Here is a 71,376-nt window from a genome sequence, read left to right as displayed (position 1 = left end):
TCGCGCGTGTTGCTCCTCGCGGTAGTACCTCCTACACTTGCAATCCTATTGTTATCCATGCTTCTTCGATCCCTAGCTCCACCTAACGCACCGACAGCAGCTATAAGCATTTACATGAATATCATGATTCGCTATTTTCAGCTCTATTCAATTCGTAAGAAACACGTCCACACACGCCATTCTCTTGACGGTTTGCATTTTGTTAATGCAATTGCGTGGTCAATGCCCACCCACTCCTAGCTAATCTCTGCACTTGGTTATGGCGGCAATTAAAGCAATTCCATCACCTTTTTTTTATATTGAGGCAGCAGAATAATATACCTGCATGCCCCAAAAAATAGTTTTTGATCTTGGATGACCGTCACACACACACACACACACATATATATATATATGTGCTAGCACTAATTAAGTCGGTCTGTGAATAATATAAATATTTTTTTTTTTAACATAAAGCAGTGGTTTTGTTATCCGTACAGATTAAACTGTTTTACTTGAATGAAAATAGTCTCTCGAAAGAGGACGGAAAAAGTGTTTGGGATGGATTAAGGGAGAAAGGTTTAGTAGTTGAGTTGGAGTATAACTTTAATTAATTAGGACTAGGTTATTTAAGATTAAAATACTAAGGTTAATTTAACATTTGAAATCTTATAAATTTAGGTATTATCTATTGTAATTTATTTAATGGCATTTTTTTTTTTTTTCAATAAAATGAGCAAAAAGTATTTTGTAATCAATATGTGATATATATTCTCCCGCCCTAAGTAAAGTTTTGTGATGTTCTCCTACTTTGAATAAAGGCATGGGCGGTAAGTGAGGTCAAAAGAAAGTACATGGGAGATGTAGCACCATAACAAGAGGTATGAGACTGGCCAGAGAGAATTGGCTAGAGAGAATCAAGATTATTGGCCGAATTAACTGGAATGTTTCCAAGAAGATTATGATCGATAATACTGCACAATTTCAGCTTGGGTTCTCCAATTTTGTGCCATGCATCCCAGTGCATATGGAAACAATTTTACTTATGCCAACAAGCAACGGCTTTCTAAAGCTCAATTTGTTGCACGTTAAAACAAGAGACAAGCGTGCTAGCGCGAAAGTTGCATGTTAGTGCATCTGTTTTCTTGTTGTAGATCGAGAGGTCGTTCTACCCCTTGTTCTCAAAAAATCTTGCTCCAATCTGACCTAGCTAGCGATCGAGTCATCTCAATTTGCAACAGAGAACAAGATAGCAAGCGAGCAACTATACCTTTGTTCGCTTCTTCTCCACCAAGTACCTTACCCATGAAGAAGGAATTTGCGCCAAAACATGGACAAATTATAACACTCTAATCCTTTTCTAATTTAAAATTCCACCATCCAATTCTATTTTCGATCACAACCTAGCCACAAAAACCTATAAAAAATGAGAGAGATTTTGTTTCATTCTCTTGCATATCTCTTGTCCATCTCCGCAAATCAGTTGAGATGTACACCAAAATGCAAATAATCATTTATCTATATATATTTTTTGTTAATTAGCCATTATATATATTTTTTTGAACAGTTTCTTTTACTAATAGTAGAAGATTCAAATTGTCTTTATTGAAAGTGATTTGAAGGTTGGAGTCCTTGCATGAAAACGTAGTATAATGCATCAAGATAGAAAAATATTTAAAAATAATATGTACATAAAAGTGAGAAAAAAAATATTTCACAAAAATGAAAATGAACAAGTTTTATTTGATTATAGAAGAAAAATAAAGAAAATAAATCAAATACAAAAAAAAACAGTTTATATATTGAAAAATAAAAGAAAATCCACGCGCGATTTATATATATAGTTTTTTTTACTGTCATTTTTTGTTTAATTTTTAAATAATTTTGTATCAAATAGACATATGTTGTTAAAGTATTGATTAAATTATTAAATTCATCTCTTCCTATTGGCTTACTCTTTTAGGACAAGTGGTAATTTAGTATGCTATTAGAGTAAAGGTCCTGAGTTTGAACCATGTTTCATTCATTTACCTCCCATTTCAATTAATTATTTCATGTATTGGGGCTCACCTATTAAAAAATGAGTTTGAACCCATACCTAAGGAGTGGTGTTAAAGTATTGATTAAATTATTAAATTAACATTTTCCTATTAGCTTAAACTTTTGGGATAAGTGATGGTTTAATTGATGGTTTAATATGGTATCAGAGCCAAAGGTCTTGAGTTCGAATCTTGGCTCCATTATTTACCTCTTATTCCAATTACATATTTCACGTGTTGGACATCACCTATTAAAAGAGTGATTGGGCCCACACGTGAGGGGGAGTGTTAAAGTATTAATTAAATTGCCGTTATTTACCGTACCTCCCATTTCAATTGCATATTTCGCGTATTAGGCCTCACCTATTTAAAATAGTGTTTGAACTCACACGTGATGGAAATGTTAAAGTATTGATGAAATGAATCAAATGATATTTCGAAAATAATAAATAATTCTTACTAGTAATCATTCTTAAACGTGAGTTTAGTCACATTTCTGTGAATTCAGATTCCCAAATATCCCAATGCTGGAAATGAGAATTCTAGAGAAAATATTAGATTACTTGAAACAACCGCTACATAAATATTATTGAGTTGTTCATTAATGTTTTCTTTTAATTAAGTTCTTTCGATCTCTAGCGTTGGTAATGCATGTATTTTATCCTTTTGCACGCTTATGCTCCCTGTATTATATATATTGTGGTATCAAGCCAATATATAGTCTAAACAATTTGATAACATATGATGGAATTAATTAGAAGCAACCAGACAACATGCACTAAAGGGCCGGGGTGTAAGGCATAGAATTAAATTTTAATGGTTAAACACATTTTTAGTCCCTGAATTTTAGAAACTTTATTTTTTAGTCCCTGAGTTTCAATTTGCATCACAGATGATACATCAGTTTTAAGAAATGACCGAATAAGTACCTCGGTTAACTTCTCCGTCCAAAAACTAACAGACCGCAGAGGTTGACACGTGGCACTATATAAAAAGAATTAAAAATTAAAAATCTTTAAAAAAGAATTAAAAATAATAATATTAAAAAAATTTAAAAAAAAATTGAAAAAAAAATTGAAAAAAAAAAAACAAGGGGTGGCTGCCACCCCCCTTGGCAACCATGGGGGTGGCCGGCCACCCCCTTGGCCGGTCTGGGGTGGCCAAACCACCCCATGGGGGGTGGTTCGACCACCCCTTGACAAATAAAAAAAAAAAAAAAATTCAAGATCGGTTTTGGCCCTTGAGCCACCCCTTGTTTTTTTTTGTTTTTTCAATTTTTTTTTTAATATTATTATTTTTTTAATTCATTTTTAAAGATTTTTAATTTTTAATTTTTTTATATAGTGCCACGTGTCAACCTCTGAAGTTGACACGTGGCGATCAGTTAGTTTTTGGACGGAGAAGTTAATCGAGGTACTTATTCAGTCATTTCTCAAAACTGAGGTATCATCTATAATGCAAATTGAAACTCAGAAACTAAAAAATAAAGTTTCTAAAATTCAGGGATTAGAGGAGTACTTAACCCTAAAATTAATTAATTAAGCAACCTTACGACTTACAAGTTTGTACATAAAGAGATATATTATATGCACAATTCTTACACAACAATTGCACAATAATATTGATGTGTCCAATACATTTTAAAAAATAAAAAATAAAATTGTTGAACACATTAATATTATTGTGCAAAATTGTTGTGTAGCTAACATATCTCGTACGTGAATATATAGCAACCAGAATGAGGGTTCAGAAAATAAATTTTGCTGAATATATAAATATATTTCCTTGGGATAGTTTGAACTGAAACAAAAATATCGGGAAAGTAATATTAATAAGAAATTGCATTCACGATCACATGCATGCTCGTCATAGATGTTTTTGTGGTTATAACTGTTTTGTTTGTTAATTAAAATTTTTGTATTGTCTTTTGTTTTGTATTCTCCAAACAAAAATATTAAGAAACAATTTAAGTGCAAAACACTTTTAAAATCACAAAAATAATTTTCACATTTATGTCATACTAAAATAGGCAATTAACTATGTTCAATATTCAATGTTTATAACATAACTAAAAAGAATTGCAATAATTGGGTGAAATTAAGTTTTACGAGTTTCATGAACTTGGGTATTTTTCATTTGTTATATATTGTAGAATTTGGGAAATTGAATTTTCTTGCTTGCCAAAAATAAAAATAAAAATTAATGCTAATAAATTTTATGTTAGATATATATAGTAACTGAATAACATAAAATTAGCCTGATAATGCCTTGAAAAATTGAAACAACAAAAACGGGAATCCTAGGGGTACATGTTAATGAAAGCCTAGAGCTAGCTTAATTGGACGTTGGATTTGACAGTCGATCTTAGATGATATTGGCCTGGTAGCCATTAACGAATAAGTAACCACGTACACAACAACAACAACAAAACAAAACAAAAAGAAAAGGAATCTGATTGCAAAATAATAATAACCACGTACAACTATGATGACGATGATGATTACGTTTTTAAATAGGCAATTAATTGCACCATATTATTTTCTCCCTCATCTTCCTCTTCTTCTGTGTAAACGCTAGCTACACCGCACCTAGCGCCCAATTGTATGTGTTACATTTTACACAAACAGCTGACTTTGTCAATTCCCACTCCATCTTTCCAATCTTTTATAATTTTCTCTTTCAATTCTCATTATTTCATCATATTAACAGTTAATTAATACATTGACTTATATATGAGTGATGCATGCCTTAGCCTTAGGCCATTGATTTCGGCACTCCTGTATCAGAAAGGTCAGAACTGTGTGAACAATATTCTCATATTTAAAAGAATCAGATCCAATCTGGGGCCGCGATTTCTTGAAGTTAAAGCATCAAGGATTTGCTACTCCTTTTTCTTTTTTTTCTTTTTTTTTTTTTGAAATCAGCATTTGCTACTTAATTGATAAGCTTTTTTCAATCTCTAATAATGTTATTGTTATTATTTTGGTGAAACTTACTATATTTACTCTTCTTAAATTACTATTCAGTTTATTAGGTACGGTCTTCCTAAACTTTCAAAATTTTCAATAAATCCTACCAAACTACCAATCCCTTTTATTTAGCTTCCTACAGTTAAAATTACATAATCTATAGTTTAATTAGACGGCTGACGCATTACCACACGATGGCATAAAATATCAGTACGTTATAGCCGATTAAATTTGTAAACATATAATTATGCCAAAAAAAAAAAATGGCTTTTGAGCAAGGGGTTTGATCACGTGAAACGCATATGACCCTTTCACTAAAGGGTGGATAACTAATTAAAAGGGTTTGATATATAGATTAGTAGAGTGCATTGCAAATTTTAAAAATTTAAGAGATATGATATTATAAATTGAATAGTAATTTGGAGAGATAAATAAGTGTAATCCCATCCGATCCCCTATTATTTTAGTCTGAAAATATTTTGTTAGGCCGGAATTTCCAATGATTGCGAAAGCCTCTCGTCTCTTTTGCCGGAATTTAATAACCTTATTTCATATACAGTGCTATCTGAATCCCAAAAGACAGGCAAAAAATTATTACTTTAAGCATTTCCAGGGGACGACGCGCGCTTAAAATCAAGGAAGGTAAATCCCAAAAGGAACTCCGGTCCGGGCCGAAGGTAAGATAATACCAAAAGCGATCGAAGAGGTAAAAATACGTAATAGCTAATACGAAAGGTGTTCTGGACAAATCGGATTCAGCAAACACGTACAACACGTTAATTTTGAAAAGTCCAAGCAGTGTGAATAGGAATCAATAATATATTATTGATGTCATTAATAATAATTATTTGATTAAATAGACTTGTACATTTCTACGCACTACGCATTAGTATGTATTTCCATGCATCTGATCATCTGCATGCGTTGAAAATGCTTATCACATTTACTGGATTAAAAAAGGTCACTACCACATCACCACCGGTAGTTGGCACATGTTATCAGAAAGTTAGAAACCGTGTGAGGCGTGAGCGATAAGTCACAAGTGGGAAATGAAATAAAAAAGCTGGCCAGACTCAACACGACAGAAAGTAACTGCATTTTTTTATATTAATATTGCGTGATAATGATATCATCAGACAATCCCGAAATATCAAATATCAAGAGGCCAGGAGCGTTTCAATATAATAAAAGATCCAGCAAATTAAGCTCCAGGGTTGACCAGGCCAGCCAATGGGAAATGTAAGAAATCCCATCCACTATTCGCATCTCTTCTTTTCTTTTTCTTTTTCTTTTTCTTTTTCCCCCCTAAGCGTACGCCATTGCGTCCTATCACTAATATATAATATGTGGATCATTCTAATATTTTGCTGTTGGAATGGTGAGAACAAAAAAAAAAAATTATGAGAGAGTTAATATGAGACGTTTGATCAAATAAGCAGAAAATTTTACGTTTTTAGATCTTCGATCTACTCCGGAACATTTTTGTCGACATTTATTTTTGGCGAGAAAATATTCTGAAGGAACATGCATGTCGAATACTGGAACTAGAATCACAAAACCCCAAATGGGACGGCCAAGTTGAAAATAGTATATCTTAATCAGGCACAGCTAGCTTCCAGTTCCTTCCCATAATAAAACCATCAAAAGCCCCCACCAGAACAAAGACTTGTTACATACATAAACATACTAATTAAAAGGAATTATATCTTTCTGTATCTCTCTTTCCTCAAGTCAAACTCTCTCTCTCTCTCTCTCTCTCTCTCTCTCATATATTGACTATATATTATTCTTCTTGGTTTGGCTTCCAAATTCTTCTTTATAGATGTACGCTCATTTATGTGTCTTTCATACATCTCAGTTCCAGACATAATCCTCGATCTCCAATAGATCGAGTGTGTTGAGCGTTTCAGTCATTCTACCATGCATCCACCCATCAAAAACGTTACTACTTCTAATTTTGATCGACAACATTAAGTGGTAGCTTTTGGGTCATATGCATGGAAATCTTTTCTCTTTTTCCATGAATAGACATGAATTCGCAGTGAAAGAAAACCCAAGAAATTAGTGAGGACGAAAGAGAGAAGAGAGTATTATATATATAGCTAGATCGATCACTAGCTAGCTAGTACTATATATATAGATATATCATCATGCACTCTGCAAATCACTGGGGAGGCTCATTTGAGATAAACACTGGGGAGGTGTCGGCCTCAGGAGAGTACGATAGGAGCCGTAGCGCGGAATGGGACGGGGCAGCCCTGTATCATCATCAACATCTAGACGAAACCCAACAAAGCTGGTTGTTGGGGCCACCAGAGAAGAAGAAGAACAAGTACGTCGACTTTGGGTGCGTCATTGTTAGCCGTAAGGCCCTCAAATGGATATTGGGGTCCTTTGTGGTGGCTTTCTGTGTCATTGCGCTCCCCATCATCATCGTCAAGTCTTTGCCCAAGCACAACTCCCATCCTCCCCCTCCTGACAATTACTCTGTTGCTCTCAACAAAGCCCTCCTCTTTTTCAACGCCCAGAAATGTAAGATATATACTACTTTAATTTATTTGCTCTTAATTCATTTCTTTCTCTCTATATATAGCTTAAACGGTATCTTTTTTTAAAAAATAAAAAAATTGTCAGACCTCCTATCTTAGATATTTGGGATGGGAAGGCTTTTTGAATTACTCTTTTAAACCATACATACATGTCATATAGTCTGTACGTGTGGGGAAATTAAGACAATTCCCTGGATTTGATCTTTACTATTCCATGTATTATCACTAGCTAGTTCTAATTTGGTTGTCTGTTATAATCTTGGTATGATCAACATGTCATGTTCTCCCATGCACAGAGCTTGGGCTTAATTAGGTGAAGTAGGATTTTGGCAACTTTAAATTAACTTCTAGCTAGAAAAGACAAAATGTTCCTTATGTTGGCTAACTTTCGATCTTATACACATCCTAAATGAGCCAGTACTTAATTCTTGGTATATATATTCTTAATTTGCTGGCTTTTGATCAGGTCTAACCTAAATTAACAAGAAACAAAATAATAAAAAAATAAATAAAAATGAGAGGTTGGTTTCAAAACTTAGCAGGCTTGACAAATGACAAGTGGGAATATACAAAAGAGAATTCCAAGTTCTAACACCGTGTGGGTCCCGGAATCGACATCAATCCCTTGAATGTTCAAAGTAAATGTTTTGGTAATTTCCAGTGACCCAGGTGGCTATAGCCTATAGGAAATGGAATACGTAGTGTTATAGCTAGAACTCCTACCTAGCTTGCCTCATATTTTATTCTCACCGCTTGTAGGAAATTTTCGTCGTAACTAACTTAAGGACATATATTTTTTATAAATCAGTATATAAAAAAAATTTCACAACACCCATAAAAGAGTATCATGTCATTTAAATATATAAAAATTACATATTTTTCATATTAATATATATGCTATTAAAAAGACAAGTGATAAATATATGCTATTAAAATAATATGTGATATATTAATTAAGAAAAATAATATTTGTACACACATATTTTATATACACTCACAATGAGTATAAGACTTATGCATATGAGACCCATTTACAAGATGGGTGTGTGCAAATAACACAACTCATTAATTAATTAATTATCTTACTCCCTGCACTAACTACACGGGCTTGCTTCTATTTAATTAATTTAGATCTCGATCCCTCTAGTTAATTTTGATATTTAACGGTTGATGGCTCTCGTTTCTCATTAGATTGACATAATTAAATCTCATGATGATCCAATCACCTTTTATCACTTACTAGTAAAAAAGAAAAGAAAACAAGTAATTCATTAAATGTAGTAATTAATCATTCTATTTGTTTAACAATGGGGATTTGTCAACCATTCTAGGAGTTTATTTTTCAAGCTAGACAGAAATTAATTAGGAGTAGGGTTCTGGAGGAATTAAGTAAAGCAAATTGATATCTCTAGGAATAGGTCAATCATTGACTACCCTTTTTTTTTCTTTTTTTTTTTCACCACAAAAAACCACCTTGTTAAATTATTGAATATTCCAGTACGGTAGAATGAGGCAAGGAAATATATATGAACTGCTAGCTGTACTAATGATTGAAGTAGAACTATAGGTCCAAACTTTGCATTACAATTGAGCTGTATCATTGTAATATGAACTGCTAGCTGTACTAATGATTGAAGTAGAACTATAGGTCCAAACTTTGCATTACAATTGAGCTGTATCATTGTAATAAATGTGTAAAACTTAATTATAATCGAATGATAATTAGTAAGTAGATGTTAATCAGATTGGCTATGAATGTGGTGCAGCTGGGATTTTGCCCAAAAATAATGGTATTCCCTGGAGAGGGAATTCGGGGTTAAATGATGGGAATGATACGACCGATGTGAAGGGAGGGCTGGTTGGAGGATACTATGATGCTGGAGACAATGTAAAGTTTCATTTTCCAATGGCTTATGCCATGACAATGCTAAGCTGGACTGTGATTGAATACAGTCACAAATATAAGACCATTGATGAGTACAACCATGTTCTGGATCTCATTAAGTCAGGCACTGATTACTTGCTCCTAACCTTCAATTCCTCCGCCACCAAAATTGATAAGATCTATTGCCAGGTATTCTTCAGTACTTCACTATATACATATATATTCCCTTACCTAGCTAGCTCTTGTATTTTCTCTTCTAGTTAATTATATAAAAACACACACGAAGAGAATATTGTAACATGACTAAGTAGTAACACCGGCCTATATATACCGTCTTCATCCGCTAGGTTGGTGGACATCAAAATGGCTCTGTGATCCCGGATGATCACAACTGCTGGCAGAAACCGGAAGAAATGGACTACGCACGGCCAACACAAATTTGCCGTTCAGGACCCGACCTTGCTGGGGAAATGGCAGCAGCCTTGGCGGCAGCCTCTATAGTTTTCCGGAACAATGGTGCCTACTCCAGCAAGCTCATCAAAGGTGCCCAAACACTCTTTGCCTTCGCAAGGGACGGTGGAAAACGGACGCGATATAGTGGTAACAACGATTATATCACTCCTTACTATAACTCCACCGGCTACTACGACGAGTACATGTGGGGAGCTGCATGGCTTTTCTATGCCACAGGAAATAAAACCTATCTTTCACTGGCAACCAACGAAGGGATTCCTAGGAATGCCAAAGCGTTTTATATGATTCCAGACTTGAGCGTGCCAAGTTGGAATAACAAGTTACCGCAGGCCATGCTATTGTTAACAAGGCTCAGGATATTCTTGAACCCTGGCTACCCTTACGAGGACATGTTGCGGATGTATCATAATGTTACTGGTCTTAACATGTGCTCTTATCTTAACTCCTTCCATGTCTTCAACTGGACAAGTGGTATGTAGGATCGATCGATCTCACCTCTTCCATATATAATCTGCTTCAATTGAAATTACGTGACATATATATATATATATATATATATATATATATATTGCATTAATTAATTAAGTACTGTCTCAACGATTTTGAACTAGCTAGCGAATGTACTAAATAAATTAGGACCCTTAGACCTTAATTAATTAGTAGAATCGAGTAAGATTTTAAATGCGCGTGACATACAGAAACTTAATTAATTGCATGCAGGAGGAATGATCATGCTGAGCCGTGGAAAGCCACAGAATTTGCAGTACGTGGCTAACACTGCTTTCCTGGCATCTCTGTTTGTTGATTATTTGAATGCCACTGGTGTTCCGGGATGGAACTGCGGCCCCAATTATGTTTCGTCGAGTGTTCTTCGAAGCTTCGCCACCTCCCAGGTGCCATCTTCATCTCTGATAATTTTCATTTAGCCTGACATCCAGTACTCAAGCATGCATGATCGCTGTAGTGTGTCTCTCATGATAGAAATTGCCTGCCTGACGTTAGCGTGCATTTTTGTGTTGCTTTTCTACAGATGGACTATATTCTAGGTAAAAACCCCATGAACATGAGCTACGTTGCGGGGTATGGCACCAAGTTCCCTAGATACATCCATCACCGAGGCGCATCAACACCCAATGACCACAAATATTACTCATGCAACGGGGGATGGCAGTGGCAGAACACCAAGAATCCTAACCCTAACAACATCACAGGAGCTATGGTTGGAGGGCCTGATCAGTTTGACCAGTTCCATGATGTGCGCACCAATTATAATTACACCGAGCCTACTTTGGCTGGAAACGCTGCACTGGTTGCTGCACTTGTATCCCTGACGAGCACCGCTGGGAATGGCATTGACATCAACACCATTTTCTCAGCGGTTCCGCCACTCTACCCACAGAGCCCTTCACCGCCACCACCGTGGAAGCCATGATATGCAGATGCAAAAATCCCTGTGTTTAGATTTTTGTTCCATACTGTACGTATACCTTAAATTTTGTTGTTTGTATAAAATCAACATCTGTTCTGTTCATTCACGAGACTTAAATATACACTTACTTTTTTCCGTAAAAGATTCAACGTACGGTGTTCGCAGCAATTAATTTTTCTTCACAATTAAGATTTTGTAGGCAACTTGATCAGCTGCAAGTTTGTCAAGTCCTTTTCCCAACCAAAACAACGTACAGTACTAGTTTGGTCTGGTTCAGTTTTTTGCTTGCTTTGATGGTTGTTTTAGTATTTGATCGTTGGACTTGCCTGATGAGTTAGATGCTAATCCGTCTTTATTTTTCTCACAACTTTCCCCCCTTTTTAATTTTTTTTCTTTATATTTTTAGATCTTTTGCTTTCCATATTCTTTTTCCTGCATGACAAAATCATGCTCTCTTTTAGTGACATTCTTTTCTTAATTTTAAGATTAACAAAACATTCAAGTGCATGTCGAAAATGTTTTTTTTTTTTTTTTTTTTTTGCTTCTCTCAGCTCTTCCCACTCTCTAATTAAGTAGAGTCCCCTTCCTAGCTCCTTGGTGAGGCCTTTCTCTGCCAGTTTTGCTGCTGTGAGATACCATCCCTCCTCCCTTAATTCCCCCTTTCCCTTGTTTCCTTGTGTTGGGGTTATCCCACATCGGTTGTGGAAGGGGTTGGTGGTCAGTTTATAAGTGTTAGGTGGTCTTGGGCCTCTCTCACCCCAAAAGCTAACTCATGAGGTGAGGCTTTCCCTCACACTTATAAACTGACCACCAACCCCTTCCACAACCAATCTCCCCCTCACACATCGGGCCTTGGGTCGGAGCAAGGACAACCCGTTTCTCCTGTGGACTGTTGGGCCTGAGATTTGTTGGTAAACTTAGGCTCTGATACCAGTGTTAGGGGTGAATGTCAATAATAAAATCACAGCGGAAATTATCTACCCCTCTTTGTGCAAATTAAATAGTCAATCTAGCTAGCACCAAAATATCAACTCACACAAGAACAATGCAGGAAAATAAATCCAGCAAGACACCAAAATTTTTTACGTGGAAAACCCTCCGGTGTGAAGGGAAAAACCACGGGACCTAGTCCAGTTAAAACTTCCACTATCAACAATAATAGCTTACAAATTGTCTTCTCTAGAATAATATCTAGAGGTTTTCACCACATCAAGAATACACGCATTCTTGGATTAAAACATAAATTCATCACTTCAAAAAGTGGATTACAACAAAACAAAGAAAGGTCTCACCAAGTGGGGATGAACAACCGAGCAACTGAAGAGGAAGTCCAACGATCGACACCAGTCAATGCGTAGCCCTCGTCGTCAGGAACAACATACTAAAATTTCATCAAGATCGGACCATAGATGACCCTCCAATCTCTGACGGAAATAGCTATGTTAGAAGCTCTATTTTTCTCCTCCCCTCACTGTTTTCTCGAGAGACTTTTTAAAAAAAACTCTCTTCCCCCTTCTCTATAACTCAAGCTTCAAAATCTTCAAGCCTTCCTTTTATTTTTTCTTTTTCTTTTTCTTCTTCATTTGGGCGTAAGTCACGCACTGTGCGTGACTTGCTCTCTGCCAATAGAAACAGAGGCGACAGCCTCTGTTTCTTTGGCTTATGGGTTGGTCCCCCACGTAGGAGGGACCACCCAACAAATCTCTCCCAACAAAGTGGTATCAGAGCTTTGGTTGTGAAATTGCTGTGTAAATTAAATGGAGGAGTCATCTAATAGCATGGTTAAACTCACAGCTTCCAATTATTCAATTTGGAAGACTAGGATGGAAGATATTTTGTACTGTAAAGAATTGTTTGAGCCTATTGAGTTGAATGGGATTAAACTGGATGCCAAAACCGATGATGAATGGAAGAAATTAAATATGAAAGCCGTCGGACATATTAGGCAATGGGTTGATCAAAGTGTCTTCCATCATGTAGCCAAAGAAGTTGATGCTTATTTACTTTGGTTGAAGTTAGAGAGTCTTTATGAGCGAAAGACTGCTCAGAACAAAGCCTTTATGATAAGAAGGCTTGTGAATTTGAAGTACAAAGATGGGCAAAATGTTACGGAGCATTTGAGTAATTTTCAATGATTATTGAATGAGTTGTCTACCATGAAACTTGTGCTAGATGATGAGGTGCAAGCATTACTTATGTTGAGTTCTTTGCCGAACAGTTGGGAAACCTTGGTAGTGTCATTCAGCAATTCGGCTCCCAATGGTGTAATGACTATGAGTATGGTAAAAGACAGCATGTTCAATGAAGAGGCAAGAAGAAAAGAGCATGATATTTCTTCTCATACAAAGGCACTTGTTACAGAAAAGCGAGGGAGAAGTAAAAGCAGAAAACCTCGTGGTAATGACAGTTGTGACAAGTCAAGGGGAATATCCAAGACAAGAAAAGAGATAAAATGTTTTCACTGTGGCAAGCTTGGGCATATGAAGAGACAGTGCATAAAATTTAAAAAGGAACAGTTGAAAGAAAAATGTGAAGAATCGAAAGAAGAAAAAGACACTGCAGCAGTTGCATCTGATGGTGATGATTTAGTTGTTTGTGAAGATGCTTATGTTAATCTCGCATGTCATGAGTCTATGTGGGTAGTTGATACGGCAGCTTCCTTTCATATTACACCACATAGAGATTTCTTCTCTTCCTACACCAGTGGCAACTTTGTTTGGGTCAGGATGGGAAATGAAGCAAAATGTGAAATTGTGGGCATGAGAGATATACAGTTAGAAACCAGCATTGGATGCAAATTGCTTCTCAAAGATGTCAGATAGTTCCTGAAATGCGCTTCAACTCGATTTCTATTGGGAAGCTTGATGATGAAGGCTACCATAATTACCTTGGAGGTGGACAATGGAAACTTTGCAAGGGTTCTCTTATTTTAGCCAGGGGAAAGAAGATTAACACTCTCTACAAGACTGAAGCAAGATTAGTCAAGGGAGATGTGAATGTTGTTGAGAATGAAACTTCCACTGAGCTATGGCACAAGAGGCTTGGTCGCATGAGTGAGAAGGGACTTCAAGTTCTTGCCAAGAAGCAGCTCCTACCTAATATCAAAGGTACGTCACTAATGCCCTGTACTCATTGTCTTGTTGGAAAACAAATAAGAGTTTCATTTCATAAATCCCCACAATCAAGAAAGACTAATATTCTTGATTTAGTTCACACTGATGTCTGGACTATGAACACTAAAACTCTTGGTGGTGCACTTTATTATGTGACATTTATTGATGATCACTCTAGAAAAAGTGTGGGTTTTTGCTTTGAAAACTAAAGATCAGGTGCTGGATGTGTTCAAAGTCTTTCACATGAAGGTTGAAAGAGAAACTGAGAGGCAGCTGAAATGTGTTCGAGCATATAATGGTGGTGAATACAAAAGTCTGTTTAAAGAGTACTGCAGAAGCCATGGTATTAGGCTTGAGAAAACTGTGCCCAAGACTCCGCAGCATAATGGCATAGCAGAGAATGAACAGAACTATTTGTGAAAGAATCAGGTGTATGCTTTCTCATGCAAAATTGCCTAAATCCTTTTGGGGTGAGGCAATGAAGACCGCAGTTGACTTGATCAATCTTTCTCCGTCAGTTCCTTTGAATTGTGACTTTCCTCAAAGGGTGTGGACAGGGAAAGATGTTTCTTTTGAGCACTTGAGAGTGTTTGGCTGCAAGGCATTTGTTCATGTTCCTAGAGATGAGAGGTCCAAGCTTGATAGCAAGGCTAAACAGTGTATCTTCCTGGGTTATGGATATGAAGAGTTTGGTTACAGACTTTGGAATCCAATTTCTAAGAAAATCATACGGAGCAGAGATGTTGTTTTCTTTGAAGATCAAACCATTGAAGACATGGAACAGACTAAAAAGCCAGAGTCTCTCTGTGAAGAACGTGTTGATTTGGGTCCAGTTGTTCCTCATTGTGTGACACATGATGAACACATGAGAGATGTACAAGAAGAACATGTTGACACAGTTGGTAGAGATGGTGAATCCGCAGTTGATAATGTGGAGTCAGAAGAGCACCTAGAGCAAGCTTCCTTAGAGCCATCTACTGAGATTCAGTTGAGGAGATCTACCAGAGAGTGTCAACCTTCCAGAAGATATTCAGTTGATGAGTATGTGTTATTTTCTGATGGGGGAGAGCCAAAAAGTTATCAGGAAGCTATGTTACATGACCAGAAAAATGAGTGGCAAAAAGCCATGCAAGAAGAGATGAAATCCTTGCATGAGAACCACACATATGATTTGGTGGATCTGCCTAAGGGCAAGAGAGCACTCAAGAATAAATGGGTGTTCAGATGCAAGATTGAACCAAACAGATCACAACCAAGGTACAAGGCACGGTTGGTTGTGAAGGGGTTTAGTTAGAAGAAGGGTATTGATTTTGAAGAAATTTTTTCACCCATGGTGAAGATGTCTTCTATCAGAGTTGTTCTAGGCCTGGCTGCCAATATGAATTTGGAGATTGAACAGCTTGATGTGAAGACTGCTTTCCTTCATGGTGACTTGGAGGAGAAAATATATATGGAGCAACTAGAGGGGTTTACAACTAGAGGCAAGGAACATCTAGTGTGTCAGTTGAAAAAGAGCTTATACGAACTCAAGCAGGCACCGAGACAGTGGTACAAGAAATTTGACTCCTTCATGGTTGAGCACGGGTATGACAAAACTACTTCTGATCACTGTGTATTTGTGAAAAAGTTCTCAGATGGAGAATTTATTATTCTCTTGCTATACGTGGACGACATGTTGATAGTTGGTCGTGACACTAGCAAAATTGACAGATTGAAGGAGGAGTTGAGCAAGTCCTTTGCTATGAAGGACTTGGGACCGCAAGACAGATTCTTAGTATGAAGATCTCTCGTGACAGGAAAAATGGAAGATTGTGGCTATCACAAGAGAGTTATATTGAGAATGTATTGGACAGGTTCAACATAAGCAAGGCAAAACCAGTGAGCTCTTCACTTGCAGGTCATTTGAAGATAAGTTCAAAGCAAAGTCCTACAAGTGAGAAAGAAAATGAAGAAATGAAGAAATGAAGAAAGTGCCTTATGCTTCAGCTGTGGGTAGCTTGATGTATGCCATGGTATGCACGAGGCCTGATATCGCTCATGCTGTTGGAGTTGTCAGTCGGTTCCTTTCTAATCCCGGCAAAGAACATTGGGCAACTGCGAAATGGATTCTCAGGTATCTCAGAGGTACTTCGAGGGTATGCTTGTGCTTCGATAACGGTAAACAGGTGCTTGATGGGTTTACAGATGCAGATATGGCCGGTGATATTGACCCCAGAAAGTCTACTTCAGGGTACCTGATTACTTATTCAGGGGGAACAGTGTCATGGCAATCCAGATTGCAGAAATGTGTTGCTTTGTCTACTACAGAGGCTGAGTACATTGCTATCACAGAAGCTGCTAAAGAACTGTTATGGATGAAGAAGTTCTTACAAGAATTGGGTCTACAGCAAGAGAGGTATTTGCTTTACTGTGACAGTCAGAGTGCCATACACCTCAGTAAGAATTCAACCTTTCACTCAAGATCCAAACATATTGATGTTAGGTATCATTGGATTTGTGATGCGTTGGATGAGAAATTGTTGCACATTGAGAAAATCCATACTGATGATAATGGTTCAGATATGATGACAAAAACTTTGCCTATGCAAAAGCTCGAAACTTGCAGAAGGAAAGCGGGCTTGGTAGAGCCCCCCACGTAGTCGGGAGGGGGAGATTTGTTGGGTGGTCCCTCCTACGTGGGGGACCAACCCATAAGCCAAAGAAACAGAAGCTGTCGCCTCTGTTTCTGTTGGCAGAGGGCAAGTCACGCACAGTGCGTGACTTGCGCCCAAATGAAGAAGAAAAAGAAAAAAAATAAAAATAAAAGGAAGGCTTGCAGTTTTTGAAGCTTGAGTTACAAAGAAGGGGGAAGAGAGTTTTTTGAAAAAGCCTCTCGAGAAAACAGTGAGGGGAGGAGAAAAATAGAGCTTCTAACATAGCTATTTCCGTCTGAGATTGGAGGGTCATCTATGGTCCGATCTTGATGAAATTTTAGTATGTTGTTCATGACGACGAGGGCTACGCATTGACTGGTGTCGATCGTTGGACTTCCTCTCCAGTTGCTCGGTTGTTCATCCCCACTTGGTGAGACCTTTCTTTGTTTTGTTGTAATCCACTTTTTGAAGTGATGAATTTATGTTTTAATCCAAGAATGCGTGTATTCTTGATGTGGTGATAACCTCTAGATATTGTTCTAGAGAAGACAATTTGTAAGCCCATTATTGTTGATAGTGGAAGTTTTAACTGGATTAGATCCCATGGTTTTTCCCTTCACACCGGAGGGTTTTTCACGTAAAAAATTTTGGTGTCTTGCTTGTGGTGGTTGTTGGATTTATTTTCCTGCATTGTTCTTGTGTGAGTTGATATTTTGGTGCTAGCTAGATTGACTATTTAATTTGCACAAAGAGGGGTAGATAATTTTCGCTGTGATTTTGTTATTGACATTCACCCCTAACACTGGTATCAGAGCCTAGGTTTACCAACAAGTCTCAGGCCCAACAGTCCACGGGAGAAACGAGTTGTCCTTGCTCCGACCCAAGGCCCGATGTGTGAGGAGGAGATTGTTGGGGTTATCCCACATCGGTTGTGGAAGGGGTTGGTGGTCAGTTTATAAGTGTAAGGGAAAGCCTCACCTCATGAGCTAGCTTTTGGGGTGAGAGAGGCCCAAGACCACCTAACACCTTACAATGTTTTCTTTCCCCTTTGTAGTGTTTTTTCTTTTTTTTCGTTTCTCTTCCACTCATAAACGCCCGCGTCTTCCCTTCTTCCACCATTGCCCTCAGGGATGGAGGAATGGAGGCTGGTATAGGCCATGCCCCCCATTCCTAAAAAAAAAAAAAAAAAAAAAAAAAGATTAAAAAAAAAAAAAAGCTTATTGGCCCCTAACAACAAAATTTGTTGACCCAAGCCCTTGCTCATAAGAGTTTTTGGCTTTGCCCTTGGTTGCCCTACATTCCATTGCCTGCTGCTTGCCCTTTCCACCGCACTGCTTCGCACCTCCCGCCTCCATCTCATCGAAACTGAATGGGTTTTTAGATTCATTTTTTTTTCAAAACTAGATCTAGCTTCTTCCGTCAATCTTGCTCTTTAATGCGCCAATCCACTGTGTTCACTAGCGTCCCAGCTTCCAGCCGCCTGCCTCGACGCTTCGTCTTGCCCACTACGTGCGTCTATGAGTTCCGGCACCATCCCCACTTCAGAGACACTGTCGTTTGTTGAGTCTTTTGTTGTTTTTCTAATTTTTTTCTTTGTATTTTTGTTGAGTTTGTTCTACCGCTTTTTGTTTTTGTTGGGTTTTGTGGGTTTTTGTCTCTTTGTACTACATTGGTTCAATCCTATAGCAAAGACCCGTGCTATTGATTCGAATTTGACAATGTATTTCCCCCTTCAACTTCTTTTTGGTGGTTAACGTTGTTCCGTGGCGGGGGTGCGGATGGGGTTGGACCTCTTAAGGTTCTTTTACCTATAATACCTATAATTAGGGTTGGAAAACCTCTTGAGGTTTGTAACTCTTCCTGTGCTCTTTTTGTTTTAAGAACCGTTTTGTGCGGTTCCTTAAGATGACCAGATCATTTATTTAGCCAATTTCTTACTATTGTTTGTTTACTTGCATTGTTATTTTTCATTTTCGGGTCGGTTCTAAAGGAGCCTACCCATTTTCGGTATTTGATCACGTGTAACTCTTTCCCAATTTGATTAAAAAAAAAAAGATAATTGCACCGTTAGTCCCTGTGGTATGTCATAATTATTTTTCACTCCCTATGGTTTAATAAGTGCATGGGAGGTCCTTATGGTATGCAATAATTACAAATCGATCATTGACGTCAAATTCTGTTAAAATTTTTAACAGATTCTGTCAAATGCCACGTCAGCGCTACTTGTCGCCATCTTATTGGCGACACATGGCGCTGACATGAACATCTTAATAAAATAATATAAATTTATTAAAAAATAAATAAATAAACTTATTTTTTTTAAAAAAAAAAAAAATGGGGCAAGGGGGTGGCCCAATGGCCACCCCCGGCCACTGGGGCACGCCACCCCAGGCGGCCTCTGTGGGTGGCGCGCGACCACCCCCAGTGGCCGAGGGTGGCCCAATGGCCTGGGGGTGGCCTGGCCACCCCCTTGCACCATTTTTTCTTTTTTTAAAAAAAATAAGTATTTTTATTTATTTTTTAATAAATTTATATTATTTTATTAATATGTGCATGTCAACGCTCTTAATAGCGACACGTGGCGCTGACGTGACATTTGACGGAAACTGTTAAAAATTTAAACAGAATTTGACGTCAGTGATCGATTTGTAATTATTACATACCACAAGGACCTTCCATGCACTTTTTAAACCATAAGGAGTAAAAAATAATTATGGCATACCACAGGGACCAACGGTACAATTATCCCAAAAAAATTAAGAAAACGTATGTACGGGCATTTCAGAAAGCATCAACTATAAGGGTAAAACAATAGAATGTTTTCATTAATGTAGGCACATTCTTGGGGCTTCAAAGAGACAATGCCTTACAATGAATCATCAACCTTTTTCAGAGCATATATATATATATGAAAAAAATACTACCTGATTTTATCAGGAGCTTTCGTTATTCTAAGAACTAAAGATGTGCCCTGTCTTGCTATTGAGCATAGCAGGAGCCTGGCTCTTCAGGAGCAACTCTGCCTGGTCCAGCTAAAGGAGCAGCTGCAACTCCTCTTTGATTCAGTAAACACCTGAAATGTGCCAACCTTCCAGTAACTTGTCTCGGATCCTTAGCCAGCTTGTTATAACTTGTCCATAACCGCTCTTCATTGTAAAGAGACAACATTAAAAAAAGAATATTTGTCAGTGAAAACATTCATATAAATGGTTAGTGCAACAATGCCCATAGACATGCCACTCTTGCAGCTGCCAAAATTCTTACAACAAAGAAATATTATGGATATTTACAACAAGGTTAGTTGTGAGCTTAGAAATGAGGTATGATATTTCCAGCAAAGGCTAGATAATTATTCTGAAGATTTAATTGGTCCATAGACCTACTAACATTAGTAATGACTACTTGTAAGTTCGTCTCATGCAGGCATAGCTGCTGATAGATTGTAATAAAACAAGTATCCAAAGCTAAGGTATGTTTCTGTAACACAGGCATGAGTGTTTACCTAAAATGGATGTGACCACTATTTTCTTGGCATATTAATTATTATTGAAAGGGAGTATGTGATCACACCTGAGGGGAGGGGAGGGGGGGGGGAGTGTTAGAATATTAATTAAATGATTAAATTTACCATTTCGTATTAGCTTAAGTTTTGAGGAAACTGGTAATTTAACAATGAGATGCATCCACAAAAGCTTATGCAATTAAGAGACCATCACGATGCAAGGAGAACTACCATTACTATATCTGATCTAACAAGTCCATATTCTTATTGTTCAGTCCCGGGTTTCAAATATTACTTGTATGGAATGCAAAGCATAAGATACCAAGAATTTAATTTGAAACTGACACGAAATAAGTACCTGCAGCTGCTGCAGCACGTGGCCATATGGTTTGTTCAATATCTGACCCATCAATGTGCTCACCCCACATGCATACCTCACCGCCAATGACTAATTTCTGTTGCTCGGGGTTTGTGATATTTGTGAGTGGTTCATTCATATAGAACTGCTGCCATGTGGTATCTAAGTGATCCAAATACCACTTGTCCTGGTTGCTTACAATGCATCTTAACCCAGCTTCAACCACTTGCTTGGCAACACCGCCTCCAAGCCTGCAACGAAAATCCAAGAACCAATTTTTTCTATATCTAAGTTTTTCCAAAGTGTATAACTATTTAACAAGTTCCTTTAAAATTTCAACACGATTTCATTAAAGCAAAAAATTTTGGAGTAACTTGAAGAAAATCCTCATTTCCAGGGAAAATAATTTCTATCTCTAAGTTTTAGTCAAATAAGTTCATAAATTCATTCGCAGTGTAAACACACAAGTGCATATACATTTGTATGCTTGGTACTAGATAAAGCATGCATAAATGTTATTCTCCATAGACATACCACTCTTGCAATACTTAAATGTGGTTTGAAGCCAAAATACTTAATTATAATGAGCAATATGTGCTATTTTTATATCCGGATTTTGTATTTTATTCTCCATTAAAATTATAGTAGAATAATTTCAATAATTGTTAGTGGAAATTTTCCCTAACCTGTATCTTAAAATTTAAAAATAGACCAGTACTCTTCTGAATTTTTACAGAATGAAAATGTGCATCATGACCCAGTATCCAATTATAGTAGTAAATAATGCAGGAACCTCCAACATTAAATCGTGCAAAGGAGGACATACCAGTTGTGTACCACAGTCTTTCTGCTCAATTTACTGCCAAAATTGTTAAAAGTCTCTTCCCTGCAATTTTTCATGTGTGAATAAGATTTTTTTGAAAAAAGAAAAACTACAAAACTACCTATATAACCTTATGCGTATGCTTCATACCAGTTAACAATTTCATATCCATGGGACAAAGCTATGTTCTGTGCACGCAAGACGAAGTATTGATAAGCTTGAGATTCATTCATACGATGCTTAGTTAACCTGTACATCAAGGTTGTCAAGAGTGTCATAGGATATCTCGAGAATGTCTCTTGGACGATAAATATTGACTATAGTTTTCCATGCTCTTCTTGAGACAAGGAAATTAAAATAGAAGATAAGTTTCGAGAATATGATATCAAAATTTAACATATTAAAAAATTCTCCTAAATATAGCACCAGGATGACAATCTTCAAGGCTGAATAATGGTATGGTGTTAGATACCCTTAGTGAATGAGCTATTGTAGAAGAAGACTTCTGGTGGTTAGTGCAACCCAAATAAAAGGAGACCATGAAAGGTAAGCATGTTTATGTAAATCAAGAACATAACAATGCAGTCTATCAAAACTTATTGATACATGTGGAAAATAATGACCCACTTGTATGAATTAGGTTGAGTGGCAGTTTCTATAAGATATTTCACGGAATAATGGAAATCATCGATATTATATATGTATATGTAAGTGTACATATCAACAATCTATTTAGTCCCAATACACGTGCAGGATACGGATACGGATACGGATACGGATACGGATACAGATACGATACCATACAAAATAGACACGAAAATATGTCAATTCTTGAAAATCTAGGATATGATACAGGAGTTCACTTATTAATTAATATAAAAAAAATATTTTTAATATATATTATGCTAGTTTTTAGTATAAAAGACAATTAAAAAACATCAAAAGTCATAAAATATGTATAGATGATGAAAGCAATATTAAAAGCTAGAAATAACGAAACACATAATCCAAGATTCGTATATGATACTCATAGAAATTAGGATTGTGAAGGTTTCTAACTTTCTAAGACATCAATATTATATTTTGTAGTTAAACCCCATTTTTTCTTAAGAAAATTAAACTTTTACCCCAAAAGTATCCAAATCGTATCGCAACCATGTCATGTTGTGTCCAAGTCATATCCACTAAGAAAATGAATAATTTTCTTATTTACAAGTACATGTTCAATATGCATCTTCCTATATCTCGATTTATCCCACATTGGGATGTGCATATCTGGATACGAAAACTTCTTAAAGTATCCATGCTTCCTAGCAGTGGCGGAGCCAAGATTTTGATTCAGAGGGGTTAAGATTAAAAAATAAAGTTAAATAAAAATTGATTAAAGATATTAAAGAATATAACTAACGAAATAAATAAACAATTCGATAAAATTTAATTATTGTTTAAATCATATAAATGTAACTTGCAATTTATTTTTATCACATCTAACATTAATTTATTCAGTAGTCCTCCACGAGTCTTTATATTTTGAAATCGCTGCATAATTTCTTCAATACCGATAGTCTTGAATATATCTTTTTCATTATATATAATCAGAGAATCATTCATCCACTAATTAGGGGTAAGTGGTCATCCTATAGAATAATAGTATGGTTGTTTTATTTTACTGTCTCAATCGAAAAGATAATAATAACTTAAATGAATACCAAATAATAATCAAGAGAATATCCCCTTTAATACCTTGACATCACTTTTGTAAAATATTTTTATACGATATACACCAAAAATATACTTCTCCAAATAGATAATACTATTAGCATCAGTTTTCCTCTACGCGTCAAAGGATTCAACAATCTACTAAACGACAAACTAACTTGTATTTCTTTCTTTGTAATGCATGCCCTAATAAAACGGGCATTTTGGTTGACTCACAACATGCCGTTAAAGAATAAAGTTTTAAACACGCAAGCAAAAGTTTTAATCGCAACACATCAACACCTCTTGTTAAAAAAGTTCATTAAAACGGAAGTTTAGTCCACAAAAATTAACGCACTGTTTTGTTCATCTTCTTCTTCCTTAAGAGTCTTGCGTAAACCTAAAATTGTCTGAAACTTAAATATCTGACATGGCGAAAGTATGAAAGACTAAATCTCGGTCCTTCTAATTTTGAAATTAAAATGCTTTGCCCGTGTAATGTAGATGCCCCCTGATGAGTGGCTGAGGGTGGGCAAATAGTGTATCTAGGAAAAATCTACCATGGGTAAAGAAAAATTTTGGGGGTCGAGAGGGGGTATTCTCCTGCTTCTGAGTCAACCATATATAATCCTTACAAGACTGGAATATTAAGAAAACTGGAGGTATACAAGAGGATAAAGACTGGAGGAGAGCTGAATCCCTGAACCCTCATCAGACTGTACAGTTTAGATTCATTATCAAGCCCTGTGGCAACTTTATGGATTCTCCAAACCTAATAACGTTAACTTGATTCAAAAATAAATTTATCATATGAAAGCCCTTTCTTAGATGGTTAAAGTTTCTACTATGAAGTAGGTTCACAATCTTTACAGTTAAGCGCTGAATATGTGGGAACTATACAGGGAACTTCCAGAACTTGTGCAATCAACACATCAGAAATGATTCCAAAAGCGATTTACTCCAACTAGGAAGTATATTTACAGCTAATATACTTGAAGATATAGAGAATGAATAAGTTAGACATTAAGATCGTTACCATTTTCTTACATGAGGAGTCGATGTCCAGCAACCTGAAATGGATATTTAACTGTGCGTGTCAGTAAATTATCATTAACTTATCAAGTTTAAGACGAGTATCTAAAAATCAGATAATGAAATCACCAATATAGATAAGTAATGGTACGAAAGACATACATCATAAACTTAATAACAAATGCAAGCAACATCCGAGCCTAACACATTTTGCTGAACCAATGGAATTATTTAATTAGGATCATATGATTGGATGAGCATTATAAGTTTTGCACAATATGCATCTTTTGTAAGCTAATCTCTACATATAAATGGTATATGCATATATATTGAGCCATTAGAATCAATCTTATAATAGGAGAGCCCTTCAAACCTTTTTTGATAAGTAAAAAAGGTTTGAAGGGCTCGCCACAGAGAATTTTTAAGCTGAAATTCAACAGAATTTATGAAAATTGTAAATATTCTAGACTTTTAAAGGCTTCGAAAAAACCCCAAAAATACCATGAAAGATGATGAAAAAAATTGATTCTTAAAGAAAACAGTCATTTTTTATTGAATAACTATACCGGGCGAACGGGAACACAGCTTTTGGAAAAGAGAATTTAATCAAACATTAACGTCAAGACTTTATAACTTATCTAGGAATTCAGGAAACAAAGGTAGCAATAAGAAGAAGGAAACAGAGAGTGGAGAAGTCTGAAATTGTAGTGCTGCAGATAGCTAACATCCACGTGATGCAATAATTAGTGTATGTCTCTACAATTGCTGTAGCAGTTTGATATACCTTCAAGTGCATCAACAGAAAATTCAGTATATTGGATTCTCACATGGTTGTATCTTTCTTACAGATACAGGTGCATGCATTTTCAGCGTCAATAGTGTTGGAAAATCATGAATGATATTCAGCAGGAATATGTCCAAGCAACTTAAATAAAAACATTATCAGACTTCTGTTAAAGATATAGATGCCCTCTGAAGAAGTTAAAAGGATTTTTGGTGCTTCAGGGGCAAAACTAAAGCTACGAGATTATTGCATAAAAAAGGGAAAATATTAGCACCGAGAGAACAAACCAATGGTGTTACTTGACAAATACAGATAATAAGAACTTCTTAACCTCTCATTTACAAGAAAGGGTTTTTAGTGAGAACATTATATTTCCATGGAATAATTAAATTGTGGATTATCAACTTAAAATGATATTCATTCTAATTGAGAGAAACCTAGGGAACTGTTGAAAAGATTAAAAGGAGAAAGAATAGTGCACTTATGAACCATAACATTTTTAAGAAGTCAATTTTTCATTTTAAAAGCCAGTTTTATAGGAACAGTTTTAAAGAGCCCCATGATGAATTCCTACAATTCCCAAGGTCATTAAAATAAATCCTGATATCTCAACTTAAAAGTAGAGAATAAAAGGAAGAGATTAATAGGAACAGGAATAACCAATAATATGACATATAAGATCATTGAACTTACTTGTATCAACCTCATCACCTCCCAAGTGTACGAATCTAAACTTAAAAACTTTACTGAAATCTGAAAAATAAAAGCTATAAGCAACATTAGTTATTTCCTTTTCCATTTTAACAATAGCATTAAAAAAAAAAAAATTATTTATGCTTTCAGACATCAAAGGTGCCATTTTTCTTAATGGGGAGAATTGTTCTGTGTTTGCAAGAGGAAATTGTGAAATTACCTGAAAGAATTCCATCTATTACTTTAAAGGTGAATTGATTGCTGACATCAAGCGGCTGCTGACATTGCTTTGATGGCCACAGAGAAGGATAGCCAATCCCCCTAAAGATTTAAAGCATTAGCTCCAAGATACTTAGTACAATGTCATTACAAAAGCATTTCATCTCTAGACCTCAACGGCCCATGACAAATATAAGAACCTAAGAACATCGTTGGGCTATTTTTTTAAAAGAAAATAAAAGAAAGAACAGGAATAAATTTGTGAACATTCAATATGCACCTTAATTAGATAGTAAAGTGTGTGTAACATATGCACTTTTTTTTTTTTTGGTAAGTAATTTCAAATTCATCAATAAAGCGCAGAGGGGCGCAACCCTAATACACGGGAAGTATACAAGAGCGCTCCTAAAAGAAAGGAACAGGTAATAAATTTAGAAAGTCTACAAAAGTAAAAACACCTAGGTGGCAAAGACTGGACGCTAACCAAAGAAATAGTGTGTTAAGCACACGCTTCCTTAACACTACCATTACAGTCTCTACATCTTCAAATAGCGTGTGTAACATATGCACTTACATGCATGTTTCTCTGAAAACCACCAATCTTGTCATTTTTAGGAAAGTTCTACCTGTGCTGATTGAACTTTGAGTACTTAAAAGATTTACCTCCCTTTTATAAGTCAGAAGATTAACACCTCTAAAATGGTGTCTTCATTTTTTCTGGTTATGTAAATACTTTAGGTTGGTGTAAGCTCAGTAATTGTTTCAACTCACGCAACAATGCTCTAATACAAATTCTCATAATCTCATCATTATAGAGCTTTCCCAGTTTGAGTTGTTAATGACGGTGAGAAAAATCACTCAGGAAGAAATATATTTCTTATTGGGGAACAAAATCAACTCCAAAACTTAGGTTACAAGATTCCCTTCAACAAAATAATACTTTCTTGATCTTACAGTCTAACTAAAACAAAAAAGACAATGATCAGATTTTTCCCAAAGCCAAGGGTATAATCATCTACGGATCTTCTGGGATCTACACTTCTTTCTTTACACTGCTCTGTTGGGTTCCAAAAGGTAATATGAAAGTCTCCACAAACTCAGATCAGCTAAACTGTCTTTCTAATAAGTATGTTAGAGAGCTATACAAACTTTTTGAGCTGCAGCTAGCAATTCTATGTTCAGTTACGCCAGAGTGACAGTCAATGAAACTTAGGGAAGTTTTACAGAGTAATCTTCAAGGAACAGTTAGCTTGATTAGGAGGTTTCTTTTAACTTCTCATTTTTTTTACACTGAAAATAGACTGCAATGAGATTGGAAAGAGGTGACAGCTACCATGAGAGAGCATGTCCTGGAACATCAATTTCAGCCAATACATTGATCCCTCGTCTTTGAGCATAACTGTGAATAGTAGTAATCAATATATAAGAAGAAACAAATAAAGAAGATGATAAATATCTAGATATGGAAGTCGAGGCGAAAATTACTCGCCTCACAATTTCTGCAGCATCAGCGAATGTATATCGTTCTGAAATTGAATATGCACCATCCCATAGTTTTGGAAATGAAGGTATCTCCAAAGGGAAAGACTGTGTATCTACAATGTGCCAGTGCATCACATTCTGCATGAAAGTGGGAAAGAATTGTAGCATATAGGTCAATTTGGCGAATGTGTAGTATTGCATGAAAGTGATTAGTCGTTCACGCCAATTAAAGGGGAAATGTATGCCAAGTAAAACTTCAATTTAGATCCACCAAACTTGCTACAAATATTTGCAGTAATTGAGGAAGATATTTTCTTTGTTTTTTTAGGACTGATGTAATGGTATATTATCCTAAATTTCTCTACATTGATTGAAGCAGAAGCCAAAATGCTAATAATTTGGTTCACCCAAATGAGAAACAAGATTGTGCATTAAGCCAATATTTGTCAAGCCCTTTATCACGTTGAAATTCATTGGGTTCCAGAGTACAAGGGTGAAGCTTCAGTGTTTCCATATCAGCTCACAGAAAATATGATGAAACTTGCTCTAAATTATAAAATATAGCCAAGCAAAGGTCCAAGAACATTTCCAGCAATATGATATGATGCGGAACTGCATGAAATTTTTATCACAGAAACAGTTGCAAATTTGAGTTGTCTTCTTAAGCAAAGTTAACAAATATAAACTGTCTGCCCCGGATTATACAGTCCATACCAGCTTCGCATAGGCCATCGAATCAATAACATTCTTTATCACTGGCAATGGCAGATAGTGTCGAGATGTGTCTGCACCAATAGTCAGCAAACATAAATTTAAAAGTTTCTCTTTCCTACTACAAAATATCAATAAACTAAAGGAAGTGTTAAATCTACTTATGACGTGTTATGATAACGTATCCCAACATTCAAATTTGTACGCATGTATATCAACTTAAGAAGGGCACTGGCTTATTCAGAACTCAATCTCGTAATAACATTGATTTTGAACCCTAATATTCCAAAAAGATGAAAAATGAAAAGGTGTAGATTTCAAAGAAGGGGTGTGGGAACGAACAAAAGATCACCTAGCATATGCGAATAACTAAGTGTGATTATAATTTCATGAAACAAAAGCGGGTTATATACTATAATAATTCAATTTGAGGCACACTAGCATTTATAACTACGAGCATCACATTATGATTACTGAAATCAAAGTAGAGAAATTTAACAAAGTACTGGATTAACTAGCGATTTATCATGGTATCATAGCAGAGGTCTTGAGTTTGATTTATGTCTCTGCAATTCAGCTATCATTTTAATTAAATATTTTGCGTGTTGGGCCTCACTTATTGAGAGAAATTTGAGCCTACATGTGAATGTAAATATTGGAGTATTAATTAAATGGTTAGATTTACTATTTCCTATAAGCTTAAACTTTTGAATAACTGGAGATTTAACGCAAAGATAAGTCTTAATTTTTTGATAAATGAAGTCTTCCAACTGGGCTGGACCACTTCAACAGTGTGTTCAATTTGTTAAAAAATATCATATGAGATCAGTGCGTGAATTTGCAAAGGGAAAAACCATACAAGTACACAAACGGAAACAAAGATACAAAACTGGAAGGAGGAATGATTCAATGCTGAGAATATATATACAATTGCTAAGGCCCGACTTTAGGTAATGCTTTGCAATGTTCTTATTCCCCCTGTTTTCCTTTTCAATTATGCATTAAAACTGCAACCCAAGCAATCCATTGCAAGTAATAGTTACAGCACATGTTTTACAAGTAAGAACTTCCACCGTCATAGCACAGATACTCCTAGATTATGTCCTAATCCGGGCCTTTGACATAAAAATGGTAAACTGTATAATCCCTGATATGAAAAGGTTGAACTAAAAATTTAATCTTTACAATTTACCGGAGTCAAAGATTTTTGAATATGAACATTATAATCTTAAAAGAATAAAGTAGAAAATAGGAATCAAAGATTGTTAAATATGAAGATTATATCCTTAAAATAATAACAAAATAAAACAGATCAACAATCAGCAAATTTTGTAAGCTGGCAATTCAGGAGTACACGAGAATCTAACCTATTAAAAGCCCCCGATAAGAAAATCTTGGCTGATCAATAATAGTCCATGGGACCATAGGAACTTCAATTACGCTAGTTGTAAAGTTAAAATAGCATAATTGGCTGAATGTCTGCAATATGTCATATCCAAAAAAAAAAAACATTCAATATTTTTACGTGGTCAATAATCTTCGAAAAGAGCAACATCTTGGAGTGTCATTAACGACTGCACATAACCTGAAGCCCATGTAAAGCCCCATAAACTGTCTGTGCCTGCATCATTTCATAATATAACTGAGCTGATCAGAAAATCACACACCAATCAAAAGTTACAGACATGACCTATGCTACAATGTAATATATTGGCATCCATATGACATCAAGCACACGGACATATTTCAGAGCATCGAGCATTGACAACCAAATCATGGAATTTGTGTCATCTCATTTGAGGCTACGGAGCAAAGACAACATTTAGAAACCATCACACAAGAATTGACAAATTAGAGGTTATTCACTTAAACAAGTAAATTCAATGTGGAACAAAATGTCATAACTAGTTTACAGAAATTAATAGCTTAGTTTTCTAAATGAAATGAGTATATGGACTGTCTAAAATACAGATCAGTGGGCGGTGGCCAATATATGCAATATGTTTGAAGATTCTTGAAATAACTGTTAATTTTACATGTCAACATATTAGCTCATGGGGGGAAATTTTATTTTGGTAACATAAATATTTTAACTTTTCTCCTATGTTGAAATGTATCAGCATGTATTTAATGAGATGAAATGGCACAGCAATATTGACAAAGAATGACTGCTTATTGTCGCTTCTCCTTCCTAAAGAAAGACACTACTGTCAATATCCTTAATACATAGGTCAAGGTAATTCTCAATATGTTAGAGCTTATCTCAAGAACTCTTTTACTAATCAAATATGTTAAAAGGTCTGAAACAAAGTTCATTACACATTTTTAAGAGAAGAATTCTCAAAAAGTAGCATGAGAAAACTGCATAATTGTCAAGTTTTAAAGCAGGTGCCAAAGCAGGCTTATAATCATCAACAGCAATGCATATGAGAAGTGAAACTTCATATGGCGCTAAGCAGCAGAAAAAGGATAAGTTGCACCCACTTCGAGAAATGCAAAAACAGGCTTCCCAGATGCAGGAACTGATAACTTGTATGACTCATCAATACCATATTGTAACTGCACAGAGAAGAAGAGCTTTCAGCGATAGATATCTCCATTTGCTTATTCAAATCAACTGATAGCATATATTAAATTAGAATTTTCCCCAAATAAAATACGCTTGATGCATTTTGAATTATGAAGACAGGTAAACCACTAAAACTAAATGAAGTTATGGAAAGAGAGATGAACTTGGATTGTGGAAGCTATATTTTATCTCCCAAATTACTACCCAAAAGAGGAAAAACAAAACGAGTCCCTCATTTGCGTCTTTCAAGGAAGTTTCAACCACGTACACAAATTGTCCAAATTGCTCTTATCACTTTCGCTCGAAAAGTTAACCGCCCAAATTGCAAATAAAAAAAAAAACTTGCTCGATACTTTTATAACTTATTAAGACCTAAAAAAAACAAACTATTCACCCCAAATCTAAATTACAAATTTGGTAAATTTTGAGAAGTATTTTGAATTTTAGAAATTGAAAAAGGAATAAATTGAGAATTAATTTTTAGTGGGATCAGATTTGAAAAAAGTGTTTGTGTACGTGATTTACAAAAGAAAATTCGTTTGATAAAATTTTGAAGGGTGTTTCATAAGAACTATTTTTTACAAAATAATTAATTAAATATTTAATATTTAAATAAAAAGTAGGGGAAAAAAAAAAAAATTGTTGCTCTAGGGTGATACCGCTACCGTGGTGGTGATCTGGCGGGACCACATTGACAGCTAGACGGCCCTGACAGCCTAACACGGGGATGCTAAATGGCCCTAGCGGCCCGCTGTTGGGCCGTAGATGATGATGGTCGTCGCCATCATGGGTCAGGCGGCCACTGGTGGTCATTAAGTCATTCTTTATTTATTATTATTATTATTTTGTAGTCAGTGTTCTGTGCTTTATTTTTTGAGAAATGTACTGTGAAAATTGTTTTGTTTTTTGGAAAATAATTTTGTAATTTATTTTAAAAAGTGGGTTAGTGGTGCATGTCGTGAGAACCAAATCTGAAAAATCGCTTGAATAACTGATATTTAAGATGAATTTTCGGCCTTTTAGAAGCGAAAACTGATAGTGAGAATTTTGCCCAACAGACTATTTATTAATTTCTTTTTCCTGCTTATCACATTTCTCATCGAAAACGACTAAATTAAAAAGAGAAATGCTAAATACTATAATTCATGCCTAAATCTGCAACTTGAAGGAAATCGATTAAGAAAAAAAACAAAAAACAAAAAAAAAGAAAGAAAAAAGAAAGAAGAAGCATTCAGAAAAAGGCATTATCCTGTGCCATTGGAACACAAGTTGCCGATAAAGCAAGCCCACGTAGAAAAACTTATTAGTTGCTATAAATTTTTTGTTTGTCTTTTATTTTGTCTTCTCTAAACAAAAATATTAACCAAAAAAAAAAAAAAACCCTTAACAAATAGCCATTAATTAACCAGTTCCAATTCATGAAAAGATCGAAACACTACCTCATCATCCGGTGACAAAACAACCACATGTAGACCCTGAAGCAGAAACGAAGTATTCGCATCAGAAGAATTGCCATCGACAACATGATCAACTCGGAGGACATGGAGCAGCCTTGAGAAGCCGTCCTTCAAAACCGCAGAAGCATCATTGTACTTGGTCCCCTCGGTCTTCAGCTCAAAATCCTTATTCACAAACAGACTCCCGTGTCCGTGGCTCACCGACTTGGGCATTGGCCATATCTTCAGCCTATCAACAACACTAACCGCATTTACGGCAAGCACATGGACCAACGTCAATAACACCAACACTAGCACTATCTTCCCCATCACAAATCCCTCTTCCTACACAAACCCACTTAAAGATACTAAGAAGAGAAGAAAAAAAGTGAATGAATGCGTATGGGGTTGTGCAAATTTCCACAATAGTGGCAGACTGGCAGTTAGCAACAGCAGGTAGCTACCTTACCTAACCAGCTGTGAATGAAGTTGGGGAATGCGGGGTGAATGGGTTTAGCCCGTTTGGGTAAACTCTTCCAAGTTCCAAATGTTCAAAACTTTAACATAGAACGGCCATGGAGAAATAAAGACAGTAAAGGCGCCCGTGAAACAGTGTGACGTGGCTTGGGTCTTATTCTGTCGAGCACTCCTACACTCAAGTATTACCCTATTCTGTGTCCCTGTTTGGGACCCATCTTGTGGTTTCCGTAACATTTTTACGCTTGTTGAATTTCAAATCAGGGCCGTCGGTTTTGGTCGGTCCCGCGAACAAACGGATACTGACCATTTATTTTATGGGCCTCGTCTCACAAGTCCTGCCATTGGGGTTCACTGGAATTTTCTTTCTTTTTTTAGTACATTGTAAAGAAACCAAAAGAAAAAGCAAAAAGATGGCCGTACTTTTTATCTGGTTGTGTGGATTGTGACGATGCAAATGGCACATGCCCGATGCCCCAATAAAAAAAAAATGAATGAAGTAATTTTTACCTATAATAAATGAAAGATGTCAACTCAGTAAAAATATAAGCTAAAAATAAGATGGAGCCTGTTAGTTGTTTCATATAGGGTAAAATTGTTTTTTTTTTTTTTTTTTAACAATTTTACTCCTTTTAAAACAAACAACTATCTTCTTTTTATTTCAAATGAAATTAAGAATATCCGTTCCATAAATGTAAGGAAACATTTGTAAAAAAAATAAACAGCATTACCAACTTACCATGAGTATCCTGCTGCAGTCCCATTGTACAGCGTAGCGTAGCCCATGTGCAGGCACAGTAACATTACCTAAATCCCAGCGCTTACCAATTTTGATTTGGATACCAAACAAGTCCACGTTTTTTTATTGTATTTATATCTTTCTAAATAAGTGTCTGAATTCGTCTCTCTTTTTATCTCTCTGGTTATAATTCACTAAAAAAATAAAAATAAAAAAAGAAAGAGAGAGGGAGATATGATTAACTATACTCTGACCTAATATGTATGAGTTGTTATTTGGAGTTCTTAAATAGAGAAATGTAATGCGTGTCTATATTTGCATAACGATATTGAGGATTATACGGGGTAATCCAAAAGGATTCTGCACCATCATAATTCATAAAGATGATAGATAAGATTGATATCAATATTATTGAAGAAGAGCTATATATCCAAAGAGACCAGTTCAGCCACGAGTATCACGACACAATCTGATGATCACAAATCTCCGGCCGACTGTATCTCTGCACAAGGAAACTCTTCCTCAAGAGGAAATGCATCTCCAAAAGGAATCTCAGACTCTTCCAGCTAAAGCAACTAATATGCTGCATGTCCAAGATGGAATGAAATCATTCCAATTTATTTTTATTCCTTATGTAATAATCCATACCTGAATGTATATATCCAACACTGTACACGATGCCTGATAGCAGATTGAATAACAGTTTTCAAAACAAACATTCATGTCTTCTTATATAAATTTTAAGTAGGACTCAGAGTGCGTTTGTGATTACGATTTCGTAAACAATAAGTGCGATTTTAAACCAAATCGCAGAATATAGATCGTTTGGGAACTGCGTTTTTAAAAATTGCGATTTGAAAACACAGAAAATCTGTTTTTTCAAATCGAAGATAAGATGGTGTTTTTTTTAAAACGCATAATTTTAAAGGTAAATTCGCGATTTTAAACGCTAAACTGCGATTTTGTCAAACGCTTAACTGCGCTTTTAAAAATCATTTTTTTCAAATCGCACATTTTAAAATCGTTATTTGAAATCGCACTTTTTGAAATCACAAACTCAAACGGACCCGCACTATTAAAAATCAGCTTATAAGGAGAGGGTACTCAAATGTTTATGTACATATATATGGTTAAGCTTGTACTTAAACTTAAGATATATGGGACACTTATGTTCGTAACATACCACCATGCTTAATTCGTGGCCAACATCCACGACGGCTTACTCTATCTCATAAGTCGCTTCTCTATGACTCAATCTTGTGACGTGGTTTTTCACTTTGATACTAAATGATATAAACCTTAAGAAGAATTTTTCTTTGAAAACTGACTTGCAATAGGAGTGTGTTCAATAGCTTATATAAACATTATTAAAATTGTAGTACTTAACCATGTGAAACACTTACCATGACATCTTCATCCCCTATGATTTATTTTTTTTTTTTCTTGTCTCTTTGCGATTTTTCATCAAATACATTAGCTGACTTCACAGAATCTTCTCGAAGAACATGGCTGAAGAGTAAACTCTGGATAAAGCAGCATCTCTGTGAAAGCAGCAACATTACATAGAAGTGATTTTGTCCAACAGAACGCAGCCAACACAAACACTAACAAAAATTGTGCAGTCTCATTTGGAATTCTCCAGCAAACTATCTCCTGGGATCTCCCCTTTGCTGCCAAGCAACATTGCTGGAAGGATGATGTGGAATTCCTGGATTTTTGACTTCCGGATATTTCTTGAAAGAAAATTCAAGATTCCGATCTTCTTGATAACTGGACCCGCTAACGTGTTCCTTCTGGAATTGCAATCTTGCGCCCATGTTGTCTTGAAACTGGTAAGCCATATTTTCCTCTGGCATAACTGGGTTATTGTGTTGAACTGTTTGCTTATCTTTTACAGGTGCCTCTTCAATGATCACTGGATTCTCCTTTTCTTTGCCTGCATTCATCGCCACAACTGGAAGCAATTGTTTCAATTGATTCTAGATGGTCTTGAACTCATTCTGAAATTCGGAGGTAATAGTTTCAAACCTAGCTTCAAACTTCCTGTTGGTCTCAGCATCACACTGCTTTCTGACTTCTTCATTTCTGTCTACTGTTTTCTTTAATGTAGCCAAATTTTTGGCCATTTGATTTAATCTCGTTCTGTCCACCATGACTTCCTTCTCTAAGAAAGATTGTTCTGATACCAAGTTTGTTGCACACCTGTACTTCTCAAAGATATTATAGTAAATTGTAATGGAAGATAGAGTGAATTCAATGGATAATGCGGAATTTGTATTGAGAATGGAATGAAATATACAAAAGCTGATCTGTTTCGAGGTAGATCGGGCCCCCTTTTATGGACTAACTACAAACTAACAATTCTTCTTCAATACCTTTTTACAACATAAACGGGCCTTTTATAACTAGACTAAACCTAAACTAACTAATTGTTATTACAACAAAAAAAACCCACTATTTTTACAGCTCACATCAGGCGTAACATACTTGACTACTAACAGCTTGACACAATGACACGTCCCCATCTTATCCTTATCCTTACAATTAGCTCGCACCAACTCGCACCCTTCAATTCCAGCTACATGTGGCTTTTCAACTTTCCACAATGTTTTTCTAGGGTTTGAACTTCTTCTCCCTTCTACCCTTAATTGCCGCCTCGACTAGTGACACCACGATCTAGATCCAACGGCCGGATCTTCAATCCGTCTTCAGAAACATGATCATTGCACTCGGATCTACGTTTTCACCGATTATTTTAAGGTAAAACACTAAACTCATGATTTTGTGATTTTTGGGTAAAATCTTAAATGTGAGTTTAATCTTCAATATTCTTTAGGTATTTAGGCTTATTGGAGCTTACTTGAGGCTACTCAAACTTTGGGTTGAAGTTTAGTGAATTTGGGTAAGCCTTTTCTCAGACCTTAACTTTTTGATATTTGATTTTTGTGGTATTTGATTTTTGTGGTATTTTATGAGATTAACCCTTAGTAAATGCCTTTGGGTTAGTAATATTGTGATTGAGGTTAAGTTTGGGGAAACCCTAATTTGATAGATTAGGTTAATTTGAGGTTTTTAAATATTTAAAAACCTAGATGTTAATTGTAGATTAATTGTGATTATATTGATGATTAATCCTAAATTAACCATGGGTTTTGTAAAAATAAATATTTATTGGGTTAGGTTTTAATGTTAGTAATTTGTATAAAATTAGGGTTTTATTTATAAGCTCAGGAATATTGTTAAGTATGAGTTTAGGCAATTGATGGGTAAAATAGTCCTTGAGTGATTCAAAGTGATAATTAGTGTAATTATTGGATGGAAACTAAATGGATGCAATATGTTGTGTTCAGTGGCACTTTGTGGATTGAGCCTAGGACTTGTTAGTGTTGGTGTGCAAACAGCCAATGTGATATTCTATTCACTAAGAAACTACTATTTTTATATATTATAGAATTGTAAAATATATATGTTGTTTTATAAATTCGAATCAACTGTATGTTGAATATATCTATTTTTGTTGATTTGAGTACTTTAAAGTATGTTCAAATATATCCATGATAGTTTTAGAATCTAGTATTGTGTGTTGCATGATTTGGATGAAGTATGGAATTGTTTAGAAAAGTATGATTTTTCAGCATGATGCAGTAAGGAAATACTTGCTAGTCAAGCACAAAGCATATAGCATGTAGCATAGAGCATACAACATGCAGTAACCCAGCAACAACCCAGTAACAAACCTTAGGGGACCCAAGCCCCACAGCAGCACAGCAGCATGCATAGCATATATAGCATGATTTATATTGTGTGGTTTTCATAATTATTATGTGTAGTTTGCTAGACGTATTAGTATGCCTAAGAATTTCAATGGCAATGAGCTTATGTATACTGCTATCATCTGGTTTCATGATTTAAGAACATTGAGCTTGGATGTACAAGGATATTTTCATTGTTTGGATATGAGTAATACAGTGTCCTGAGAGTAGGTAGATGGATTGTCATAGACATGAAATTGTAATGCCCTAGGATTCGGTGTTACCCATATTCAGGGGTGAAAATTGAAATTGACTTCTAAAAATAAAAGTGTGTGCACAAGTGTCAACAAAAATTAAGCACAGCGAAAAATAAAAGACACAGAGATTTTTGTTGACGAAGTGGAAACTCAACTAAGAGAAAAACCACTCCAGGGCAGCCAAACCCAGGAATTTCACTATTCAGAAGACGAAGCTAGATACAAGATAGTAACACTCACATGTACCGATACAGTGGTCGTACCTTGCTCTCTGACATGTAATCCAACAAGAACGCTTTCCAACCAGGTCTCCTACCTGAAGGGGTCTTCAATGGAATCCTTACCTTAGAGCCGACCTCTAAGATAGACTTCAGTTGTAGCGCAGCACACTTGAAACGGCTTCAGAGGGATCTTGAACTTCTCTGAGCTCTTGAGGAATTCAATACCGAATTCTTGCAGTTCTCAATGCCCATGGGCCTCTATTTATAGGCTAGGGGCTCAAATGAGCGTCAGGCAAAAATATACATGGGCGCCGTCCAGACGGTGGACATGAGTCGTCCGGACGGACAACTATGCGACAAGATTTTTCCGAAAATTTCGCCGGGAAATCTTTCCTGTTTAAGAGACTCATTCGGACGGGATAGCACATCGTCAGGACGGTCGCACGTCCGCTGCAAGTAATTTCCTTATAAGGCTTTGCGCGTCCGGACCATGGGGAATGAGCGTCCGTACGGCTGAATTTCAACTCGCAATTTCCATATCTGATGTGCGCCCGTCCGGACCATGATAGGCAGTCGTCCGGACGGTTGAAGTCGAATCGACAATTTCCTTCTTTGATGAACGCTCGTCCAGACCACAGCTGTCAGACGTCCGGATGGTGATATTTGAATTGCGATTCTTGCCTTAAGGAGACGCTCGTCCGAACGGGATACCACATCGTCCGGACGGTTGATCGATCTTCCCTTCATTGGAACTTGGAAAGAATCTGAGACTGCTCGAGTACTGAGAGGCGTCCGGACGTGCTGCTGAAACGTCCGGACGAATGCAAGCTGGATAGAACCTTCTCGACATAGTGGAGGGTCCGGATAAAGAGACACGTCGTCCGGACGGATGATGCTTGGTTTGTCTGAAGTCCGGACGGTATGGCACGTCGTATGGCCGGATGGAACAGTGACAGATGGGCGTCCGGATGGGATGGCTCGATCGTCCGGACGGTTGACAGGAAATTGAAAATCTTCTGACTCTAAAGCACTTCTGAATAGTAGAATCCATGTGAAGCATCTTTACACACAAATGATTTTGTCCAAAACACAGAATGAGACCAAAATACTAACAATGGGGATGATAGTATGCTCGTACTAAAGAGCGAAATGACATGTTTTAAGCTTAGTGTACTTCGATGTGACGCTATTGGTTGGGATATCAGTGTGTTTTGAGAGTAGGTAGATGGATTGTCGTTGGTGCATCAATGAGAAGTACTTGGATATTGGAGTTTTACTCTAGTAACTGCATGGACAACTATGTGCCACAGACATGAACTTGTAATGCCCTGAGGCACGATGATATCACAGTTGGTAACGTTAGATTTTAGTGCATTTGAGCTACCAACAAAAAGTATTATTGTAGATGGGTGTGTATGTAATTGCTTCCGAGTAATTGGAACTTCTACGTATGGATCTAACTACATAGTATGTTTTAAAGGTTTTCTAATAGTCGGTGTTTGCTATATCAGCTATAGGGGTTTTCAAACAAAAGTCTATAAATTGGTAGCTGTTATAGTGTACGCGAGATTAAAAAAGGAAAAGTTGGTTCATTGCGAAAACTCAGTTAGTTTAATATCACTGAGGTCTCGATATTTATGTACTGAGTTGGTAAACTCATCATTTCACCTATACGGATGTGACAAACCCCAACAACCGTATAGATGATGTCCCTTTGATTGCAGGTACACCTGACTTAGAGGAGAACCTCGTAGCTGCGTATTTGAGATACTACGATTGAAGTAATCCGCGACAATCGTACTGAGTTGGACTATGGAGTTCACTCTTTTGGGGTATTTTGTATATGGCTAGTGACGTAGGTGTCACATATTCTTTTGTGTAGCCATTCTTTTGTATTAATGGGTAATTATAAGCCTTAAGCAGTTAGACAGATATATGGCTCTTTTGTATGGACCACATGTTCTTTTTAGATATGCTTTTCATTATGATTTTTAGTATTATGATTATTCCGTTGTTAGATATTACTCTGAATATCAGGTACATGATATGGAGCGTGTGCGTTATGTTGGCTGAGCGACATGTAGTCGTGCCACTGTAATAATTCGTTTTATATTTTATAAATGTTTTGTACAAAAAAAAAAAAGGGTCGTCACAACTTCAACCTTGATCTACTCACTCTAGTTCCTCTTCGATCTACCTCCCAACTCTCACTCACCCCCATGCCTCATTTTACTATTGTACGTTAAACTTGGTCAGGACAATTTTCTCATGATAAGTCCAAATATTGTATATTTGGACCCCATAATTTGCATTTGTTAAACCTTTAGTTTTGTTAATTTCTAATATCTTTTGCAAATTTTAGTGTTTTAGTGTTTATCGGGTCATTGGAAGAAAACAACATGCAATCACGTTTGCTAGGCGAATTAATGGTTTTATTCTTAGAAAGTTGGACCGATTCTCTCCAAGAGCAAGGCAGCACTTGGTCTTCACTTGGACAGATTTTTCTCCACAACAATGCAGCACACGTGAGGCACCAAACCTGCAGCAAAAGCTGCTGGACAGCAGCTCACCTTCAATGAAGAAGCCAGCCAACATGGGCAACACTCAAGAACACATGCGGAAAGGCCTTCCAAAAACTGCTCTAGCACCGAATCACTAAGTGATTCTCTCCAACAAAAGCTGCTGAACAGCAGCTTGCAAAAGGATGGGCAGCACCTCTCCCTCTTGTGTCCCCTTGCGTGTCCCCCCTTTCAAAGCTAGCAAAAGTAGGCCAGCAGCAACTCCCAAGCTGCTAGACAGCAACATTGTACGCAGCACCCATCAATTCAAAGGCTGGCAGCACTACACTCCTCTCTATGCAGCAACTCCCAAGAGGACAAACCAGCTGGGCAGCGCTGAACCAGAAAAACTTGCATACACGTTATTCTCCTAAGCTGACAGCAGTGATCCACGTGACTTTCCAATAGCAGCTCATGCACATGAAGGGCAGCACCAAGAACAGCAACATGGAATGGAAAAGCTGGAGCTGCTGGACAGTAGAACATCACCATCTCCACACGACAACTCCTGCAATGGACAGCAGCCCCCATCCTCACTTCACCACACGGCAAGCTCTCCTTAGACAACAAAGTAGCATGGGTTGCACCATTCCCCAAGCGGGCAGCAAGGACAAAAATAAAGGGGAGAGCTTGTTCCATAAAAAAAAAACACCATCCGGAGGGAAACCAGAAAGAAAGAGAAAAAGAACAAAAAAAAATAGAGAGAAAAGGGGAGGAGTTCCAGCACCATTTTTTCTGCAGAAACTTTCAGTGGACAGCAAGGGGATGGAAGGGTTTTCAACACCAAATTCTCAAAGGATCTCCATGCATAGCTAAGCCCTTCCTAGGGTTTTGATAAACCCTATCCAAGTATCAATGACTTAATTGTGTTTTATTTTGGGATATTTATTTTGGGCATTAATGATTGTATAACTATGAGAATTACATTTGTGTAATTGGTTTTAAAGTTAAATGCAATCATGATGAAATGTTTATCTAGAAAGCTTATCATTTTGATTGTGCTCAAATTATGTTTATTGTTCAAAAGATGGTAAATGTAATGGTTATGTAATGGTATTATTTGAATATGCAACAAGAGGTTTTAATAGTTCATGCCTAGGATAGACAAATGATGTTACACCTTAGCTTAGGTAGATGATTTGTACTAATCTTAGGATGGGCTACACTTAATCATTGTTTGTATGTAGCTAAGATACCTCATGCCTAGGATAGACGGATGATGCTACACCCTAGTTTAGGTAGATGATCCGTAATAATCTTAGGATGGGGTATGCTTATTTTTAATGATGGTATTTTTTTGACACCTTGTTGTGCGCTTGACAACCGCACACGGGTATCATGCCTATAAAAAATGTCCCATATTAATGTGATGGCCATTGGTACAAGGATAACAGTGAAATCAATTCCCTAGTTTCCCATATCATTTCATACAACTTTAATTTACTTTGTAGAATTTAATTTTAGTCAGTAGTTTACAACTTGAAAATCACAAAAACAACATACTTTCCAAAGGATAAATTAGGACCGATTTTATTAAAGCTTGATGCATGCAACCAATACATTCCCTGTGGATCGACACCCTCAATATAGACATTATCCTACAACGATTCATTCTATTGCGAGTGGTATTATTATTGAAGTAAGAAAAAATCACATCACCTCACCTAGGAAGCCCAGTCAGTTACATATCTTCATGGGCAAGAGGTTTTTGATTCATGTAGAAGATTCGGTTACCAAACAAATCCTTTGTATTTTATTGCATTAATATCTTTCTATCTGAATTCATCTATCTTTTTTCTCTCTGGTTATAATTCATTGAAAAGAAAAATGGGTAATTACATTTTCCCCCCATGAACTACCAAAAAATGCGCGATGCCCCCATGAACTACCAACTCAACCAAAATAGAGCATTCAACTACCAAAGACAACATTTTTCCCCCATTCCGTCAGTCAAAGGGGTTAAAACAAACGGTCAACGGGTCACGTGACCGTCACACGCCGTTTTACCCTCATTTTCTTCATCTTTTCTCCCATGAACTACCACCATCTTCCAACATGCCCCCATGTAAAACGGCACATGACCCGTTGACTGTTTCTTTTGACCCCTCTAACTGACAGAAGGAGGGAAAATAGTTGTCTTTGGTAGTTGAATGCTCTATTTTGGTCGAGTTGGTAGTTCATGGGGGCATCGCCATTTTTTGGTAGTTTATGGGGAGAAAAGGTAATTGCCCCAAAGAAAAAAGACATTTGATAGACAAATTAAATTAGCATGGTGCTAAAAAAAAAAGACGAAAAAAATAGCCATGTGACTTCCTTTCTGATTCCATTTGACTCAAAAAAAAAGGAAAAAAGAAAAAGAAAAAGAGAGAGATATGATTAACTACCATTCTCTTACTCAATATGTAACTTTTTGAGTTGTTATTTGGAGTTCTTAAATATGTGATGCATGCCTATATTTGCATGTTGATATTAAGGATAATGTAGAGTAATCCAAAAGGATTTTGCACCATCATCATATGGAATCGAGATATGTTACTCTTCATCTCCATCTATATTGTTTTCAAATCCACTATTAAACATATATATGACATAATGACATTTCTCTATAAAATTGATGAAGTTGAAAAGGAGTTGATATAGAAATAGAAGATAAGTAGTTGTTATTAATGAACCTATGTGTTTTCTTGAGGAGTAATGGCAGGGGATGCTCAACCGTCCCCTGCCCATCCCTTTCCTACGTGGAAAGGGTTAAAATAAATAAAGCCCAATACAAGCTTCTCCTAAAAATCAGCATTTTCCCTCCAAAGCAGACATTTCCCCCCATCGAGCAAGACCAAAAATTTCTCCCCCCATTTCCGGCGACCAATTTCCCCATTTCGACTGTTCTCCCCCCTTTTCTGGCTCCGACCTGCAATCTCTAGCCATTTACACTGCCGACATACATTCCCCCATTTCTGGCGACCCATTTCCCCCATTCCAACCGATCTCCCCATTTTCGGCGTAGATCTCCCCCATTTTCGGCACTAGTAGTGATTTATGGCCGTCTTCTATCTTCGATCGAGCTTCCATCGTCTTGCTCCGAAGACCCATCGACCGCTTCGCTACGACGAGCCCAACCAAGCCACCACCGCAGACGACTCCGACAACCCATCCACCGTAAGCTATTCTCTGTTTTGTTTCGATTCCAATGCGACTTAGACTTTGGTTTCATAGCATTTCTGCAACATAGTTATTTTAGCTATTCAAAGTGAAGTCATGTGATTTTGAATCACATGATTCACATTGACACTAAAGTCTGATTCACAAATCCACCAGCCATCTTCACATCACTAACACACACACACACACACACACACACACACACACACACACACACACACACACACACACACACACACACACACACACACACACACACACACACACACACACACACACACATTTCTCTCTCTCTGCACGTTCAAATCTTGTCGATTCTTATTTTCTAACTTCGATCTTCCTCCATTTCCTCTCTCTTTTTTCTGGGTGTTCTTTGTGATGCTTGACCTCCGACCAGAGAAGCTGTGCACAAACTGCTAGGATGTTGCCATCAATCATGGTTTGGGTAGGGGTGGGGGTGGGGGTGGAGTTTGACTCCGCTATTTGAGCTCAGTTGGAAGTTGTCTGTTTGGAGTGGAGAGAGAGGATGAAGACGATTTGGTCAGACATCTACGATTTGGGTGTCGTTCTCCTTTGTGGTATCGTTCTCCATCTTCCGGTTGCTCACCATCTTCTTTGTAGTGCAGTTCTCCTCCGCAGCAAACTTTGCATCTTCTGTGTGCAACCGAGGGATAGAGAGGGGAGGGAGGAGGGAGAAAATATTTGAAAAAATATATATTAAAAAAAAAAATTGATGTGCTACAGTGAACTGTTTGATGCGACCATTCACTGTAGCATAAAATTGTTATATATGTAAATGGTTGGAGGAAAAAATGCTCTTCATAGCTAAATATAACTATTATCAACCATTTAGAATATTTGCTTGAGATGCTAAACTAAAACCCTCAATGACTATATGTAGTGTTGTGTAAATGGGTTTTAAAACTTAAAAGAAAGCTCGTTGGCGCAATTGACATGTACAAAGTTCATCTAGTTGCAAAGGGCTTCAATTAAAAATAGGGTATTTGCTATGATGATACTTTCAGTCCCATCATCAAACCTACAACAGTTCAAATTGCCTTCTCCATTAATGTGTCAAATTTATGGCCCATTAAACAAATCGATATACAAACTGCATTTTTGCATGGTTTTCTAACTTTCTAAAAAAGTCTACATGAAGTAGCTAGCAGGGTTTTATGATCCTCGGTATCTTAATTATTTGTGCAGACTTAACAAGGCTATTTATGGGTTGAAGTAAGTCCCAAGGGCTAGTACTCCCATTTGAGCTTGAAATTACAAGAATTGAGCTTCGCTAATTCACAATCTACGCTATTTTTGTGAATTTAATTATACATATATATTAACCGCATCCGCATTCTCTAAAATCGTTATTTGCATCCGTATATGCGCAGGGGCGTAGCTAGGTGAAGGCTTGGGGGGTCCATGCCCCCCCCCCCCCCACCCAAGCCCCAAGCTTTACCAAAAAAAAATCTAAAAAATAATAATTAAGTTTTACCCCTAATTTATTTATTTATTTTTTTTGTTTTTGTGTTTTGGCCTTCTCAATTATTATTATTATTATTTTTTCAATTTGGCCCTTCTTAGAGTCTAAAAGCTGGCTTTGCCCCTGTATATGCGAATATTGGTTTTTGTTATCCGTATCCACATGTGCAGATAACTGTTAGATGTGAATAGCATATGCGGGCGATTATTATCCACCCGCATTTTCACCTCTACATAAAAATAATACAGATCCCCAACTCGTTTTACTGCAAAATCTAATATGTGAGAGAAAATCAAAGCATCAACCACAGTGGATGAATTAGACTGTGAATGTTGAGGCCCATGATATATAAAACACCTTAAGGGCCTCTTGCTCACACAAAGACAATATATCATTAACTTGCTTAAACAAACTCATATGCTACATGCAAATCTCATAATTACTTCACCCATGCATGCCTTGTCATTATTTTATAGTTGTAAAAGAAAATACATTTTTTAATAAATTCTCTTTCAACTTTGTCTTTGTAATTAAAAAAGACACGTGTTTCTCACATGCAAAAGAACACATAGTATTTTTATAGATTGGATTGAAGAAACTTCATACAACCCAATTTTAAAAAGGGATAATTACACCACTAGTCATTGGGGTTGGCTTAAATTACAAATCACTCCATGTGGTACAAAAAGTCCATAGAGGGTCCATGTGATAAACTATAATTGTGAATTACTTCCTGAATCCATTTTTCATCCACCAAGTTAACAGATTCTGTTAATTTGTCACGTCATACCTAATAGGAAATCGATACGTGGCCGGGCCACCCTCAGTAGCCACCCCTTTGCTATTTTTTTTTTTTTTAAGTTTTATTTATTCATATTTTTTTATTGTAATAGACACGTGTCGATTTCTTATTGAATATGATGTGGCATCTGTTAATTTGATAGGTGGAAAACGGGTTCAGGGAGTGATTCGTAATTATAGTTTACTACAGGGACCCTCTATGAACTTTTTGTACCATATGGAGTAATTTGTAATTTAGGCCAGATCGATACTGTAATTATCCCTTTTAAAAAAATCTTTGTCCATTTGGAGAAATAAATATCTATAGAAAAATTTAATTCATTAAATACCCTCTAAAACATGGTCACGGATTCATTTGGAATCATGGGAATATTGAAACAGATATTATTTAATTAAAGCACTTGTCCAACTTAGAGCCTACCCCAACATTGAAACTCTGCCACCCTTTCGAAAAGGGTGGAATATTAATGGATGGAGAATTGGAATGATGTACCTCATATTTTGTTCCTTTCGGTGGTGTCCATTATATTATTATTATTCTTATTATTTATATGAATGGAATATATTATCCCTTAAGGAGTTGGACCGCCGTCCAGAGAGAGAGAGAGGGGGAGAGAGAGTTTTGTTGGCTCTTGAGGCGTCACTCGCACCTAACTCTACCTACAAACGTGATCGTAGTTGACCAAAATTCACGAGAAAAAAGCTCGTTAGGCCAAAGTGGATCGCAAAAGCTTGTTGCAGCCATACTTCAATTGTCCAGTAATCAATCGTTGCACTCTACTTCACCAGCAACATCTCCAGCTCAAATTCTCTGTTCAATCCCATCACGATCATCATTACTATATAGAATTCCCTTCTAAAATGACGAGTTAATTTCGAAAACCAATATATTTTTCATTTGTAATTTGTAAAGAAAGAATTGGCAGAAATATCAAATATTAGGTTCAAGTTAGGCTACAGTTTTTTTTTTTTTTTTAATGTGTGTGATTTTTAACAAATAAATAAAGTTAAAAACTACATTTTAATCTTATAACATTAATGTGACAATACCAACAAGACAACAACATTAAACAAAAATTTATTACAAAAACATAACAATTAATTAAAATTACATCAATATTATAAAATAATTATTAATAGAAGAGTAATATATAGCCTTGCTCTTTACAAATTTTGTCAAGTATTGATATAGCCCTTTGACTCGTGTAATAAGAAGCAAATGCTAATACTTTTTTTTTTTTTTTTTTTTTTTTGAGCAAATGCTAATACTTAAAAACAAAATCAAAAACAAAAAATGCTAATAACTAAGATACGTCAACATAACGGTGGCCTTGTCTGCCAAGTGACATTACAAAACAGAACAGAACAGAGTAGTGAGTTATTAATTTTGAAATTAGTAAAAAGTGATGATGTGATATAAAATAAAAATAATTTGTATAAAAAAGTGAAAAAATTTTGTATTGTAGTGAGTTTTTTTATTTGAATAGTAATAAAAAATTATTAATATGATATAAAAAGTGAAAAAAAAAATGAAAATATTTTGATGTTGATTGGTATTAAAAAAAAAAAAAAAAGTACATGAACAGTACATGCATTACTGTGTACTGTAATGTCACTTGGCAAACACCCCCGGTGTCTCAATATCAAACGTTAAGACATGACCATCACGTTGTAAAATATATATATATAAGAAAAATAATTTTTCTACGTCATATTACCATACATTAATTTTACACCAAGATGCATAAGGTGTGGGACCTATACATGTGGTTTCATATACATGGTCTCATACCCAATGTGTACCTATGCATATAGATCCCATTTATATGAGTTTCATATACATGATCTTATACCTAATAAATCTTGATATACAATTAATATAAGATAATGTTACTTAAGAATAACACCTCCCACATGAAATATACGTAAAAAGATGAGTCACGCACCTGCTCACGACCTGCTCACAGCCACGTCTCTTATCGTAACCGCTTAGCCAACTAACCAACCGGTCATCACTCTCTTGTCTGAATATCTGAATCCCAAAGTGAAAGTCGCAGCACAACGGCAAAAACACCCTCTCGATTTCTTCACCCTTCTTTCTCTCGCTTCTACTGTCATGGATCCACCTCTCATCGACCTAGACGACGTCTTCTGCACTACTACTTCTTCTTCTTCCCCTCTCAACCAGCCGCCGCCGCCGCCAACATACGTCGATCGGTACTTCCACTCCTCCTCCTCCGACGACGGCGAAAACGACGAAACCCTATACGACTCCGTGTCTTCCAAGTCCATTGAGTCCACGTCCAAGCGCCTTGAGTACATGCTCCAATTCCTCGACCGCAAGCTCTCCAACAACGCCTCCAGCCCCCAAAACGAGCGCTCTTCCCTCGCCGAATTCGTCGCCAAGGGCGGTGGCACAGGTATCTTCAAGCTCCCCGTCCGCTCCGCCGTCCACCCGGGTCGTCCGCCATGCCTGGAGCTCCGGTCCCACCCGCTTAGAGAATCCCAGATTGCCTGCTTCTTGAGAACCATTACGGCCACGGACTCCCAATTGTGGGCGGCGAGCGAGTGCGGGGTTAGGGTCTGGGACTTTAAGGACTTGTACGAGCCCGGGATTGGAGACCTCAAGACTGGGGATGAGTATACGGCGCCGTTTCGGGAGTCGGCGTCGACTTCGCCTGCCATGTGTTTGGTTGGGGATGAGGCGAGCGGAGTGGTGTGGAGTGGGCACAGGGATGGGAGGATCAGGTGCTGGAAGATGACGATGCTGGATCAGAACGGCGACCGAGGGAAGCGTTTTAAGGAGGGCTTGTCTTGGCAGGCTCATCGGGGGCCGGTTCTTTCATTGGTCATCTCGTCTTGTGGTATGTCTGTGCTCTGTTTGATTAATCGCCCGAGTGAAAGTGCTTTTATTATAAGAAATGAAATGATTGTCTTGGAAATGTTAAATAGGGTAAGAACACTAACAACTGTGGTGGAAGTGATTAATGTACGTGCACAACCTACTGAAATAGTTTTTAGATTTAATATATTAGAAGAAATTGGAGAGTGTTAGTACAGTGACTGCGCACCCCTCACGAGGGGGAGGATTTGCAAGAGAAGGAGGAGGTTAGAGGGTTCGCAAGAGGATCCGGCGAGACTGCCCAGATACTCAAGTCAGTTTAGGAAAGGTAAGAGGAAATTTTGGCAGAGTGATTGTAAGGTTAAGGAGGCGTACTTGAGTGAATGCCCTTGTGTTCTATTAATAGGTTGTCGTCCCCTGCCTTCACAAAGAGTATGCATGTTACAAAACTAATATGTAACGAGATAATTTGGATAAGTTATTAGAGGTAAGCTAGGCCTCCTTCAAACTCATGTTTGAAAATAAACTTCTATGATAATTTTATTAACAACCGAAATAGGCCTTAAATAGGCTACAATAAGATGACACTCAAATTGATCCTAATTAATCCTAATCCCGATTTTAAAATAACCTATTAAATGAAATCTTAATCTAACACAATTTCTAATCCTAATCCGCTTGTAACATTCATTCCCACTTTAAATGGACCTTGTCCTCAGGACCTAACAATTCAAACTACAATCAATAACGAAAACATAATAATTGGTAATGATAACTATTGGCTAAAGATAAAAAAAATTATAAGAATAATAAATAAAATACAACTGTAACAATTATTTGAATATCTCTAGAGGAAGTTGAACTTGACATGGGCTGCACTTGGTCTCCTGGATAATCGCATCCCATACCAAACTCGATACATAAAAATGTGTCTTTTGAATAAGCTCTTGTGATAAGCCATAGCGGAGCCACTAAGGAGCTTTGGGGGGGGCTGGCCCCCCCAAGCCCCAAGGTTCTTCCAAAAAATTTAAAATTTTACCCCTAATTTTTTTTATTTTTTCTAATTTTGGCCCTCCCAAATTTTATTTTTTCAATTTGCCCCCCCCCTCCCCCCCAAGTTGCAGATGCTGGCTCCGCCCCTGGCCATAGCAAAAGTGTCCTTTGAATAAGCTTTGAGAATCCTTTGAGTTAAACATGTCCTTTCATGCAAGACCATGCAATCCTGGCTTCATCCTTAATTTTACATTGTAACAACTCCCACCCCTTCAAAATTTCCTTTGTCCTCAAGAGCAAAATTGGAACTGTATTTGGCAATCTTCCAAGCTTTCCTAGAAAATCATCCTCTGAGATGGTGACCCTAGGAAGCCCACTGATCCTTCAAGCTCATAAGTTGATTCACAAACCAAATTCGTCTGGAAGCTCATTAAACACATCCCTGTAAACCCATATATCATAGCAACCTTGGCTTTCTTGTAGTCAATTCCTCTCTGCTGAAATTAAAATAGCTAATGTTCACGAATTTTGGAGGTATTTGCATCGTGTTCGATGCTAGCTGTGAGATTCTTCTTTGTTGCAGCTGTCATCTTTTTTTTTTTTCTTTCGTTTCTTTGTTTTTTCCCTTCATTTTTCTTCCCCTTACCTTTCTTTGTCATTGGATCTATGCTCCTTATTTGCTTCCTAGGCGGGCATTCACCTCGTGGATTCGATTCCTCCTTCACGAGTGGCCTCTATGCAGACAGTGGTACACAATGGTGGTTAGGTGAATGGATCTGTAACCTGAGCTACTTCACGATCGGTGTGGCTCCTCGATGATGGAGTCGTAGGATTCGTGCATATATGGCCGCCCAAGGTGGTGGCGTATCACAGTAGGGCGGCCGGATCTGCGTCGTTTTGTTCAAGAACGATGGTTTGGCCATGACAAGTGGTGCTCCTTTGGTGTTAACCAGTGCCATTTGAAGCCTTTGAGTTTTGGTTGCTTGGGAGACAAGGTGGATTGGTGTGGGAAGTTCAATGTTTGTGGTGATGGTTTTCAACGTGGTGGGGCGGGTTGTTGGGTGTTTTTGACAGTTTTGTTGGTGGATGTTGAGAGCATTGGACTCCAATTTTTTTTATTTTTTTTTACATCTGACACTTCTTTGATTTCCCCCATCATTTCTTATAATTTTTTCTTCATTCGCTCCATGGTTAGCCCTTGAATGAACAACTATAGCTCTAAACACTTCACCTTTAACTGCAAACAATCAATTCAGAGGTCTGATGTATTTGGACCTAAGGTTGATTGGCAACCTGGCTCACAAGCCTTTGAGATAGACTGTTTTACAAGGCGATGTAGTGGCAAACTTGCAGGATCGGTCCTGCAGAGCTTACCTATGGTGGAATAAGAACAATGGAAAAGTAGAAGTTTGAGGTTAAGAGGACTATGCCTCAGAACACACGATTGATTTGATAAATTTTTCTCTATCAATTTATTCAAAGACACCCTTTAAATAGAGATACAATTGTAACACATGACTCCTACTGCAACTACTCAAGGACTTCTATTCCTAGTTGGACATGAAGACTTGAATATTATTGAGACATCCTACAAGAAGTTCTCTTCTTGGAAAAGAAATTCAAATCCTACTAAGACTCGAAGACTCAACATAGAAACTTAATCAAATACAACTCTCACCTAACTAAAACACTACTCCCAGATATATGAGAGTTAGGAAGAGAATATTGGACTTCTAGTCCTAAGTAGTAAATGATTGTAACCCCCCCCCCCCCCCCCCCCCCCCCCCCTCTCTAAAAATGTCATTGTCCTCAAGGGCAAATTCCACAAAGCGAAAAGTGACTTGAGTACAACTTTCGGTTCTTAAGCGTTTCAAACACTTCGGTGGTGGCCATTTTGGGGGTGGGATATCTTCTTTCTCAACTAGTGTCTTCCTTGCAGCAAGCTTCGCTTGGGTCGCCCTCCATACTCGATAAAACTTCGACACACAACTATTGTGGCCTTCGGTCTCTGTAATCCCTTCAAATCGGTTGGATTAGTCAAAAACGATGAATCCCACATGACAGCAATTAACTCCCGTATCTCATACATCGTTGAATCTCACTCTGCCTCCAAACGATCCAGTCAGAAGTCCGACATCGTTGGCTCTGATACCAAATTGTTATAAGCCTTTGAGATAGACTATGTAATAGTGTGATGTACAAGCAACGTCCTACGGAGCTTACCTATGGTGGAATAAGAACAATGGAAAAGAGGAAGTTTGAGGTTAGGAGAACCTCGCCTCACAACACAAGGTTAATTTGATAAGTTCTTCTCTGCCAATTTATTCAAAAATACCCTTTAAATAGAGATACAATTGTAACACTTGACTCCTACTACAACTACTCGAGGACTTCTATTCCTAGTTGGACATGAAGACTTGATTATTACTGAGACATTCTACAAGAAGTTCTCTTATTGGAAAAGAAATACAAATCCTACTAAGACTCAAATACTCAACATTTTTTTTTTTTTTTTTTCATGATGAGGAACCCCTCCAAGGTAGGGCCACTTTGTGTACCCACCCCTGTCGGGTAAACCTCAGACTCATACAAAACTCCCCCTTCCATACGAATCGAGTAATACTTTGGCTTCGCCAGTAGGCTTGCCCCAATGAATTGTTTGCACCCAAGATAATTCGAACCTTAAACCTAATGCAAATGCCATTAAGACCAATGCTCTTATCACTTGAAAACTCAACATAGAAACTTAATCAAATACCACTCTCACTCTGAGACATCTAAAGAAGATGTTTTTTTTTTTTTGATAAGTAAGAAAACTTTATTAATGAAAGCGTAAGGCGCTCCTAGGTACACAGAAAGTATACACAGGAACAACCAAAGTTAACCCGTAAAAACCCAACAAAACCTAAACCCCCGAAATCGAAGAAAAACCCCAAAACAAACTACAATAGAACCCAACTAAGATACTAAACAACCCACCACCCATCAATGCACACAAACCTACATCAAGTGTGCCTTGCAATCATCTTCTCCCGTTGAAAATCTTCTTCCATGGCATCCCTAATTGCCAAGGCCTCCTCCCCAAAAGCCCCTTCCAATGCCCAATCCAAGGGCAATCCCTCCCAATAATCATCTTCCTCCTCCCAAACTACGATCTCCCCGTTATGATCAAAACCGACAGGCCAATTCCGAGATTGGGGGAAACCATTTCCCTCAACGGTACGAGGAATGATGTAGCCACTCGGCAGAGAAGAAAGTCCTGCTACCCCGACGTTCTTGACCTCCTGCGGCAAAACGGGAGGGACAGAAACAATTGGGGGAAGATTGAGAAATCCCTTCCTAAATAGACCTTGTTTTACTGGAGTCTCTATCTTCTTTTTCGCATGAAACTCTCCACCCGTATCCTTAAAAAGAGCAGGTCTTGCGAACAGCTTCGAGGCTTCCAAAGAGTTTGATAAAAATCCATCATTCCATAACACAGAATGCCCTACCCTGAGCTCCCTAGCCCTCCTGTAATAATGCTAAAAAGGGTGACTTTGCAGCAAGGGGGAGGGGGAAGAACGAATCTTCTTCCCCAACTCAGAGGCCCCTGAGAGAGAAGGAATAGTTGAGACAGAGAGCTCTGCACCACACCAAAGCCCAGTCAACGCCGGAGGAGCAGCCAAAGTCACCGGAGACGGCATCTCCACAGTCGGCAGAGGTGGGAAGACGAACGGAGGAGCCGACTTAACCAGAGACGACCCACCCCTAGGTCTGTCTTCGCACAAAGGATCCCCATAGGGAAACTCCATCATCAACTCCGGCAGAATGTCTTCGCACAGCCTAGAAGAAGCCACCAGCGTCGTCTCCGGCATGAAACTCGACGACTGGGAGGATCTGGGTTTTGGCATGAGACAACCCAAACGCAAGCCCTTTCGTCTCGGTCCATACCTTGCAAGCCGGCCTAGAAGATGTTCTTGTAGTAGCAATTCCTACCCCAACTAAAACACTTGAAAAGATCCAACTAACCCCAACTAAAACACAACTCCTAGATATCTGAGAGTTAGGCAGAGAATATTGGACTTGTAGTCCTAAGTAGTAGAGGATTGTGAACTAAAAGTACTAGTTCTGATTCTACCTCTTTTACTTTTTGTGTAACTTAATCGTGGTCGTGCTTTCTGCTTCCCTCACTTTGTTTATGTTTCATCCAGGTGACATGTGGTCGGGTTTTGAAGGTGGTATTATTAAAATATGGCCATGGGAAGCTATTGAAAAAGCTCTTTCTCTAACAAATGAAGAAAGGCACATGGCCGCTCTGATATTGGAGAGGTCGTACATTGACCTGCGGAGCCAACTCAATGTAAATGGTTTCAGTAACATATTCACATCAGATGTGAAGTACTTGTTATCTGATAATTCTAGAGCAAAAGTGTGGAGTGCTGGTTATCTGTCATTTGCCCTGTGGTATGTTTTAACTTTTAGCATTGTTCCTTTGTTTCAACCTCAATATAGCTTTTGTTTGCTTGTGGATGTTTTGAATTATCTTTTTTGTTTTCTATCATTACCAAAAAACCAAGAAAAACAAGAGGAAACTGTTTATTGTGGGTTTACCTGAGGAAGAATTGAGTTTGATAAATTAGTTCATGACTAACATGCCGGATGAAAAATCTGTCATCACCATATGATTTCATCTATTAACTTTGGCCTTTGTTGGGTCCATTCATAGCACACATGATATACACTTATAGAGGCAATGATGGTCAGCTGAGATGGAAGAGTATTGATTACTGTCAGTCAATATGCCACTTGGCTATTAGCCCTTTATGTCAGTGTGGCGCACACTTATTTTGTAAAGCCATATGTGCACAAAATTAAGGACATACATGAATGACTAAAGATGATGCCCCCTATGTATCTTTTTATAATTTGTATTTCATGCATTGCATTGGTTCATCTCTTTGAATTTGTTCAAATTTTATAAGTTTATGGATTTAACTTATTCTGGGAGTTGTAATTTCGCAGGAATGCTCGCACAAGGGAGTTACTAAAAGTGTTCAATACAGACGGTCAGATTGAGAACCGAGTAGAATTTTCATCAGCTCAAGATTTTTCAGCTGAATATGTCTCTAGTTCAAAGAAAGAAAAGATGCAGAGTTCCTTTGGTTTCTTTCAGCGCTCACGTAATGCTATAATGGGAGCAGCAGATGCTGTACGTCGAGTTGCAGCAAAGGGAGCCTTTGGAGATGACAATCGGAGAACTGATGCACTGGTGTTGGCTATAGATGGAATGATTTGGACTGGGTGTACAAGTGGTTTACTTGTGCAGTGGGATGGCAATGGCAATCGTATACAAGAGTTTCAGTACCATTCTTTTGCTGTTCAATGTTTTTGTACATATGGCCCACGAATATGGGTTGGTTATGCAAGTGGAACCGTCCAAGTACTGGACCTCAATGGTAATCTGCTTGGAGAGTGGGTAGCTCACAGTAGTCCGGTGATAGAAATGTCTGTTGGAGCTGGTTACATTTTCACTTTGGCTAATCATGGTGGTATACGTGGATGGAACATCACATCTCCTGGACCTCTTGACAGCCCATTGTGTTCAGAATTGGCTGGCAAAGAATTTTTATACACAAGGATAGAAAATGTAAAGATATTGACTGGTACTTGGAATGTTGGACAGGGAAGAGCATCTCATGACTCCCTTATATCCTGGCTAGGTTCTGTGGCCTCAGATGTTGGGATCGTTGTCGTTGGGTTGCAAGAAGTTGAAATGGGTGCTGGTGTTCTTGCAATGTCTGCAGCTAAAGAGACTGTAAGTATTTCTTTTTTTCTCTTGCCAGGTAAGTTGAAATAAGTGGAACTTGAACAGATTGTTAAGTTTGACACTTGGAGGAAAGTAAGAGATTTCTCATGCTTATAGTCTACTCTGTTAACCTTAAGCCACATTGTGCGATATGGATTTGTTGTCAGAAAATTTACTCTTAAATGCCTTACTGTGTCAAAAACATCCTAGTGTCAAAATTTATCCTTGAAACACTTGTCAAATGTAGATTTTATAATCCAATCTACAATGTTGGAGTATGGATACTTACAACTCGAGAAGCTTGGGTCAAGAATAAATGAATTTGCCAGGATAAAAGCAATACAGTTTTAATAGCTGATACATAAGACAGTGTTTTAGCTATTTAGATATCATTATAGAAGTTTTAGATAACGTACCTATTTGGGTTGGGGATGGGTGGGGAATGTTGTTACACACTAGAGATAGTGGGAGAAGATACAATTTCATGCTTTGTTCAGAGGGATTATAAAGTGGAATTTGGACACGATTGTTGCTATACTTTTTATAAATGAGTAATACAGATTGTGTTGCTATTCTTTGATAAAGACATCATGTTATATTGTTATGCCTTCTCTTACTTATCAAAAAAAAATGTTATATTGTTATGCCAGACTTCTGAATTTTTTTTTTTTTTCAAATTATGCTAATTTAAGTACTCTTTAGATTAGTTTTTTAAAATAAATAAATAAATGAAACATACACGACAAAGTGGGTGGCATCTACACTGTATAAAAGAGAAGGACAGAAATAGAGAGAATGATTTATCTCCCTTGTTATCCAGGAAATGATTCTTATTTTGAACAAAATGAATGGGTTATTGCAATAAATTTTTCTGTGACTCTTCTTCATTTTTCCTTTTTCCTTTTTGTAACTATTTTGCTATCTTTGGTGAACTTTCCAGTAGGTTCTTATCACCTCTTCTTTACTTTTTCCCCATCAACTGTAGGTAGGACTTGAAGGGAGTTCTGTCGGGCAGTGGTGGCTGGATATGATAGGCAAAACCCTGGATGAAGGATCAACATTTGAACGTGTTGGTTCTAGGCAGCTGGCAGGCTTGCTCATCGCTGTCTGGTGAGTATATGTCTTGGGAAGGTCTTAATTGAGTTCTGATAGAATTTTAGAAATTCAAAAATTAAGCTCTTTTCAAATTTAATGGGGGGTTTTCATGTCTAATTTATTTCAATGGTTTCATTTTGTTAAAAAAATAATATTTGAAACGAGTTAATCATGTTCTTCATGCTAAATGAGGCTATCTTTTTTTCTATACGCTTGATAATGATTAGGCCAATTTTGGATAGCCTTGCCTTCTTTCTGGTGGGTTTGCTTATCTGTGTCCTGAAATGCAATATAAAACAATGGCCTAATTAAATTTCTATGTGCTGTTCAGCTCCTATGTAATGCATGTATATAGTTTGTCTTTCTGTTTCTTTTCTTAGGTGTCTACTTCGTTCTCTTTAATCTTATTTAAGGCCCTTGTCCTGTTGACTTTCTCATTTATAATAGTTGAAGTGTTGTATTTTAGGGTTAGAAACAATCTTAAAGCTCATGTCGGTGATGTAGATGCTGCAGCAGTTCCATGTGGCTTTGGGCGTGCAATTGGTAATAAGGTATCCCTCTCCTAATGGGCGTTCTAGTGATTTTTAATGTATAATACCTAGTAAATGAGTGTGTTTCACTTTACTGTCATTTATGTCACAAAAATCTGTTCTCCCCATCCCACCCTTGTCAGCACTCATTAGAGGGCGAGGAAAAAAAAGACAAAAAAAGTCTACTCAAACTTGATGATGCCAATACTTGAAAGAAATAGAAAAGAAAAATTTCAGATAACGTAATATTTTTGACTTGGGATGACATCTATTATCTTTAGCTTGGTGCTGTACCTATCATGTGGCCAAACTATATTTATTGGATGAGGAAATTAATGAAAGATCGGTTTTGAATTTTAGACAATTACATTCTATGCCTTTTTGTTTCAAAAGTCGTGTTATCGTTTTAATAAACAGACTTCTTTTATCTGCTCTTGAAAATGATGGAAGTTTTGTTTATTAGGTTCTGCTATGAAGTTTCCAATAGCGATTCCTGCATCATTTTCCTATAGGTTTCAATTGTTCTCTAGATTGTGTGTGTGTACCTTATACGCATAGACGTGTAAATGCAAAAACTAGATTCTTTAGTAGCAGTTTATTGTTCTTAATAACACTTCATCGTTGACTATATATATTATTGTTGGTTTTTTTGATGATTGATATGTAACATTGTCTGGCCAGGGAGCTGTTGGTTTGAGGCTAAGAGTGTATGACCGGATAATGTGCTTTGTCAACTGTCACTTTGCGGCACATTTAGAAGCAGTTAATCGGCGCAATGCAGATTTTGATCATGTATATCAGACTATGACATTCAGCCGACCAACTAATCTTTTCAATGCTGCAGCTGGTACAGTGCTGTACCTGTTCTTGTTTTACTCACTTGCCTTCTCAATGTATATAGTTTGGCTTGTTTATAGATCTGGCTTGCCATTGGTCCTTTCTATTGCAGTTGGTTCTTCTTCTGCTGTTCAAATGCTTCGTGGCACAAATGTATGTAAATCTATTGATTGCTAAAGCCACCATTTTGATTATTAGGTTACTTGTTGTACAAATGATTTTATTCCATTTTGCTTGATAAAGCATGATGTGTCTACAGGCTATTGGTGCGCAAACTGCAGAAGGGATGCCTGAGTTATCTGAGGTGGACTTGGTCATATTTCTTGGTGATTTCAATTATCGGCTTGATGGTGTCTCTTATGACGAAGCAAGGGACTTTATTTCTCAAAGATGCTTTGATTGGCTTAGAGAAAGGGATCAGCTCCAGGCAGAAATGAAAGCTGGTAATGTCTTCCAAGGGATGCGTGAAGCAGTTATTACATTTCCACCCACATACAAGTTTGAAAAGCACCAAGCCGGTTTAGCAGGTTGGTTTTACTATAATATGTATGCTTTTTTAGATTTAACTATATTGACCAGGGGCCCAGGGCCTAAAAAAGAGAGGAAAAAAAAAAAGACTTCATTGGTTTATTGGTTCTGACTTGCATGCAGATTGAACTGGTTGGATTTATTTGGTAATAATTGATTTGTTTATGAATCCAATAAGCAATTGTCCTGCTTACAAAAGTTTTTTATTTTTTTTTTACTATCCTTAAATATTAGTCACTCTTGGAAACTTGGCTCCCGACCTTTTTTTTTTAAAAAAAATTGGTGAGTAGCTCCTGAACTGAGAGGGAAAAGACATTTGGAAGTGATTGGCATATTGAGTTGCTTTCTTAGTTTATATTTTTATAAGGCTTGCTCAAAATCTTCTGAACTCGTGTGTAAACTGTCTTTAGGGTATGATTCCGGTGAAAAGAAGCGCATTCCTGCCTGGTGTGACAGAATTTTATACCGTGATAGCCGCTCAGCTTTGGAATCTGAGTGCAGCTTAGAGTGTCCTGTAGTCTCTTCAATATCAAGGTAAGTTTTCCTAGCATGATTGCTTTTGGCACATTTATAGGGAGCAAATCACACCCACAAATATTTTGTATAGGATACCTCAAATAATTTAATGGAATCTATATATTATTTCAATACCATTTTTTTTTTTTTGATAAGTACAATACCATTTTAGATGTCATTTTCCCTAGTATTTCATTCTTGTCGCAATTCATTTGGGATGGCAGCTAAATCTTTTATAGGTCCATAAAATGCATAGGAGGGGAATGCGATCCAATATAGTCTGACAAAAATAGTCATCCTTTTGATTTTATATAAAGCTGTAAGGAGTGTTGGCTATTATATCTGGTGCAATTTGATCTCTCTCTCTCTCTCTCTCTCTCTGTGTATATGTATGTATCTTTCCATAAGTACAATTATATTAATTCATCAGCTTGTTTCTTTATTTTTTTCCGTAAAAAAATAATTTACAACTTGACATCTCCTGTTCAATAGGTACGAGGCTTGCATGGATGTGACTGACAGTGATCATAAGCCTGTCCGATGCATATTTAATGTTGATATTGCTCGAGTTGATGAGTCAATAAGGAGACAAGAGCTCGGCGAGATTCTTGGATCAAATGAGAAAATTAAATATATGCTTGAAGAACTATCCAAAATCCCAGAAACTATTGTCAGTACAAACAACATAATCCTTCAAAACCAGGACACATCTATTTTGCGAATTACAAATAGATGTAGGGAAAATGAGGCTTTGTTTGAAATAATTTGTGAAGGTCAGTCTTCTATTAAGGAGGATGGACAAGCATCAGATCATTGTCCAAGAAGTTCTTTTGGCTTTCCACGATGGCTTGAGGTGATTTCTTTTTCCTTGAATAAAAATTTCTACTGCCTTGAGCAGTTGAGACATGCTTCTTCTCGATGTTTCCAATTATGTTAGACCTGACAGTCCTGATGGGAAGCCAATCTACAGTACAGTTGGCGGTAACTATCTGTCTTGGGCAATTGAGCATCCTTCTTCCCGATGTTTCAATTTATGTTAGATCTGACAGTCCTGAGTTGACATTATCATATAATGTTTTGTAGTAGAAGTTTGGTGCCCTTGGATTATTTTGTACTTCACCGTTATTATATAAACTTGAGCGACTCTCTTTTGATTGGTATCTAACTTTGTGTTTAGGTCCAGTCCTGTTGATGGTTCTTTAGCTCGGGAGATAGCAGTTTACTTTAAATTTATTAGCTAATAATAAAAGCATGGAACTTCAGAAATATCAGATATTCTGCTGGATCTAGATTCGAACTTGGCTTATTTATTAATCTTGCATTTGATCCAGGTAACTCCAGCAGCTGGCATAATCAGGCCCAATCATATTGTAGAGGTATCAGTCCATCACGATGAATTCCAGACTCTGGAAGAGTTTGTTGATGGTGTTCCACAAAACTGGTGGTGTGAAGACAACAGAGACAAGGAAGTTATATTGGTGGTTAAGGTGCGGGGTAGTCACACGACTGAGACAAGAAATCACCGTGTTCGTGTGCGACATTGCTTTACAGCCAAGACAAAACGGATTGACCCTGCACCAGACAGCTCTCAGCAAATCCAGGGAACCAGTCTTCACCGGTCTGATTTTCAACGCTTCAGCAGTTCCTGTGATGTGGTTGACCAGTTACGCAATTTGCAGAGTCCTTAAAGTAGAAGATAAATAACATTTATTGGTCAATGGAAAAAAACAAGACACTGGGCGATCCATCCCCCTCCTGTGTAAAGATCGTCTAGTCATACAACCATCTCGATGTAAATACTTGAGGTGCCCGGTTGCCTTTCCAATCTTTCATTCTTTTTTCAAGTTGATTCGTGTCCATAGCATTTTTATTCAGTTCATCTGGTGCCAACTTTTTTTTTTGGAACTGTCGTCAGTTTGTTATGTAAGGCCTCAGTCCAAGTTGTAATCTTTTGGACTGATTTTCTGGTTTAAAGAGCACAGAAAAAGCCAATATATCAAGCAGCGGGAGGGGTGTGAGTTTTATTTGACCCCTTCTGTTTATTTAGTGTGTGAAATATGAGCTGAGCAGTATTCATTTTCAGGTCAAGGAGTAGATGGTGTTGTGTTTGTTCTTTGTTCTTTGCTTTTAGGTTGCTGCCGTGCCGTTAAAAGTTTTAATGGTTTGTCGAATACTAAATTAAATATACTCTTTACTGCTTGAATGCTTTTAGGTGGCGCAAAGCGTACGTCTTTCAGGAGCGAGGTGTTATGCATGGTATCTGGGGGGCACTTGGCTTCATTTGCTACCACTTGCAAATACAAGTGTTCTCTAATTGAGCTACTATTTATATTCATTTATCACACTCATTTCAAGTGGCTTTTCATATTAGCAATTTCAAAAAAAAAAAAAAACACTAAAAGTATGTCACGCTAGTCGGTGTTGAATATGCATGATAACAGATGTGAAGAATAACAAGACTCCGTTAAAACACTCCGAAATTCTAGAGAATACATGCAACATTTAGTCGGTTCATAAAATCTAGAAAATAATTAAGTAGGGCATCACAACTGAATGCCAAATAAAGAGAACGTAGAGCTAGATTTTCCATGACTTAAAAAGACTTTGGATGTGGATATAGTCAAATATCAAATGGAAAGACATAATAAGCATAATGTAAAAACCCCAACATAGCGGCCATTCTGGACCTCTTTTGACGGCTTTACTCACTTATTAATATTTTATGACTAATACCAAGACATTTTGATCCAATCTATAAGTCAATTTGATATCAATTGTTAAGAGCCAAAGCATGATCCAAAAATATGGTAACATTAAACATATCTTAGTGATGCAACGTACAGTTTTTACTGAATAGATAAACAGGATACTCTGAAATTAGATATTGGTAGCTAGAGCCTAGAGAGCTCTCTTCGATCCCCATCGAGGACTGAATTTCCAAAAGTGGTCTCCTTAGACTTAAAAAAAAAATAAAAAAAAATATAAATATATATTGTTTGTAGCCCACGAATACAGCTTGTGATTCCACTGACTCTCTTGTCGCACATTTGGACACCTAAAAAAAAACTTCAAAACATGTCATGATGAACCAAATTCACTTTGAGCTGAACTTTTCGGGTGGGTCGAAGTGGGTCGGAGCACTCGGTCACTCTCCAAATGAGACAGAAAAGACGGCAGAGGAATCTTGGCTTGCTGATCACTTAACAGCACACCAGAGGTGGGAAACACCTTTTCTCATCTTAAACCATACAATTAATAAATAAATAAATAATACATCTTCATTCCAAAACAGGGAAGCAAGCTGATTGGCTTTGCCATGCACTAGATTTAATAATAAGATGCTCAAGTATCATCCCGGCCGGTCCAACCCTCATCAAACACTACAAAGAAACCTCTGGAGGAGCAAATTCTATGAATTTGGAAGTTAATTCCCAAGTAGAAAAATGAGCTGTATCATACATATATGATTCTTGTTTGTGCTTCATATTAGGTAGTTCACACTGCAATGATTAGATCAACAACTTTGTCTCAGTTTTTCATATGATGAGTTGCATGTTCAATTTCTCCTTTGTCCACTTGAGGGTATATTTAGGGGTGGCAATTCGTGTTCGCGTACGCGTCGAGTTTTGATCGTATCGAAACATGAATATAGGACTATATAGGTTTATTCTAACCTGACTCATTTAATTAACTGGATCCGACCCTTCAATCATAATCCGTTAATTTTGTATTGGGTTCGTAGCAGGGACGGAGGGAGGTAGGAAAAAAAAAATTCTACAAAAAATTTAAAAATATAAGGTAAAAAATAAAAATTTAGCTTATTAACCCCTATCAAAAAAAAAATTGGCCATTAGCCCCTGCCCATAAAATTTTCTAGCTCTGTCCCAACTAGCTCGTGGGTCGTGTAAAAAATTGATGGCCTTAAATGTCACGTGTTGAGTTCAAGTCGTGTCGAAGCATGGATATAAAATTATATAAATCAATAAAAAAACTTTTATCTTATTTTAACTTCAAATTCAAAAATTAAATGTTTTTCTAGCTCGCTCCCCCTCTCTCGTAATATTTGCAATCTTGATTAGAAGAGCCATTTCGGTAATCGATGCTGCTGGAATGGATAGAATGATGTATAAATAGCATTTCTCCAAATTTCAAATAAAAACTATAAAAAGTCATATATATATATATATATAGCATGCATGTATAGATAGAACAGTGGAAAGAATGGCAATCAGCTGTGAGAAATAGAAGGATCTATTCCTTAAAGTGCCCTAATTAACTGGCCGGGGAGCACTTGATGCTGTGTTTCACGTTTGCTTTGCCTGCATGATCAATCATCATGTTCATAAATTAAACCTGATCAGTTAGAATCTAATTAATTTCCATCATAATTGATAAATAAAAGGTCTAGCTAGCTGATCAAGGCCAGGGAGTGTGAATTGTTACATAATTTGTAGCATGGTTGCTTGAATGCTGGATCATCTGACGAAGCTGGAGGATCCTGGCCGAATATCATCTCGCAGCTCATGTCCTCAAAATCTGAAAATTGGAAGGACTTCAAAATTTTACTGATCAAATTAAGATGGTCAAAGCTAGTGATCATCCTGTGCTAGCTTGTCAACAAATTGATTGGCACGTAGAAATTAATTAATGCGACTAGCTAGCTAGTTAAACATGTTCTTGAGTGCTTTCAATATTAATGGGTGATTTCGATGCTTGTGGTGAATTATACGAGGGATCGATAAATAATATCTAATATATAATATATAATATCTAGGAGGTAGCTAGGTAGGTTATGGAAGGATAATTGGCTTCATGGGAAATAGACCAATTTAGTGTCTTTAATTGATTACATAATTACAGTGGCATATATAGCGCGCACTAATCATGAATGTTTTGATTCACGGTTTGGAATCTCATTAGCAAAAACATGTAATTCGTGTGTTATATATTAATTAATAATCTATGTGCTAGCTAGCTACGACTCTCTCGATCACCCAGCTTAATTGGATGGGTCTACTTGCCTATCTTTTGCACCCTAGGTGGCTTCTACATGGGGCCCTCCATCGACTGAGCATGGCTGGCCTCCACTTTTTTAGTGCAGGCACTGTTACTGTACGTTATACTTCCCAAGTGGAATTCTTTTTCCTTTTCTTCAATGTCTTTGCTTCATTTTCTGTCAGCAATTTTACTTTAAGTGGAAATATATATATATATATATATATATATATAAGATCGATATTCTTTTGTTACAGACGGCAATTAAGTTTTCCTAATTATAGTTAGAAAAAAGAAAATCCTATCTATCTCGCTATTATTTAATTAATAAATAATTTTAAGTACAAGGTGGTAGATTCGGATTCTTACTAGGGACCATGTTGACTGGCATTCCTAGGGAGTCCTTGACAAAGATTTGGGATGGCATCTTACACAGATTTGTGCACATTCCTACACAATTGCTCTCCTCCAAAAACCTGCAATATTATTAATTAGAGGCCGGATCGGAACACACGGATGACGAAGTTATATATCAATGATGATTTTGATATTGACAAGACAAGGAATTAATTTGAATGGTGATCGATGGTGAAAGAGAAGAAAATACCGTACGTGGGGGTGGCACAATCATTGGATCATATTGTTTTACATCAAAGTGTGTCTTAGGTTGGTGAAGTGGGACGTCATAGCTAGACTCATATATATAGCTCTTGGTTGAAAATATTTATGATATATATATATATATATATATATATAGTTCAAATACAAAGGGTTGAAGCTAGCTTTAGTTACCTGCATTTTTTTATGTGGACTACATTCATTTCTCTTCTTCCGTTGAGCTCCGATTCCCTCACCTTGTTTTGTGAAATGTATAAGGTGACTCCGGTTAGATTTGATGAACAATTTTGTATAGACAAGCATCTTTAATTTATTTGCAGATAGCTAGCTCTGCATGCATGCATGGACATGTGTGGTGTGTGCTCATCATGCGCATGCATGCGTGCACATATATATTTGAGTGATTGATCCCAAACGTACATGAAATTACCAACAGTTTAAGGCAAAATTTTAGAACAGACTGCTGCTAGTTTTTCATGATGGTGAATCACCCCTACAGCTGAAATTTGCACTGATTTAAAAGGATTATGACAAGGGTTTGTTTGATAAGCCCCCTTTTTTCTCTTTCTTTTGCATGTTTTTTTCTATTAAAAAAATATATATTAACTAACAACTCAAAACACAAAATACTAAAAATTATTTTTACCTTTTCATTACGTTAGAACACTTTTTTAAATAAAAATAAAAGTAGTACTCTCTTAAAAACATGCATTAACAAATGAGCACGCTCTATCACCTTAATATATATAGAAGCAGATTACTTAATTGCCACTTGCTACATATATGCATGTATTTTTTGCCCTAAATTGATGACAGAAGCGAATGTCACTGTGGAATTAATGCAATTTTTGGTGGAATAAGAGGGGCTAATATGTCGATGTCTTCGGCCTCCAGTCCAAATCAACTCCTCCCCTATTTTATGCATTAACATACATTCCTATATGCCTTGAAAATAATTACTTAATTAATCAATTTGCTGGACTAATTATTTATCTGAATTCCGTACTCCCTGTGTTGTTTAAGAAGTATTACTTGTTCTATAGTATATTGTAACAATATTTGGAAATTAGATGAATAGTTCATATAGAATGAGTAAACTATTAAAAAGTTAATTTCTAGATGTAAAGTTTAATTAATTTACATTGTTTTTTAGTAGGTAAGATCAATTGAGGTTTATATGAGATTCTTAAGGAGTTTGGCTAGTCTTTTTAAAGTCATAGCGCAAATAGGACTAGTAATTAATTTCATTGAGATTTTTTACTTCTCCGATTATTAATAAATATTAAGCAATCGACTGTCAAAGAAATTTCACAAATATTTAAAGTACTAATCTATTATTCTTACCTCGCATGGTCCGACTAACCAAGCAAAAAACACAGTGGTGAAGGCGGCAAAATATTCCCTTGCCAATTTAGATTGCGGTAGCACTGTCTTTATCTGCCCTCGGTCACCAAAACATATCAACAAGGAACCATTAATTTAACAAGTTAATCAGTAATTAAAAAAGAAAAAGAAAAAGAAAAAAGCACCCATTACAATCCAAATAATGACTTATGAGAGACAGGGTGGGGCTGGGTTATTTCAAAGCCTACACTTGTTGAAAACTCAGTATCAAATAATAATATATTAATACAAGCTAGGCATGCAGTTCTGATCAGTTTTCTCTAGTCGGCTCTTTACCAGCAGCTAGCAGCAATCACCAACATGTAAATAAAAATAGTAATGAAATTAATTGGAAGGTCAAACAAGTTAATCTGGATCCAAGAAGCCTCTCATTGATCTACCTGCGGTCTGAGGTTGACCGTTGACAACATTGCTTCTACTGTACATAACTTGGTTTAATTGAAACATGAACAATACCCACAAATCCTTGCTCGTGAAGAAAAATATGAAGCTAGAGTACTTCACTGTACTTGCACGTACGCATGAGAACAAGAACATGTGTATATATGTATATATATGCATATAATTTTCTCCAATCCTATTATGTGAAAGAAATGGAAGAGAAGTTAATGAACTTGCCAAAGAAAGGATTGGCCTTGGAAAGGCTATCTGAAGGGCTTGAATGACGATTTCACGTTGTTGAATCGGATTAAATTTCTGCGATGCTATTCTAGCTGCCTCCACCAAGCTCTCATAGCCACTCTTGCTGCTCCTCAATCCTGCATGGGAACTTGAGCTTTCATAATTTGTTTCTCGTGGACCTGTACGTCCGTAATGAAGAACAGGGCGGTAAGTTTCTATCACACAAAACTGATCATATATATATATACATAAACCTGATGCCGCTTGAACACTCCGCGATAGATGGTTAATGGCAAGTTGATCGAACCAGTTATCGTTATAGATCACGCTAGTCGTCTTTGTCGCTTCTTGGGTTATGGTTTCCGCTGGGGTTGTGAGCACGGCAAGAATAGGCGGGGAACGTACCGGCGGCTTGCATGTGTACCTCCGGTGAGCGAAAGACGAGAAAGGGCTGCTGGTATGAAGAAGAAACTTTGCATCCATTTGTGTTGTGAGAGAGAGAGAGAGAGAGAGAGAGAGAGAGAGTCTCAGTGTTGGTGTATATGAATAATGTAAGTTATTTGAAGGACGAGACTTTTTTGTGTAAATAAAAACAAAGAGTGCAATGGTGCATGTAGGGAATTTAGCGGAAGGCCCATCTTAAAGATCCTCTTATTAGTTTGGAGTACGTCTTGCACACATCATCCCTGAAAAAATATTAGTTTAGTGGGGAGCATTTTACAAAGGTTGGTGGCTAAATGCCTCAGTTAAATATATATATAGCACCTACAGTCGATCCATAATTGAAATTGACTGCCTCCTCCAGGGCGCTAGGTTCTAGCATGGACTGTGACAATTAAACTCAAAATCATAAATATTTACAGACTTAGGTTAATACTAATTTCACATATTATTCATCTACCTCCAGTCAATGTGGTACGCATATATAGCGGAGTGGACCCGAATCAAATCAATTATTCTTTGGAACCCTCCCTAACCACTTAATTAACTGCTAAAAAATACTCCATAAAAATGTATTATTCTGGTCAAATACTTTTTTTCTTTTTTTTGAATTTCTCAAGGCTTTTGCGTTATTCAATTAATACTGATTTAAACATCATAGCTACGAAATATTTTGTGCTTGACGTTTCTTCTTTGGGATTCTCTCAATCTAGAATTTGCCGGTCTATGCTTGTGATAAATATCTTATATCAAGCTTAAACCCGGTGATTGAAGTGAGAGTGAAACCAGCAATTAATAAATTCCAATTTGTTTCGCATTTGGACTTCCCTCGGGACCTCAACCAAGAGCGATAAGGATATGGGCATATATATGCGTGCCCACACTAAATTACATGAATGAGTGATTGTTTATCTTTATTTCAGACTAGGAATTTGGCCAAGTAATTGTAGAAAGAGGGGAGATAAGGATAAATGAGACCGTAGCCGCAGATCGAGTAGCTAAACTAACTGACCGCAGCCTGTCTGAATTTTACATTATGGCTGACCTCTCTTTTAATTTATTTTTCAAAAATCAAACAGAACTGACCACCCCTAAACACCAGGTACTGCAAGATGTCTACAACTCAGGCCACCAACATTACCTCGAGCTCGTTTTCTTTTTAGAAACAACACAAATTAACCAGAAACAAAGAAAGATAACGAAACCGAAAATAGAGCAAAAACCAGAGATTTGGAGATGATGTGACTTACATATTAAGAGGTAAATTGATTTCAGCCTCGACTGACCAAGCACATTATGTCAACCCAAAAGGTTCACAGCCGAAGGATTTCTGAAATGAGGAGCGCGCCCAAGCCAAGAACGAATGAAGCTACGATGAGTTCGGAAAATGCTACCTCCTTTAATTCTACACACGTGCGTCTATCCCCAATGTGAGCATGTCTCTTTGCGTGCGTGCGTGCGTGAGAGAGAGAGAACCACGCATGTTAAGGCAAAATTGAATGGTCCAAGTTCATTACAATTAAACAGATTAACTCACCGAAGTAATTCTAGTTTGTCTTACGTCCGGAGAGCTTCGGCTAGTTTGTCTTTCCCTCTCTCCCTTTCCTTTCCTTTTTTTTTTTTTTTTTTGGCATGTTGTACGTCTCTCCTTTTCTTTTTGTCTCTTTTCCTTTTCTTTTGTCTGCAATTTTGTAACAGGTTTTTGGGGTTTTAGGGATTTTTGGGAGTGATGAGCGGATTGTAAATGTGAAAATAAAATGCAATGAATTCTGAGAAGGAATTGATACTGAATATTACTGAATATTAAGATAAATTGGCAATTTCGAGGATGCCAGAGCCTCCAAACATAATCTCTGTTAACCAAAAAGCTGTCTCAGTCTATTACCTGTTGGACTTATATACTGCCCATTAGGTATTACAGAAACGCATAAGGAATTGAACAAAACGACTAACCCTTACTGAAAGCATAAAACGACATTAATGAGAACATAAAACGCAAGAGTGCTGGACTCCTCCAAAACGCCACCGTTTGGGCTTGGGAAAGGTCGACTCCAGATGGCACGCACCTTCCCTTAGCCCACTCTCTTACTGCCACGTACCTCCTTATCTTCTAAACTCATCTGACCCTTCCACACCTTCTCTCTTCAATCTCGATCCCTCTTCAAGCTTCCACCTTTAGACTCCATCCTCAAAGCTCCACCAGCCGCTTCAAGGAACCACGGTGACACTAACCCCCCAATTAAAACACCTTGCCCACAAGGTGGGGGTAAGCGTTCTTCAGAGCATGAAACTCCTCCCAAGTCGCATCATCGGCCGTTTGGCCCTCCCAACGGATGAGTAGTTCGATGAGCGGGGGATTGTTGCGGGGACGCGAACGACGGTCGAGCACCTCCACGGGTTCCAGACAGAAAACACCATTGGAGTCAATTGGGGGTAGCTTCGGCACGGGGGCTACAGTGGACCCTAATTTCAGTTTTAACTGAGAGACATGGAAAACGGGGTGGACGCGGGACTCTTTGGGTAGATCGAGTTCATAAGCCACAGCACCTACCTTCCGTACAATGGTGAAGGGACCATAAAACCGGGGAGCCAGTTTGAGCGATCTGCGGTGGGCCACGGATGTCTGCCGGTAGGGTTGGAGACGGAGGTAAACCATCTGACCAAGTTCAAATTGTCTTTCTGTACGTCTGATGTCTGCATATTTTTTCATGCGTTGTTGAGCTTGTTTGAGATTGTGGTTGAGAATGGAGAGGATTTGCTCCCTGTTGCGGAGGACCTCATCCACTGCTTGTACTCGGGTGGTGCCCGGAATGTAGGTTAGGAGTCTAGGGGGTGGAACCCCATATACCACTTCGAAAGGGGTTAGCTTTGTAGATGAGTGCCACGAAGTATTGTAGGAATACTCGGCCCAGGGTAACCAATAAGACCAGTTTTTAGGGTTGCCTTGGGCAAAACAGCGTACGTAGTTCTCGAGGGCCTTGTTGACAGTCTCAGTTTGACCATCCGTCTGAGGATGGTAGCTGGTGCTGAGCTTCAAGGTAGTGCCCTGTAGCCGAAAGAGTTCACTCCAGAATGTGCTGGTGAATGTAGTGTCTCTGTCCGAGACTATGGAATTGGGCATTCCATGTAGCTTAAAGACGTTGGCAACAAAAATCTGAGCCACCCTGGCTGCGAAGTAGGGGTGAGATAATGCCATGAAATGGGCACATTTAGACAAACGATCCACCACGACAAAGATTACCGAATACCCTTGGGATAAGGGCAGGCCCTCCACAAAATCCATAGAAATATCGGTCCAAACCCGAGAGGGAATGGGAAGGGGCTGCAGCAAGCCCGCAGGGTAGGTATTATCATGTTTGTTCATCTGGCATGTGTCACACTGCCGGATGAAGGCCTTGATGTCCCATCGCATACCCTGCCAATAGAAGTCCCGTTTAGCCCGTTGGAGGGTTTTCTCATATCCCGCATGTCCAGCCATGGGATCACTATGGACATAGAGCAAAACCTGGGCCTTAAGGTACGGGGAATCACCCAATACAAATCTGTTTTTATACAAAAGAATCCCATCTCGGAGAGAATATTTCCGGGTGCTGAGCTCATGATTATGCCATTGAGTGAGTAAGAGTTGGAGCTTAGGATCAACTAAATACTGGGCCTTTAAGTCATCCACCCAACCAAGGACCGGAAGAGATAAGAGGGACAAGGAAATATCCTCAGCCTCTGAGTCTCATCGAGATAGAGCATCCGCCACCTTATTTTCCACCCCTTTCTTGTATTCCACTAAGAAATCATAGCCTAGGAGTTTTGTTAGCCATCTCTGTTGGAACGGAGTATCGACTTTCTGTTCTAACAAGAACTTAAGGCTTTGTTGGTCAGTTCGAATGACAAAGGACTGGCCCAAGAGGTAGGGTCTCCATTTGTGGACAGCTGTCACCAGAGCAAAGAGCTCTTTCTCGTAAGTGGACATGTGTGTAGTGCCTTGCCTTTGAGGGCCTGACTGAGGAAGGCAATAGGGCAGTTGTCTTGCATGAGGACGTCACCGACTCCCACGCCACTAGCATCATATTCAATGATGAAGGGTTTGGAGAAATTTGGGAGGGCAAGCATTAGGGCTTGTGTCACAGCCTGTTTCAATTCCTCAAAAGCAGCCTGAGCTGCTGCTGTCCATGCAAAAGAATTTTTCCGAAGCATCTGAGTGAGAGGAGCAGCAATAGAACCATAGCCTTTTATAAACTTACGATAATAACCCGTTAACCCTAGAAATCCCCGCAAAGCCTTTAGGGTTTTAGGGAAAGGCCAGTCAACCATGGCCTTAATCTTGCTCGGGTCAGCACAAACACCTTGAGC

At 37.5% G+C, this 71,376-nt stretch overlaps 5 protein-coding genes across 8 annotated transcripts; 3 read left to right on the top strand and 2 right to left on the bottom strand.

Moving 5' to 3' along the window:
* Positions 1 to 6,747: 6,747 nt before the first annotated feature.
* LOC133857078 (endoglucanase 12) lies at positions 6,748 to 11,473 on the top strand. The gene is made up of 5 exons (XM_062292196.1): positions 6,748 to 7,519; positions 9,303 to 9,610; positions 9,769 to 10,366; positions 10,616 to 10,788; positions 10,926 to 11,473. The coding sequence occupies exons 1-5, from the start codon at positions 7,138 to 7,140 to the stop codon at positions 11,325 to 11,327; spliced, it is 1,863 nt and encodes a 620-aa protein (XP_062148180.1). The 5' UTR covers positions 6,748 to 7,137; the 3' UTR covers positions 11,328 to 11,473.
* A 1,608-nt stretch (positions 11,474 to 13,081) lies between these two features.
* Positions 13,082 to 13,459, top strand: LOC133856867 (uncharacterized). The gene has a single exon (XM_062291906.1). The coding sequence runs from the start codon at positions 13,082 to 13,084 to the stop codon at positions 13,457 to 13,459; it is 378 nt and encodes a 125-aa protein (XP_062147890.1).
* Positions 13,460 to 19,849: 6,390 nt separating this feature from the next.
* LOC133857478 (beta-hexosaminidase 3) lies at positions 19,850 to 32,986 on the bottom strand. 2 transcript variants are annotated; one of them, XM_062292747.1, is made up of 15 exons: positions 32,847 to 32,986; positions 32,381 to 32,722; positions 30,857 to 30,931; positions 29,958 to 29,993; positions 29,740 to 29,851; positions 28,376 to 28,446; positions 27,669 to 27,799; positions 27,513 to 27,578; positions 26,181 to 26,281; positions 25,961 to 26,020; positions 24,488 to 24,521; positions 21,904 to 22,002; positions 21,757 to 21,816; positions 20,931 to 21,181; positions 19,850 to 20,216 (listed from the first exon to the last, which is right to left on the bottom strand). In XM_062292747.1, the coding sequence occupies exons 2-15, from the start codon at positions 32,705 to 32,707 to the stop codon at positions 20,050 to 20,052; spliced, it is 1,590 nt and encodes a 529-aa protein (XP_062148731.1). In that variant the 5' UTR covers positions 32,708 to 32,722; positions 32,847 to 32,986; the 3' UTR covers positions 19,850 to 20,049. The 2 variants fall into 2 exon arrangements, with proteins under 2 accessions (XP_062148731.1, XP_062148732.1); XM_062292748.1 differs by having other exon boundaries at positions 32,842 to 32,963.
* Positions 32,987 to 47,820: 14,834 nt separating this feature from the next.
* LOC133857042 (type II inositol polyphosphate 5-phosphatase 15) lies at positions 47,821 to 61,032 on the top strand. 2 transcript variants are annotated; one of them, XM_062292143.1, is made up of 11 exons: positions 47,822 to 48,688; positions 53,850 to 54,102; positions 54,661 to 55,453; positions 56,430 to 56,554; positions 57,006 to 57,090; positions 57,751 to 57,916; positions 58,019 to 58,059; positions 58,166 to 58,433; positions 58,845 to 58,968; positions 59,443 to 59,803; positions 60,282 to 61,032. In XM_062292143.1, exons 1-11 carry the CDS (start codon positions 47,941 to 47,943, stop codon positions 60,636 to 60,638), a joined length of 3,321 nt encoding a protein of 1,106 aa, XP_062148127.1. In that variant the 5' UTR covers positions 47,822 to 47,940; the 3' UTR covers positions 60,639 to 61,032. The 2 variants fall into 2 exon arrangements, with proteins under 2 accessions (XP_062148126.1, XP_062148127.1); XM_062292142.1 differs by having other exon boundaries at positions 47,821 to 48,688; positions 57,751 to 58,059.
* A 2,024-nt stretch (positions 61,033 to 63,056) lies between these two features.
* Positions 63,057 to 68,460, bottom strand: LOC133857696 (beta-carotene isomerase D27, chloroplastic). 2 transcript variants are annotated; one of them, XM_062293006.1, is made up of 9 exons: positions 68,280 to 68,460; positions 67,358 to 67,414; positions 66,843 to 67,274; positions 66,586 to 66,725; positions 65,908 to 66,000; positions 64,738 to 64,799; positions 64,315 to 64,421; positions 63,394 to 63,486; positions 63,057 to 63,269 (listed from the first exon to the last, which is right to left on the bottom strand). In XM_062293006.1, exons 3-9 carry the CDS (start codon positions 67,069 to 67,071, stop codon positions 63,223 to 63,225), a joined length of 771 nt encoding a protein of 256 aa, XP_062148990.1. In that variant the 5' UTR covers positions 67,072 to 67,274; positions 67,358 to 67,414; positions 68,280 to 68,460; the 3' UTR covers positions 63,057 to 63,222. The 2 variants fall into 2 exon arrangements, with proteins under 2 accessions (XP_062148990.1, XP_062148989.1); XM_062293005.1 differs by lacking the exon at positions 67,358 to 67,414.
* Positions 68,461 to 71,376: the final 2,916 nt, after the last annotated feature.

Source organism: Alnus glutinosa, chromosome 14 (genome assembly GCF_958979055.1).
Source record: "Alnus glutinosa chromosome 14, dhAlnGlut1.1, whole genome shotgun sequence".
Taxonomy (NCBI): Eukaryota; Viridiplantae; Streptophyta; class Magnoliopsida; order Fagales; family Betulaceae; genus Alnus; species Alnus glutinosa.
This window is presented reverse-complemented; position numbering and strand designations above follow the sequence as displayed.

Bases quoted from the DNA above. Each gene is read 5' to 3' on its own strand.
- LOC133857078 (XM_062292196.1), top strand. From the start codon at position 7,138: ATGCACTCTGCAAATCACTGGGGAGGCTCATTTGAGATAAACACTGGG. The intron at 9,611-9,768 runs GTATTCTTCAGT...TTCATCCGCTAG, and splicing joins TTGATAAGATCTATTGCCAG to GTTGGTGGACATCAAAATGG. The intron at 10,367-10,615 runs GTATGTAGGATC...AATTGCATGCAG, and splicing joins TGTCTTCAACTGGACAAGTG to GAGGAATGATCATGCTGAGC.
- LOC133856867 (XM_062291906.1), top strand. From the start codon at position 13,082: ATGGAGGAGTCATCTAATAGCATGGTTAAACTCACAGCTTCCAATTAT.
- LOC133857478 (XM_062292747.1), bottom strand. From the start codon at position 32,707: ATGGGGAAGATAGTGCTAGTGTTGGTGTTATTGACGTTGGTCCATGTG. The intron at 29,994-30,856 runs GTGGGTGCAACT...GAAATGATGCAG, and splicing joins CTGTTTTTGCATTTCTCGAA to GCACAGACAGTTTATGGGGC. The intron at 27,579-27,668 runs GCGAGTAATTTT...TACTATTCACAG, and splicing joins GATGCTGCAGAAATTGTGAG to TTATGCTCAAAGACGAGGGA.
- LOC133857042 (XM_062292142.1), top strand. From the start codon at position 47,941: ATGGATCCACCTCTCATCGACCTAGACGACGTCTTCTGCACTACTACT. The intron at 57,091-57,750 runs GTATCCCTCTCC...TTGTCTGGCCAG, and splicing joins GGCGTGCAATTGGTAATAAG to GGAGCTGTTGGTTTGAGGCT. The intron at 58,969-59,442 runs GTAAGTTTTCCT...CCTGTTCAATAG, and splicing joins GTAGTCTCTTCAATATCAAG to GTACGAGGCTTGCATGGATG.
- LOC133857696 (XM_062293006.1), bottom strand. From the start codon at position 67,071: ATGGATGCAAAGTTTCTTCTTCATACCAGCAGCCCTTTCTCGTCTTTC. The intron at 66,726-66,842 runs GTTTATGTATAT...GTTCCCATGCAG, and splicing joins GAGTGTTCAAGCGGCATCAG to GATTGAGGAGCAGCAAGAGT. The intron at 64,422-64,737 runs GTAACTAAAGCT...ATAATATTGCAG, and splicing joins GTCCACATAAAAAAATGCAG to GTTTTTGGAGGAGAGCAATT.